This window comes from Caretta caretta, chromosome 1 (genome assembly GCF_965140235.1).
Source record: "Caretta caretta isolate rCarCar2 chromosome 1, rCarCar1.hap1, whole genome shotgun sequence".
NCBI lineage: Eukaryota > Metazoa > Chordata > Testudines > Cheloniidae > Caretta > Caretta caretta.
In genome coordinates this window covers 185088198-185160286 of record NC_134206.1, presented here as the reverse complement: position 1 = coordinate 185160286, position 72089 = coordinate 185088198, and the positions used below count along the sequence as shown (strand labels likewise).

At 42.0% G+C, this 72089-nt stretch overlaps 1 long non-coding RNA gene across 1 annotated transcript; it reads right to left on the bottom strand.

Moving 5' to 3' along the window:
- Positions 1 to 35567: 35567 nt before the first annotated feature.
- On the bottom strand, positions 35568 to 40467 carry LOC125630099 (uncharacterized). Its single transcript, XR_007354561.2, has 3 exons — positions 40261 to 40467; positions 36766 to 37652; positions 35568 to 36034 (listed from the first exon to the last, which is right to left on the bottom strand). It is a non-coding gene; the product is annotated as an uncharacterized LOC125630099 (long non-coding RNA).
- Positions 40468 to 72089: the final 31622 nt, after the last annotated feature.

Here is a 72089-nt window from a genome sequence, read left to right as displayed (position 1 = left end):
ACTCTAGGTTAATTAATAAGTAAAAAGTGATTTTATTAAACACAGAAAGTAGGATTTAAGTGGTTCCAAGTAATAACAGACAGAACAAAGTGAATTACCAAGCAAAATAAAACAAAACACGCAAGTCTATCTCTAATACAATAAGAAAACCAAATACAGTTAAAACTTTACCCTCAGAGGAATTCCAGTAAGCTTCCTTATACAGACTAGCCTCCTTCTAGTCTGGATCCAGCAGTCACTCACACCCCCTGTAGTTACTGTTCTTTGTTCCAGTTTCTTTCAGTTATCCTTGGGGGTGGAGAGGCTCTCTCTTGAGTCAGCTGAAGACAAAATGGAGGGGGTCTCCTAGGGGTTTAAATAGACTCTCTCTTGTGGGTGGACACCCCCTCCTCTCTCCTGTGCAAAGTCCAGCTCCAAGATGGAGTTTTGGAGTCACATGGGCAAGTCACATGCCCCTGCATGACTCAGTTTTTACAGGCAGCAGCCATTGTTTGCATGCTACCTTGAACTTTCTCATGTAGACTCCTTATGTGGATTGGAGCCTTCCAAGATCCATTGTGCGTTAAGTGCTTCTTGAGTGGGCACTTAACTTGTGAATTCCTTTCTAAAGAAGCTGACCAAATGCTTTACTAAGGCTACTTAAAAATCAAGCAAGTACACAGCCAATATTCATAACTTTGAATACACAAATGATACATGCATACAAATAGGATTAATAGATTCAGTAGATCATAACCTTTACAGAGATATATTACATGGCATATGTAGCATAAAACATATTCCAGTTATGTCATATATACATTCATCAGCATATTTCCATAAAGCCTTATGGGGTGCTCCGTCACAGGGATATTTTTTAATATTACCTTAATTTGGCCTTTACTTGTTAATATTAAAGGTTTGGTTACAGGATTTTAAAGGAGGAATAAAAAGAGGGAACATGGAACAGGTGACAAACAAAATTGTATCACATTTCAGGATTCAGAAAATCCAGAGACCCTCAAAAAGAAAACTGAACCTCTCCAAACTGGTGATGCCTTCTCATCAGGTCAGACTTCTGAAACTGATTCTGGTAGAAAAGATATTGTTCTGTCAGTACATCTCTTGATGGTTCACTAAACTACTAGACTACACAGGCCTCCCAGTTCAGTCTCTACAGCTAATTTACCATCCGCTTCAGTGCTGAGATTGCCAGTAAGGTGATAGTGCCAATTCTGATGGCTTTCAGAGCATGGACAAGAAATTACACTGAGATCAACTCATTTTGTAGAGACTAACAAGCATCAAACAACTACCATCAGACAACTGGGACAAATTTGAACTAGCAGATGAAAACCTCTGTATCTCATTACGAAACTTCTGATCTATCAATTATTTTAGCACTGAATGGTGCTCAGTCATAGGCATCTCACTTCTAAATATCTAAAAAGATTTGGTTTTAAATTTGGAAGTCTTCTGAATCTTTACACACAGTTTTCTGTAAGGGTCAGAAGGATGCAAACTCCTCCCCTCTGCCATAGTATTCTCATTCCTTCAGTTTGTATAGGAAATAGACTCATGTTTAAAATACACTATGTATCAGTATTTTAATTTATATTTGGGTTTTCTTATTAGTTTAATATTCACAAGGAACCAATGCAAATATTTTAATCTTGTTTCTCGCTGTTAACATATTGATCTGTAGCATATTCCCTTTTCCCCCCGTCAGGTTTTCTTGACATGCATGTCTGTAAATATCTTGGTACAAGACACTTCTCATGTAAAAAAAAAGAAAAGCAAGTTATCAGATGAACAACAAGCTAGCTGCACAGGAATGCATTTCTCCCATAGACAAACAGACTTAGTGTACATTTGTTGTTTTAAATTCCTATTTCAATATTTAGTAACACGTTTAAAGCTGGATCTTGTGTAAAAAGGAAGAAAAGCAATGTAAAGAGAAAAAATATTTGTTCACATGCATGAGCAATGCATATAAGTGCAGTATGTGAACTTACAAACTTTCCACACCCCATGGTATAAAGAACCCTGTTGCTAGCTTAACTGTCCCCTTGAGAATTCCTCCTATTTAGGGAAATCCTTAGGCTTTGTAGAGCTGCTGTGGTGGCTCCTATACCACTCCTGCCTGGCGCAGTGAAGAGGCCATTCCTGTGGGAAACGGGGTAAGCCTAGTGCATCACTAAGCCAATGTGATCCCCAGCTGCAAGAATGGTTGCCAGTGGGTACCCAGTATAATTCAAAGCATCCTCCAGATGGCGTTCCAGTCAGTGAAAAGCAACTTCAGGATCTGGGACTGCAAAGCACCCACTGGGTCTTGCACTGAGTGCGGCTCAGCCAGCCTGCCCAATCTGGCCCTGTCATCATCATCATTTTCCACTGCGTTTTAATATGTATGTAGGCTGCTGGGATGTGAGAACACAAAATCAACAGGGAAGCAAAGTTGCTGACAACTGGATTGGTATGAGATAATGTGAAAATGTGTGAAACCAGTGAGATGTGGTGGAATGACACTAGCAAAATACTGATAGAAGAATATACTTGTTGAAAGCATACACTCACAGAAACAGTGAGTGATGGGATTGCTAAGGAGAATTAGATGGCTGGGTCACTGACCCAACAACGAGAGTTTCATGGCTATAAAATTACACATGACTAATGCTGAGATGGGAATTTGCTACCTAGGAACAGTGTTAAACCAGTAGGGAGTAGGGAAGCAGACAATGGCAGACATCTGTTTGAGTTATAGGGTCAAAATCAATTGGCAATTTATTACTTGTTTGGGTAAGATATGAAGCCAAATGATAACCTAGAGATACTCAGATTAAAGTCACTGAATGAGAAAGGTCTCTAGGGTAAAGTGACTAAGCAAGAAAGGATTGTATATAAGGGTAGAGCAGATAGACAAAAATCTGACCATCACCTTATTTTGCCTTAAGAACATATGAAATTAGTAAAGACAAAAGTGTTGATCTCAGAACCACAGTGGGCCAGACCTTTAGTTGGTGTAAATCAGTACATATAATTCAACTGTGCGTTTCTGATTTACAGGTTTGTGTACCTTTGAATCTGAGCCCCTGGGCTCTGTGTTAGGTGATAAAAGGCAATCAGCTTGCCTCAACTGGTGGTGACCTGAACCTGCTAGGAATTGGAGGCAATTGTCTAGTCTATCTCAAAACTCATTTGCATAAGAAACAGCAACAAACTGTGCTTAGTTTAAGGAAAAGTAAACAGGAGAAAAGCTTTGAGATGGGTACTGTGCCGTTGCTAGAGCAGGTTTGCTTCATTAACCTCCAGATGATGGAAACTGTGGATGACAGCAGAAAAAGTAAGTTGAAACAGCTCAAGGAAAGATGACAACAAGTCAGAAATAAGATGAGATGTGACAGGGAAGATCTCTGTGAAATAAAAAACCAGGGGAAATAGGAGATGCAAATAGGAACTGACAGTCAGAAACTGCTTGGGATTGTAAATGAGCTCAGTGGAAAGAGAAGTGGGACACTCATTGGACTGGAACCAGTGAATTATGGGATTATGCCTCTAGTACTCTTACGATAGCAATATCATCTCCCAACCAACACAGCGGGTCTAGATTTATTATACCGTATCTCTGCCTTTCTCATCCTGTCTTCGTGGAAACATTAAAGTTGATACTGATTAGAACATTAACTAGCTCCTTTCTCTTGTCTATTTTTCTCTCGTTAAATTAGTGAGAAAACATAAATATTATTTTTTTCTCTCTGTCTGTCTTCTCACTGACTGATAAACATATTAGGAGCTAATAGTGAGAAGATTTAATTCTAGTTTCATGCTCTTCCCTCAGAATCGTGTGGCCCTTTGCATGTGCTAGACTCTCTCATACACACTAGTCATCAGACTACAGCATAATTACTTTCAGCAGCTTTCAGCCCAGTATCTGTAAAGCAGAGAGAAGAACCTAGAGTGAAAAATCTGGGGGTGCTTGTGAAGGAATTATTTCCATTGTTTACTCTTCCATACTAGCTAGGCTCATTTGCTAGGCTACACCCAGCTACCTGCTATTTTGCAGACATGCTGGGAGCCAAGCTCTAGGAGCACAGTGAAAGGATTAGAGGGATGTGTGTGAGCATGCGCATATATGTGTGTGAGCATGTACATATAAATGTAGAGTGTCCTGAGTTTTGCAGGAAAACCAAACAACCCACAACAGTGCAAGTTTATGCCTATTCAGTCTCTAGTCCTTTTACTGAGTATAGTTCTCTAAAGGTACAACCTACCATTTTCCAGGTGAAGCTGCTTGTCTCCGTGAATGGAGTAGGTGAATTTAATTTTTGTGGGTGCAAATGGGTGGCCACTTCTCCTGTGTGCTCCTCCATCCATGCAACTTATTTTGTCAGGCCTTTTTTTCAGGTGGATGTAGAAGAAAATGCCCCTGCCAACTCATTGGGTGGTTCTTATTGGCTTAGTAAATTCTTTAGCCCAATGGAGCAGGCCATGAAGTTTCTCTGTGATGCCACAGAGAATGGGGCTAAGTCTTTGTCCCTTAGCCTGTTTTCATCTCTGCTCACTGGGCTGTGTGATTATGTATCTGGTTCATCCAAACCACAAAATTATTTCCATCAGTTTGCAGTGGCATTATTTCAGAAAAAATTATGGGGGAAGATGCCAAAGTTGTGTCAGCATATTGACCATTATATAATTGTATTATAGCCTGCAAAGTCTGGGGGGGGGGGGATGGACAACAAAAAGTGGAGCATATAGACATATGAAAAGTCTGTGGGAGCAAGCCAAGGTCTGGGGGTGGTGGGGAAACTGCTCCCCTTGCCCCGTAGTTACTGATGCTCCTGTCAGTTTGCCTTGTAAAGGGGTCTGTGATTATTAGATATTTGTTACCTTAGACCTGAGGGACCCCAATGGATCATAGGACCATTTTTGGATGTGTGAACTGTCATAAATATAAAGGGAAGGGTAAACCCCTTTGAAATCCCTCCTGGCCAGGGGAAAGCTCCTCTCACCTGTAAAGGGTTAAGAAGCTAAAGGTAACCTTGCTGGCACCTGACCAAAATGACCAATGAGGAGACAAGATACTTTCAAAAGCTGGGAGGAGGGAGACAAACAAAGGGTTTGAGTCTGTCTGTGTGCTGCTCTTGCCAGAGACAGAACAGGAATGGAGTCTTAGAACTTTTAGTAAGTAATCTAGCTAGGTATGTGTTAGATTATGATTTCTTTAAATGGCTGAGAAAAGAATTGTGCTGAATAGAATAACTATTTCTGTCTGTATATCTTTTTTGTAACTTAAGGTTTTGCCTAGAGGGGTTCTCTATGTTTTGAATCTAATTACCCTGTAAGATATCTACCATCCTGATTTTACAGGGGGGATTTCTTTATTTCTATTTACTTCTATTTTTTATTAAAAGTCTTCTTGTAAAAACTGAATGCTTTTTCATTGTTCTCAGATCCAAGGGTTTGGGTCTGTGGTCACCTATGCAAATTGGTGAGGCTTTTTATCCAACATTTCCCAGGAAAGGGGGGGTGCAAGTGTTGGGAGGATTGTTCATTGTTCTTAAGATCCAAGGGTCTGGGTCTGTAGTCACCTAGGCAAATTGGTGAGGCTTTTTACCAAACCTTGTCCAGGAAGTGGGGTGCAAGGTTTTGGGAAGTATTTTGGGGGGAAAGACGCGTCCAAACAGCTCTTCCCCAGTAACCAGTATTAGTTTGGTGGTGGTAGCGGCCATTCCAAGGATAACGGGTGTAATATTTTGTACCTTGGGGAAGTTTTGACCTAAGCTGGTAAAGATAAGCTTAGGAGGTTTTTCATGCAGGTCCCCACATCTGTACCCTAGAGTTCAGAGTGGGGGAGGAACCTTGACATGAACACATACCAAAAAAATGGTTCCTGTCTCCCTGTTCTCTCCAAATTATACAGTGCAAGAACAAGCATGGAGATGATGAAGTTTTTGACTGAGACTTAGTCCCCAGGCTTTTCCCAAGGTGAACTGTAGACCCTTCCATTTTTCATCCAATAAGGCAGTTCTAGGGCTTAATTTCAAAACAGCTCTTGTAGAGCAAGGTGCTACAATCTTTTTGATCTTCCTAATTTTCAGGGTTGTCTCAAGCCGGGTCTCTGAGGCAAAGAAGGTCTAGGGTTATCCTCTTTCCTGAATCAATCACAGCACAAGATTGTGCCCAAACCACTTCCACTCATAAGAAAGGGTTAGTTTATTGGAATGTGGGCCCAAACTACTACAGACAAATGGGTGGCAGAGGACAACTCAATGGTACTAATTTCCTCTCCCAGCTCCTTTGTGGTTTGTAGGGTGACTAAGGACTAAATGTTATTGCAAATACCTGCTATTGTTTTGATTCCTATACCCACGCACAAACACACAGGCAGGAATGGGCAGGATGTATTAAATTTGTTTCATGGTCCCAAAGTATACCTTGGATCTGAACCTCTGCCGGATCAAAATCTGTCCCCTTTTTTCATATATGCAAAATCCTTTTGCACAGAAATCCTGAAACTGATGATCCAGCTAGTAATTCCATGGGAGTGCCCTACGTGTACCTGATCTGAATAATGCTTCTTTGTACATTCTGACTTTCTCATCTCACCAGACATTCTGTTTGTTCCATTGTTTGGGGCAACGTTGTGTGTACCAGACACTACTTTAAGTTCTAGCCATGGCCCAGTGTTCCTTCAAATAAGCTTATGGTCGTTCAGTCCTCTCTCCTTTGCCAGATGCAACTCCTTCTCTAACTTTCTGGCCTTCCACAGACAATGCCTTGCTCACCATCTTCTCTTTGCCTGTACATATCTTTTATGGCTTATGACCTTGCCCAGACACGCTGCACCCCTTTTATCCACCTCTTTCCTTCCCAGACTTACATACTCCAGTCTTTTTTCTAGACTCTCTCCTTCTCCAGAGCTCAAAATTACTGAAGTTGTGCTTCTAGCGCTTGCTAAAACATATAGAGTAAAATTCTGGTGCTATAGAAGTTAATAGAAAAAATTCCCATTGATTTCAGCAGGGCCAGGATTTCACTCATAACATTTTGCTGCTGCTTCTTGTAATATGTATATCATTAATAATGAAGGGCAATATCGTTATGCAGACACATTCTCTCTCCTCTCCCTCCCTAGGGCTGCCAAATTTGGTTGAACATATTCCCGGAGGTTTCATCAGATGACATAATCTTTAATTAAAGATTAATCTTTAAATTCCTGGAAACTTCAGGACAATCCGGGAGGATTGGCAACCCTATTTCTACCTCTGACAGACAATTATATCATGTACATATTTTGTTCAAGCTGAGACTTTGCATCAGCTAAAGAAGCCAGCTTTTTCTCCTACATTTAGTTCAGATTTATTTGCCACCTTCTGTTTTGTTGAAAGTAAAATTCTTCTGAGGGCTCACAAAATGTCTCAGAATGAAATCCTTTATCTTTTCACAGAATTGATAAAGCAGAGGGTTTTTTGCCACAGGTACTTCGACCTGAAGGGATCCACTTATGAGTGAGAGAGTGATTCATTCTCCACAGCCAGACAGTCCTGGGCCTGCTGGACAAGACTCTCACAAATGGGGACTTATTTGAAAAGTTATTTTGTATGTTGCATCACATATGCATGATTCACTATAGAAATAATAGAAGACAGACCTTATCCTGAGGAACTGAAATCTAATATATTTATACTATTTAAAAAAATATGTTTACTATCTTAGATTGAATTCATAAGCAGCAAAAGGCAGAGACACAGGTTTAATTATAGTTGTTGACAGGGTAGGAACATTCTTCCTCTAATACACAGCTTTTAGCCGGGGGCGGGGGCAGGGAGGGGGAAGCAACAGTATTGCCTCTCCCTCAATTTTTGGCTGTGCTTGATGAGGGAGGGGATGCAGTACAACAACAGGGGATAGAGAAGGGAGAACCTGAGGCTGCTTAGTGCTTACGCTCTCCTCTGACTCTCAGCCTAACTCAGCAGCCAAAAGGAAAGAGGCAGAGGCAAAGGCAGCTTTTGGCCAGCAGGGGACACTAAAGCAGCCGGGAGGGGAGTTGTGGGTTCAGCTTCTTTCTTGATCTAGTGTGTCTCCCCCCTGCCCCGCCAGGACCGGAGTCTGTGTCTGCAGCACACAGCTGGAGCCTGGCCCTAGAGAGCAGCGCGTTCTGCTTCCCCGGCCCCTTAGGGACAAGCAGGAGGGGTGGTTTGCATACCGCGGGGAGGGAAGGGAAAGAGCAACTGCTGTGGGGAGACTTTAGGGACAGGAGGAAGAAGGTGGAAGGATTTTGGGGAGGGAAAAGAGACTTAGGGGAGGGAAGAGGCTGGGGAGAATAGGGTGGGAAGGGTAGGTGTGCCTGGGAGGTGGAGGCTGGGACAGTGGGCAGGGGAGGCAAGGGAGAGAGAGGTGCCTTGGGTTAGAGTGAGTCTGCCCTTTGAAGGAGCTTGTGCAAAGGAGCAGAGTCTGGAAGGGTGGCCCAGGAAGAGAAAGCTGGGCAGGGGAGAAGGGAGGCTGGGGGATTGGGCATGAGTGGGGAGACTCAGCAAGCTGCCTGAGACTGCTGCAGAGAGGACAGGGGCCAGCCAAGGCCTGTACCAGAAAAGCAAAAAGAGGCAGGAGGAAGCCTAAGAAAGTGTTGGGGCCTTTAAAAAAAAAAGGGGGAGGGGCTGGGAAGAGAAGGAAGCTTGTGTTGGAAGGGAGGCTCATGGTGCTGCAGGGGAACGCCTGTGCCTTCCCACCCACATTTTGGTCCAAGTTACTCCACTGGGTGATGGTGGTTAGCATGATGGTGACTGTTCTCTTATGTAATAGGAACTGCACTGAGACTCAACAATTAATTTCATACTGCTTAGCCCTCTGCTCCTCCATTGTTAATACAAAACCACTGTCTTGGAGATAGATTTCACATCTACAACCCAAAGGTTAAAGGTTTATCTCCTGAGGTATCTTGTCCAGTTGGTTAGCCATCTTATTTTTTTGGGTTTTTTTATTGATGTAATTAAAGTACACAAAAAACCTCCAAACATCTTTATGTACTCTCAGTGGGGGAAAAAAAATCCTCAATCTTTTTTCCCTTTAAATTAAAAAAAAAAAACATATACTAAACAAAACTGAACAAACAACTGGGTTTAGCAACAATTTGTATTTAAGCCTAGATTCTAATCCAGGCTGCACAACCATGCTGTGAAGTATTCCCCTATGCCTCCCTTGGGCTATCTGGACTTTGTGAGCATGCATGTAGAAGCCAGCAGTGACTACTTGCCTCCTTACTCCTCCCTGTAGCTGGTGGGTGCAGGGCCTGGGTGATGAAATGGCAGTGACTTGGTTTTACCTCTTACTCACTGATAGGAGTAGCCGAGGGTTGGGTTTGTGGGTGGTAGTAGTTTACTTCTGATATAGGGTAGCAGTAAATTGTTACCCCCAGGGAGCAAGGAGGAAGAATTGTGACTCAGAGGAGGGTCAAACTCATAATGCCTCCAGAACTACTTCTAACTTGGTGCCACTTATGCACCATGCCTTGTTCAGGGCTGTGCCTAAAAGGAAATTACTGAATGTCAGGGCTAACACCACTGGCATGCTTTATCAGATTGGATTATGTATGACATCCTTTTTCTATTATTCATTCTTGCATCAAGCCAGCATTTTATGTAAGATTAAAAAATTCAGTCGATCATTGGTTTGGGGGTAGCTGATAGAACAGAAGTAATTAAAGAGGGCATCAAATGAACTTTTATTCCTTTTTTTAAATTTTCAAAATTGGAAGCAAGTTTCTCCATTTCTAACATGTGCCACAATTTCTGTAACCAGTTTGTGCAAGATGATAAGATTTATTTCCATGCTACAATTAACATTCTGACTCTTTCCCCCTCTCCCTCCCCTCCAATTTGTTCAGCAGTCAGTCCCCACTGTGAATACCCCTGGTTGAAATTTAATGCTTGTTTTACTAATAGTCTTCCCAGTGACCTTGACATGCTAACTAGCCATACTAGTTTTAAAAGGGTATTTTTGCAGGGTGTGTTTTGGTCAGAACTTAAAGATTTGTTTCAAAAGAAGTGAAATTTGGTAGGCTAATACAATCAAGTGCATGGCCATTTTAAATGATAATTGAGCCAAGATAATGAGATTTCACTGGCAGTTAGTATGTGCAGTACTTATTTTTTTTAATAAGGTTTTTAGTATGTAATTTTGTTACTACTACCTGAATTTTTTTTATTCGAAAATCTCGATTGTAATGCCAGATAAGTCATGGTGATATCTGTCCTTGGATTAAAGGTCCCTTATTGGTTTTCATTGGTATGATTGTGGTTCTTGAAGAAGTGATATTGTTTGTCATGTCAAATGTAAAGTGAGATTTATATCTTTTCAACCACTTTTAAAACAAAGGGAAATACAAACTTGGGTCGAATCAGTGTGAAAGGTTAAGTTTAAACCTTTAAAGTCAAAATAGTTGACACACTCCGTCCCCAATACTTGTTTTCTTTAGACTCAGGCTTAGCAATATATATTAGAAAAGAGAGACTGGTCTCAGATTCAGCTTCTGAATAGTCTTAAGGTGTAGCCTGATGTATTGCATATTAAACTTTAAGTGTGGGTGACAAAGGCGTGGAGAATTGTGGCAAAGTCCAGATTGGAGAGAAAAGGTCACAAATTTGTCTTGCCAGGCACATATGAAAAAGAGCCTTTGACTAGAACTGTTACCTGGGCATTCAGGAATAGGACTGGATCTAACACCAACTCTAAATTGCACACCTGTTGTCCAATGGGAGTTGTATTCCTTCAGTGAGGAACACAAATGTAAGTTCCTCCAATTTCCTTGCTGCTTCCCCAGCTCCCAGTTCCATTCTCAGTTTTGTCTGGATTAAGTCTCCACTGGGTAGCTCTTATCCAGGTACCAAATTCATCTACACTATGGGTAATTCATTCTCATGCTCTGTCTGGGTCTGACAAAATGGAAACAGATGAGTGTCATCAGCATACTGAATGCATTTGCAGTCCATGTCTCCTCATTAACTTTCCCAGCTATCTCACGTACATGGTGAATAGGAGAGGTGAGGATATATCTGCCCTTGGCACCTTTCAGGAGAAAGCCTGGGGGCAGAGATCCAGTTGCTCACAACTATCCCTTGGGTTGCCTCAAGATCATTGGAATTGAGCTAATTTGGAGCAGCTCCATCCATCCTTGCTAAGGTCTGCAAAAGAGTTGTCAAATTAATGTACTTAAAGATATCAAAGACTGTTCTAGATGTAGACGAATCAGCACAAACGGTTTGTTTTCATTTACTGCCAATTAACAAAACCAGTACAGTTTCTCTTCCCCAGGACTATAACCTGATTGATGGTGTCAGGAAATTCTAAGGAATCAAGAAACTGCCAGAGCCACAATCTTCTCAATGTTCTTCTCCACAAAGGTCAATACTTAAGGTTGTTAGCAGCAAACATGCTTGAGCATGGCCTGACACTGCTTTCTTTTTATATCTGCTGGAACCCTGCCATCTGTAGGGAAGATGCTGCATTTGTCCTCTCAAGATATTGTTCTGTTTCTATGGGAGCGCATATTTCAGTCCAGACCTGAGCAAGTCTGTCTACAAAGTGAGATGAAAAACGTGACTCAGTGAAAGAGTGATGATAGTGAGGATTCACACCAATCTGTCTGGGAACAGATGTTATGGTAGAGGCAAAGAATCCTTGTTGCTTTCTCTGGAGACATGGCCTGGGATATTTAAAAACACACACATATACTGTATGTCATGATTGGTTGGACTCAGCAGGACATTACTTTCATCACTGGTGCTCTAGTTATTGCCACTGCCGCTTGAAGTCAATGGATTTGTGATGTGCTTAAAGTTAAATCCACTGATAAACATTCAGAGGAGTGGGGCCTGTATTACATGCACAAGTAGAGAAAGAAATATGTTTTGTATGTTAAAAAAACATTTGTGATTTTTATAAAAAGTCAGAACAAAAATCATTTTAACTTTCCAGCTAAATAAGGAAAAGGTACTTTTCCCAAAGCAAAAATCTGACAAAAGTCATGGAAGTAGTAGCATAATTCAGTAATGTTTTAAACTTTGGTGATTTGAGCTGAAATACTGCACAGCAAGTGTCACAAGCAAAACCTTTGAGTTATTGTATAGGAGATCTACTGTATAGGTAATCAGAGTTAAATATTCCAAGTCTGATTTCACAATTCAAATGGGACCTAAGGATGTGCAAAGTGTATTTTAAGTATCCATTCAAACTCTACATAACTGGAACAGTTATTTAACAAAAAAACAATTTAAGAAGCTGATATTGCAATAAGTAGTACAATCAGAAGTATTATATCTGATCTCTAATTGCACCTGGATGTTAATAATAGAACCAATAGTTAACCATACCCATAGTCCCACAAAACTAAACTTAGTTAGGAATTATTTTTTCCATCATATGTTGCTATTTTTATCATTACATTATGGGGGTAAAAACTCCCACTGAAGATAGAATATCTTTTGATTAAGCAGCTACATGAGAACATCACTAAACCAGTATTTCCATGTAATGAAGATGACATTTGGGCAATTAAATCTATTATTAGAATGACTTTATTTAAAAAATAAATTTTGTCTGTTATTTTAAGATGTGAAATAAAGTGATGCACTGTGGGAAGCAATACCTCACTCTGAATAATCTTTTACTTATATTACTGACCTAGTAAGGTAAGATAGGTAGGTCACACAGTGATATGAATATCTGTCTCTTATAAAGAGAGTGTTTTGATAGCAGCAATGATGACAGTTTATCAAAGCAGATTCTGACAATAAAGTATAAGGTAGGTAGCTTCCCTAGAAACTGTGGGCCCTATTCATCAGCTCATAGCACAGGGTCTAGTGAGAGGGGAAGTGGGAAGAGGAATGAAAATGCCTTTACTCCAACTTCCTCCCTTCCCCATTTTGGGGCTTGCTGGGAGCAGCCTTAGTTTGTGCCTCGTTATCAGTAGCCCTATGAGCTATTCTGGTAGCTAGGAATAGCCAGAACATAGTGGTGAGACAACCTCTCTTCCTTATACCAGAGTCTCTTCTGGAGATTGGTGTACAGTCAGCTACACCAACCCTATTCTCACCTGAATTCTTCCTACATCAGTGGAATTCGCCATAGACCAGCTATTACAGTGCTTTAGGGCCACTTTACATAAACACAATCAGCATAGAATAGCCCCATTCATCAGTGCAATGTAGCCTCTCTGTAGGCAGATCTCATGCTTCCCATCTCCTAGGGCTCTAAAGTTCACTACTGAGTGTCTGTATGTGCATGGAGGGCAGAGGGATCAAATACCAGTGAAGAAAATGGGAATGTGATCATAGTGTTACTGCTTTTAACCTGAGCAGTTAACCAATATTTAAGGTTTTGTATATTGTTTCTGTTAGGAGGACAAATTTATGGAGGTAGGTATTCCTTTGAAGTGATCCTGTTTATTTACAAAAACTGCACATAAAGTCCTGTTTCACTGACTACAATAATGCTCAAACATCAGGAGACAGTTTTCATGCTCAAAATTTCAGACCTATTTTTCAAGCCAGGACTCTACCCAAAAAGGTGTGTCTCAGCTTTATCATGGAGTCATACAACAAGTGCTTCTCTAGCTGTACTTGGCTTTCTGCTGCCTTGTATTGTTTCAGGCTTGGTGTGCACACACATACACCCTTCTCCACCAAAACAATATCCAGACCAGTGAAACCTCTCTGCCCACAAAGTTCAGCTTCTGACCGCCCATGCATATAGCCTGTGTTTTGAGCCATGGCTTCTATTGTTTCAGTTGCCTTACTCCAAAAGGAGCTTAACTGCTTCTTACATTTATCCTAAATAAAAAGGTAGCTATTATATCTCCCAGCTTCAATGAGGTTTCACATTGAACAACAAAGGGAGCAGGATGGAATCTGTCAAAGGTGCAGGTTAGGAGTGGGGCAGGAGATGAATATCAGTGAGAAAGGGACCAGAAGTGACCACAGCTACTTTGTAACTTCCTCTCCTCCCCAAAATGATGACAAGAGAAAGCTGCCTCCACCCATGGGTGGGAGCTGTGCCTCTCAATTATTCAGCTTTGAACAATTATTTGAGAAAAAGGAAACTGTCTCCTTTTTTTATTCCTATTGTGTTCAGGGAAACAGGACTTTATGTAAATTCTTTGTGAAGAATATCAGGCCATTAGGGAGAAGGCAACAGAAGCATCCAAGGCAGCCATGCCAGCCATAGGGAGGGAGCTGTACCTCCTATATTCACCTTTGAGAAAATATTTGAGAAATTATTCAGCTGTAGCCAAATATCAGAATTTTACCTCATATTGAGCCATGTACTTATCTGAAACTGGATTTCACACCATCTAGTATATGCCAATTAATACTGTGCCATTCACTTTTCATCATATTTGTAATTGATCATTTCTGTCTGTAGTTCCATAGAGCTTTTATTTTTCCATATGAAAAGATTTAATAATTATTCTTTAAGAAGAAGTGATAGGTTGGCCAGTTGGCAGTTTACGAGCTTCATTTGGTTTTAGTAGGGGTTTAATATAAATTTATGCCCTCCTTAGCACTGTACTTTTTGTGCAAGACAGATTGAGTTCATGTTTTGTAAATTTTTATGAAAGCAGAACTAGAATCAGACTAAAAAGTGTCTGGCTTCCTTTGCACTTTATAGAAGGTTTGCATTCTCAAATAGCATGCATAAACATGAACAACAAAAAAGAAGGATGGAGGCAGCCAAAGTTATTGTTGCAGAACACACTATTTGTAAAGTTCCACGATTAAGAACAATGGAAGATGGCCAAAGAGGGAGTTTATCAGCTACAGGCAGTTTGGGCAGCAGTAGGTAACACAAAAACCACTTTGAATTTGATTTAGATATAACTTATTTTTATATCCCAGTTACTTGCTTTGTAAACAAATATATTTGTGTCAAAATAAAATAGGTAGAAGGGTTATATTTGGAAGAGCTGGAGAATCTGTTGATAGGAGGAAAAACTGGAGTGGGAGGTATTCTAGGGCAATACAACTAAGTGACATCTTATGTGTCACTGCATAAACATCTGTAAGTTTCAGTTTACTTGGAGGTGTTTAAGATGTGGGCATTTTCTGCACTCACATTTTGGATCAGATCTTCCACTATTGTAAATCACCACAACTCTGTTGAAGGCAGCATAGCTAAACCAATTAAAAACAACTGAGGATCTTCCCCTGTGTTTCTGTTAGATCCAAAAACCTTTGGGTGGGCAACCTTAATTCTGGCGTCTTAACTTGGAGTTCTTGACTTTGCAAACTTGATTTTTTGTTTTTAATCTGAAATTTCTGCTTTTTTCATCACATGAAGCGATATTAACCTCCACCTCGAGTCATGAGCATTTCACAACCACAGCTCAGATCTCTATCACTTGAGGTGACAGAGTAACTGGCAGTAATGGTAGGCTGGTATCATCTTGTGGACTAATCATTGGCGGGGGAGGGTGGTGAGCAACACTTTGCCAGTGGGTTTCACAGCTGTTTGGTGACTGATAAGGAATGTAGAGACTAAGAACTCTCCTGGCTTGAATTCCAGGTTCTGTAAGGGACTTTTTTCTAATAGTTATAAACCCTTCTCACCCTAGTCTGTCTATTCCCCTCTGCTTCTATCTACACATCCCTACTTGCTCCAACCTAACTACTGGCTTCCGCAGCCCTCTCCCGCTTCTCACTGGTCTGCATTCCAGTGTGGCTGTTTCTTTTTTCTCCTCTACACTGCCTGGATGACATTAGGGGGAGCACTGAGAGCACAGACTCTCTCTCTGGTGTGATGCTGTGCATCAAAACATATATCTCAAACAGCAGCAACTGTAGGGATAGCGCTGCTCAGCTCCTGCAGCTCTGTGTAGGTGGAATCTTCGGCGAATTTATCAGCCAGACTCTTGAATCTCTTCCCAAGCATATGTGAACTGATATTTTCTAGAGGCTTAACTGTCAAATTTGAGCAGTTTCACAGGATCAGCAAAAGGCACAGCTGACACTAGGGCAACCTCCTTTCCAAATTTTAGGTCCCTGTTCCAAAGCATCAAGGCACTAGCACATCTGCAAGAAATGGTTGTAAATTTTTAAAAACATCAAGCCATTTCCCCTAATCATGTTCTTGTAAGTGGCGGAACCATTTTAGCTGGAACTTAAAAAAAAAATCAGCCTGAAAGAGATACCCGACATGGAAAACGTCAGCCTGAACTGTAAGAATCTGGCAGATTTATAAGATTTATAAACAGTGCCTTTAATGGGAAGCATCATGCCAGCTCTGCTTATAGCATTTAATTCTTAATTCCTTACAGCTTATCTACATGACATTTCATACATATTAGGCCCAGTCCTACAATTTTACTTAAGTTATGATTGCTCATGTCTGTCCTTACTCTTGTAGCCAATAGGAGTTCTAACACATGCAAGGCTTATAGGATAGGGCACATACTTAATGGCTTTTAATAGCAGAGAACCTACACGTCAGCAAAATGCATAAGTAGTTAAGGAAACACTGTAGTTTACGTATTGTGTATTTAGGGTAAGAATTAGTAAAAAAGAAATTCAAAATAACTCCAGAGCCACTCAGTTAATTATGCATGAAGGTTGCACAGTTAACCTGGATAATTCCAGTGGAGTCTGATTCCACTGGAGCTCCCCCCTATAACAAATCTCTCCAGAAGAGCATCATATTATAAGCATTACATCATTAAAACAAGCTTTCACTGCTTTATCAGACCTTCCCCCTTTATGCCAGGGCACTCTAGCTGCCTGAGCCTTTTTTCTAACTAGCCTTTTAGGAACCAATGCTGTACCATTGAAACCAGTGGATTCTGGAGGAGGATCTTGATGGTTATCTTTAGCAAGGTGCAGCTCCAGTTTCTCCTTCTTGCCCAGTTAATCTGACTTCACACTGTTTTCTCATTTGAGAGGCTGGTTTATTAACAAAGTTCAAAACACTGATCTTCCACCCAGATGTCTTAGCTGCCTCGTACCCTTTGCATAAGGCTCTTAGTACTGTCCCTGTTAAGGCTTTTCTCCTTATGAGCCCCTCATTAGCCCTTTTCCTGACTGGTCTCCTGGTCCTTAGTAAAACAGTCATTTACAAGTTTACTCTTACCTAGAGTCTTGCCTCACGCTGCTCTCATATTTCACCCTGCATTCCCTCCATGTGTGGAGGTGGGTTAAGCCTGGCACAGGTGAAGCCAAGCCCCAAATTCCTTAAAGGGCCAGCTCACCTTGTGACAGTATCTACATATTAAATGCTTTGCCACCTTCAAAACAGCTTTTTAAAGTAGAATGTAAAACTTGATTTGCATTTGATTAGCATAGAGATCTCTTTCATATCACAGTAGTGTGGATTTAACAAACAATACATAGTCAGGGGGAGGGGAGGAATTCTGGTTCTTTTCACCCTGTAGGTGTTACAATTAATTACATCAATGTTTTCTGTTTTGCAAGTATTATTATAGTTAATGATGATTAGTGCAGATAATTTTGCTAGACTCCCAATTTTTAGCTTAGGGGTCTCACTTTCATTTTAAAGTGTTGATTGTTTTTTATCTAACTTTGAAAATGAGATTAGATACATTTAAACTGATGTTTCTTATATTTTCTAACTATGTAGATTTATATGGTAATTTAAAATCTGATAAGCTATGAGTGGCATAAGACTGCATAATAAAGCAATCACAGCTGTTGATACACTGGAAAGAATTAAATTCAGTCTTGCTTCAAAAGAGAAAACAATTACTACTACATTCTGGGGACCAGAGTGGTGGAGGAAACATTTTGGGCTAGAGTCATTACTTAACTTACATGCAGTGTCCTCATTTTCTCTGCATGGATGGACAGGTGCATCCATTAGATGTTATTTCAGCAAGAAGAATGAAAATAAATGCTCAAATACCAGCATCTGGGTATGACTGACAGATAATTTCTGTAAGGGGACTTTGACTATAGACTTCTAATTCAGCTTTCCTCTACATTATTTTGGAAGAAGGAGGCAGAGGGTACAATGGGGTGAACTGAAATTGACTCTAGTCTAGTCCAGTGAACAGCACCAGGGCTCATTCCCTTTGGCCCTGGGGTTTACTGTGGGAATGGAGTATTGCATATCCAAATAGAGAAGCATAATTATGAGCAGTAGGTACATTTAGAGATGTGCTGTCTTCCAATATATGTGAAAGAGCATTAGAAATTAGGTGTATGTAAGATGATGACAATAGGGATGTTGTTATTAGTTAGGTATAAGAGTCCACTCACCACAACAGTGCCTCCTACTGGCCATCACAGGGATTAGCTCTGACAGCCAGTGCATCCTCTCCTAGTGGTGCCTCTCCCATCGTCATCTGCACTTGTTGACCCACCTCAGTTCAAGTACTACAGCATCCTCTTTGTGAATTGGCCCTCCGGCCGTGATACTATCCATTCCCCCTTCCAGGGGTGAAGTATCACAGTTCAATAGACCAGCCATTTCCCCAGTGGCAAGTGGGGGAGAAGGGACCCAGGCCCACCCACAACTCCAGGTCCCAACCCAGGGATTCTGTAGATAGCAGCTTCCTGCTGCACCGCTCCAACTTCCATATCTGCTGCTTCAATTCCCTGGGCTACTTCCCCATGGCCCCAGCACCTTCTTTGCCCTCTTCTCAGGACATTGAGCCAGCTAGTTCCATCAGCCAGCCAAGAGCTCCCTCTTGCTCCCCCAGTCCCTGCTAGCAGTTGTTCTGTCCAAGGTGTTCCTATTCTCTCAGGGACACAGTCCTCACTCTCCAAGTACCCAGCATCCACTGACCCTGTTCTTCCCTGCAGCTCCCTTTTATGTGAGCCCTCTGGGCCCTGATTGGCTGCTCCATGCAGCCTCCCTCCAGTTGGCTTCTTCCTGCGCAACCTCCCTAGGCTGCTTGGAGAACTCACCTCCACTGCCCTTTTCTGGGGAAGAATGTAGCAGGCCTATGAGGCCTCCATTAACTCCTTCTTTTCAGGTGTGGGATGAACATCACACTATTTTGGAATATGGGAAACTGAACTAACTGATTTCATAAAGGTCATATCAGTACAAGTTCTCAGATGCTAGGTTAGGACCAAGATTGTTCTTGTCCCGAAAGGCAATTGTTCCAATGGCATATGTAATGAACTATTGCCACACTTCAGGATGAGAGTAAAGAAGTGACGGCTTGACTTCTTTAACTCTTACATGGAGATGGTGCAGATACCCAGGCTGTGGAGACAGGCAAAAATGGTTGCGCTACTCAAACCACATAAAGACCCTAACTCTGCAAAGAGTTGCCATCTGATATCCTTACTCTTCTCAATCTACTGGCTTATAGGAGGAGATGATAAGGGGTAGAATAGCACAAATAGTGGAAGGGTCACTGACTGATAACCAAGCTAGATTCTTCTCAGGACATTCATGGTGTGGCCAAGTTGCAAAGCTAACTCAGTGCATCATAGATGGCTTTGAAACCTGAAAAATTTACAGGGGTTGTGTTTCTTGATCTGTCAGTTGCTTAGGACTCTGTGAACTATTGTGCACGTCTAATGAAATTGGTCAGAACTCTGAGAAATAGCAAGATGGCCCAGGTCATCTCCCTGGTGCAGAATCGATGTTTTTGTCAAGATGAATGGTCAGAAAAGTCAGTGGTATACTCCATAGAATAGATTGCCCCAAGATGCAGTGTTATCACCCTTTCTTTTTATTGTCTACGCAAATGAGCAACCAGTATTCCCTGATAATTGAAGATTAATTTATGCGGATGATCTTTGCATTGCCACCCAGTTGGAAAGATTTGAGGATACCGTGAACATATTCTAACTGGTTCCCTGCATGCGCTTGGAAAATACAGTCTCCTATAGTTTCCTGAATGCCAATGCTAACAAGACACAAGTGTGTACCTTTCACCTGAAATACCATCAGGCCAAGCAAAAATGCCAGCGGTCGTAGGATAATATGATATTTGAGCACTATGAACATCTGGTGTACCTTGGGGTCACATTAAAAAGAATTTTCACATTCAAAGAGCACAAGCTGAAAAAGAAAGTGAACTCCAGCAATTGTGTACTTCAGTGTCAGCCAACTGGGATGAAGGTGATCTAGTCTAGCGTGTGGAGCAGGCATCAGGGATACTGGTTGGAGCAGGCATGAGGCCCAAAGGACTAGGGTCAGAGATGGAGTCAGTAGTCAGGCACCAAAGCCATGGTCAAACCAGAATGCAGGAACTGGAGAGAGCAGGGTTTCAGACAAAGAGGGGTTCAAGGCAGGAGTAGGACAGAGGCTAGGATGGGTGTAAGACAGGAGCAGAAGGGACAAGGTAACACAGGAACAGGCACTGTAGTGGGCAAGAGCATTGAGAAGCCAGTGAGTGGCAGCTGCTACTGACTTAGGAGCCAGCCAGCTGGCCTCTGTAGCCAGTCGGGTGGCGTGGGCAGTGATGGAGCCTCCTGCAGACTAGCTGTACTGATGAGGCTGCCTGGAAACTAGTTCTGCTGCAGATCCTGATTCCTGACATTCAGAAACTGGCCAACACAAAAATGGATTGCAGACCTGAAAACCGAGCGACCAGCCTTACTTTGTATAACTCACCTGTGGAGGGTCTGGTCATGCTTGACCTCTGCACAGAAAATTGATATTGAACTCAACCAATGCTGTAGGCCCGTCACAGGGACTTCTAAACCAATTCTGACACTGTTGCTGCACTGCTTTATGGAGATGGCACCACCATCAGTGAGGTGTAATGCCTTCAGTAAGAAGGAGAGGGAAAAAAAACCAACATGTGCATGATCGAAGACATCCACTGCACGGACACATTCCACCACCCAAATGGCTAAAGTCAAGAAAGGGTTCTGCCTCTGAAAATCGCTTACCACAAAATACTACTGTGGAAGGCTACCAAGTAACAAAATGGCAGGAAATGCAGGTGATCTTAGAGAATCTGGTTCGTTCAGAACAACTTCCTCCAGTCACTGACTGCGAATGAAAATACTGATATCCTCTGGCAAAGACTGGTGACAAAATATCCAAGTGAAAGCTAAAAAATGACCCCACACATGAATGTTGAGAGCTTAGACAAACCCTGGAACATTGCCCGATGCAGTGTCCCCCTGTCAACATCCTGTACTCCCAAGAAACTATTTGAAAGAAGTGACAACATCCAGTACTGGCTTTAGCTTTTGAGCAGCAAGTTATGATGATGATAGGCAAGGGGGACGTATGGAGGAAGTTGCAAGGAACATCCCCTCCTCACTTGCACGGCCTCTATAAGGGCTAATCACAGTTGCAGGTTCGGTACTTAGAGGAGCACAGTCTTTGTGCCTCCTGGGACTCGCAGTGCCCCAAAGAAGATGGGGAGACATTGGGGCTAGGGTTGTGGCCTGTCCCCATTCCTCTGCATGAGCCTATGGAGTTGCTGGGATGTGTCATAGTGGGGTCAGACTTAAAGAAGGTGAAGCCTGCACATTCTCCATCTGCATCAAGGAGTAAGCCGCCTTGAGCTCCCCGTGTCTTTGAAACTTGGCACTACCCTAAAGAAGGGCTGCGCCTTTAAAGTTTGATCTCGTCTTTAAGATAAAAAAATGAAAGTGTGGTGCACGTGGCAGGCTGGATGCCTTTTGCAGCAGCAGAGGCTCAGTTAGACTATCAGAGATATCTGTGATCTACTTGTTTAAGTTATATGATTCATATTTTATGACTGAATCGTGATCAAACAAAGTTATAACCATTGTTCTTGCTACTTTTAGATCTGAACAATAGACATAGCTGAACAGCAATACAAAAACATTTCCCTTTCTAGCTGTACATCCTGATTAGCCAACTCAAATTAAGAGGCTACACTCCTGGGAGTAAGTAGGTTGTTGTGACCTTTTGGTTCATGACTGAGGCTGATTGACTGGTGGCCAGGGAATCTGTAGGACCCTGAGTTGCACTTTTACTTATTCAGGAACTGAGCCTTCAGTTAATTTTGTTATTCTTCAAACTTGGTCTGTGACTGGAGTTGTTAGAAGAAGGGGACATCAATAATGGAAAGAAAAGGTCAGGAAAGAGGGGATATGTGCAGGAGGAGGAGGAGGAGGTAGAATATGGTATGGCTCGTGAAAGCTGTTTTAACTAAACCAAACATAAATCTAATCTTCTGAAGTTCATCCACACTTGAGAGAGGACATTTTTCTCTCCCCGATAGAGTTTAATGTTCCATGTGTAGCACAAGTCTCCTCATGTGTAGAGAAGGGATGGGAGCCCTCAACCTGAACCCCAGAGCTGATCAGCGCAGAAGCTAGGATAAATTCGTATCCAAAAATGAACTTCACAGGCTGCCCCTATCTCTACAGTGAACTGAACCCCTCTGTCCCCACCCCAAATCACAGGTCTACCACAGGCTGGAGAAGTCACGTATGGTTTATTCCAGATGACTGTAGACAAGAAGATCCAATGTAGTGCTTCCTTATTAGCAGACAAGAGCCATCTCCACTCTGCCCCAGGAACAATGCTGGGAACATTCCAAAAGCTGCGAGCAGGGACTGTTGATGATGGAAAGTATCTGACATGTCTCCCCTAAAGATTGCAAAGTTCTTAATACCAGAAAGCATTACTGTGTTTTCCAATGTCAAGTGGCAGGGCTGAGCATAAATGATTTTTGTTGACCAACACTGGTAAAAAGAAAAAGGAACGTCTCAAATTCCTTGCCTCATCCCTTTGCATTTTGTAGAAACAAAAGCAAATGCATTCAAAGTCTGATCCGGCTTCCACTAGGTCCACGGAAAAACTCCCATTGATCAGGCCCTTGATGTTAAGTGTGTATTAGAGATTTGCTATCCAAGAATAACCTAGCATTGTACCTTCAGCTGTGCACAAGGTAATCTCCAAATCTGTTCACTGACATTTCTTGGGAAGTGATTTAAAGTGGTGTCTTGTACGTCCAGTTTCTTCTTTCAGCATCAGTTACACAAAGCTGAATTCATTTTGTAATAAAAATCAGCTGCTGTTTTGCTAATATAACCCTGAATTCTTTCATACTCTATCCCAAACACAATGCCATCATGTTTTGATGCCACTCTGCATCTTATCACAGCAGCAAGTGGTGTCTGATGAATTGACCCTTTAGGAAGTGCCACAGTGTATCTGTATACAACCAAGAGCAAAAACATGTATGAACATTCTTTTTGGCAGAGGATCAACTGGGCAAGATATCTAGCTTACCCAAGCAATTTATACTAGTGCTACATGCTTAAAAGTATTCACATGATTATGAACATCTTTGGCCCGTTGACTGTGTTTTTGCAACTGAACAATTAGTTTCTACTCTATAAATTTTAATAAGCATAGGGCAAACCATCTACTCTGTGGTTGTTAGCTTTCTCTTTATCCCATTGTTAGAGAAAAATCCATTTGGCATTTGTTAGCTTTCTCTGTATATCTTCAGAAGAAAGATGTTCACTCAGTATTCATTAGCATTTTTATACATCTTCATAAACAAAACACCCATTCACTGCTCCTCAGCTTTCTCTATGTGGCCTGAGTAAAGAAAGTTTTGTTTTGCAATTATCTTGTTTTCTGGGTATTTTTCATAAGCAAATCGCTTGCTTGGCATTCATCAGTTTTATGTTTGTTTCCTCAGAAGGAAGATGTCTGCTCAGTGTTCATTGAATACAGAACACAGTCTCATCACAGGAGCAATTTAATATGCATAAAGTGAAATATCAAATTAGCATTATGTGGGGGGTGGGTCTGCTGTAATGTGAATTATTTGTGCACATGGCTAGGAGAAACTTCCCCATGTCCAGTAATGTTTGTTGATAATTAACAGATGTTTGTCCATTATTAACTCACCCGGCTTGTCTCTCTGTGGATAATTAAGACTATTAATCTTGTTGATCTTCACCATTGATTCACTGTGACTTATTTAAGAGAAGAGATCCATAATATACTGGACCGTGGTTATACCCCTGTCTTAATCTATAGGTGCCTTTTGACAAGAACTGCTTGTGGGTGGAAAGATCATTCTGTGTAATCCATGCAGACCATTCATATACATGAAAAAGAAACAGTTTTAGAGCCTGATTCTGCGCCACCTGAAGTCAGTGGAGAGTGTCCCATTGTTTTTAGTGGACTTTGGGTCAGACCCTTAAAGTAGGAGGTAAATCACGCCAGTGACTGCACAAGGTGCACTCTTAAACCCAATGATTATAAATGCTTGTCCTGTGTGCATTGAATTTGATTATTTACCCACCAAACTATCTCACTGGTTTGCTGTTCCTTTCATCCCATTGTCAGGCTGTCTGGAGTGGCTCATGAGTGTGAGTGCCAACCTTTGGGAAGACTGTTAAGAAGCAGGGCACAAATCCCAAATTGACTGTATGCTTCACAATTAGATTTCACCAACAATGTATCAAGTATAACCCCCTCAAGTACCACAGTAGCCTTAACATGGAATCGCAGACAGTCCCCTTGGGCACTCTGGTCTATCTCACCACCCAGGTAAGGCTGCCTTTGTGATACACGGTCCCTTACACCAAAAATTCACAACAATATTCAGGTTACTTCCAGGCCCACAGGACCATTCACTTACCCTAGGTCAGTTGTACCTCAGATCTCAAACCAAAGACAATGCTTGTAGCCAATCCTGTAATAAACTAACTAAAGATGTATTAACTAGGAAGAAGAAATAAGAGAGTTATTTACAAGGTTAACACAGATAAACATACACACACAAATTAGCTACAGTCTTAAGCTCCAAAGGTAGTAGAAACTGCTGTAATGTGCAAGTTCTACATGTCTTTTGCGGCTAACCCAAGCTAAGCATCTTGGGGATCCCTTGCTTATGCTTAGAAATATTTCCCTGTCCAAACTCCAAGCAGCACAGTGATAAAGTTCCTTCTGGTCAGCAATTTTTATCTCCTTCTCCCAGAGCTCAAGCTGTGATGGGATGAGCCTTTGTGCAGTCCCTCTTCATGGGTGTAAGGAAAACAATCAACCAAGTCTTTTGTCCATTCATGTCTATGGACCTTCTTTTGTTGGCCGGAGATGATGCCTTCTCTGTTGCTGCTGTACTTGTTGGAAGGGTGAGAGAGAAAAGGCACATATGCATGTGCACACATATACACAGGGCATTTTAATATTTGTTATTATTTATTCTTACTCGCCTATAGATGCGCTGGTTGCTTTTTAGACAAAGACAAGGTCCCTGTCCTGAAGCGCTTACCATTTAAATAACATGTTTTAAATATTTTGAAATCAAACCACAAAGACTGTCAGGCTATCGAATTTACCTTCTAAGATGTTATAAATCTGTACGTAGGCATCCTTTAAAAAGAACATATTTGACCCAGTGGCCCATAATGGCTTCTTCACAGCAGGTTTTTGTCTATCACCCAAGTCCTGTTTAGTTCACAGATCATTGACACAATAGATTTTAACAGCTGCTTAGGAGCCATTACAGTCTTTCATGTCAATCCAGCTGTCAGGGAGGTACACAAAGTACCAAAAATCTTTAAGAATCATATTGTTTTTATTAATACTTACTGACCATATAGCTGGTAAATCTCAATATCTTGGTTATTTCTCCTAAGGGTGAAATTAAATACCCAGAGCAATTAGAATGTTCTGTGCAAATTGCTCACCACATTACACATCAGATCTCTTTTTAAACTATAGAAGCTTAAGAGCATTTTTACTCAATAAACTCCTTTTGTTGTTGTTGTTTTTACTTCTATGAATTAAAACTGGCCAAAATTTCTTCCTTGAGCTTTGAAAGATAGTTTAAGACTCATGTAGATAAGGATATTAAGTCAGGAAAATGCCTGCTTCCTCCGCTAATTTGATGGTTGTTCTAACTTTATTCCCACATACAAAAGATTCTCTTCTATCCAAAAGTATCAGAGTGGAAAGTACAGCATTTTCTGGAAGAGGGTGGCAATGGAAGTGGATAAGCAACTTCATTATTAATAACTCACAAGAAAAAAATGATAAAAGTAATTGAAAATGGATAAATGCTAGTATGAATTTCCCATATGGAAGAAAGATTTCAGTGAGGGGATCAGGTGATAACAAGTCAGAAGAATCTAAAAAGGTTATGGGCCTCTACAAGGGGAAAACCCATGTAGAGATTGGAAAACTTCCATAACTCTCAACTCACTAATTTTTTGTCCTGATTGTTCTTTTGGAGATGTGGTTTTGGACCCCATATCCTGCACAGAATGAACTGGTTGATAATTCTCATTCCTGTCTGATGCCCAGGATCTGTAAATCTAGTTTCATCTCAGGGAATCCAAGGAGGAGAGGGTGATTTGGGCCAGTGTCCCCATGCTATTCCTTTATTGTCTGTGAGAAATTAAATGCAGCTAAACAAGGTGGCAGATGGGAATCTGCTTTTGTTAGATTATTGGCATTTCTTAGTTTTTGATTAGTGCCTAGATTCCAGAAAAACTGGGTGTTTTATAAATACAAGATAGCAGCAAATCTCCAATTTGAGCTGTGATGCTCTGGCCTCACTACTTGCTACAGGGGTAGGGTTACCATATGTCTGGGTTTTCCCAGACAGTGCCTCTTTTTTGAGACTCCATCCTCTGTCCAGGTGGATTTTTCAAATAATAGGAAACATCCGGGATTTTTGCAGAGAGACATTGCAGCTCAGAAAGATCCCTGAATGGTCCATCTCCCGATTGGTCCCTCCTCTGCCCCTGCAGCCGATTGGTCTATTCCGCTGCAGCTACAGCCTGGGGAGGGCGTCCCACAGGGAGGTGCTGACTGATGGCTGTTGCTGAATTTTGGGCTTGCGCCTGCCACGTGACAGGGAGTGATACTGCTCCCCACCTCCAGTGAGTAACCCCTCCGCAGGTACGCCTTCCAGCTCCCCCTCATCCCTCCCTCCAGTTCCCCCCCTCTTCTGGCATGTCCTCTTTTTGGGAACCTGAAATATGGTAACCCGCAACAGGGGTCCACCTACACAGAGTTCGTTGCAGATTGGAGGGTAAGAGACTGAAAATGGGGAGCACCTAGTCTGCTCAGAACTGGTTCTTAAAAGGAGACTAACTGTTTGGAATAAGTTACCCAGCAAAACAAAGGCCTAGATGGAAGCAAATTTGTTGTGACTATGTGTACATTTGTTTTTGGAGTAGTGGAGGGCATAATGGAAAATCAGGAAGGTACGATTATGATAAACCAGATTTATTGAGCTAGATGGTCTTTTAATGTATTTAAAATGTTATTCGGTTTGTTGTTTTGTCCAAAGTTTGGCAACATATGGTACACACAAGTGAGAGGGAGTTTTTAGTGATTCTGCTCAATAGGATAATAAGGGAATCAGTTTTAAATTGATTCCAAATTCTGATTGAATAAGGTGTGTACATAATTTGCTGTATTAATTCTCATAATTCACTAATGGGTTTTAAGTTTTAAAAGGTCCATTAGATACTTTCCTACATTTGCTAGATGTCTATAATTAAAGCAAAGCACAGTATTATTACTGTCTATACAACCCATGGTAAGTGTTAGAAAGTGCTCTACATATTTCAAGTGGGTTGAATTACATATCTCAGGTCAGCCATTGGGCTAAAACTACTCAGATTCACTCTGCAATCCTCTAGCTCAGTGATACTCAGACCTCAGTGGTTCAGGAGACAAATTAGTGATACATATTTTTTCTCACAGCAAAATGACTGACCAAGTATTCTACAATTGGTTGATGATATAGTAAAGGCATCCTGATTGGTTAATAAATTAGATTGGTTCATAATTAATAATTAAGTCACACCGTGTTTTAATATCACCTGCTGCAAAGAGCTGCAGGAGACACATTAAAGAGCCATTTGCGGCTCCTGAGACTCAGTCTGAGTATCACTGCTCTAGCTCAATACCAGCTGCTCAGGAGGAACCTTTTAAATCAAAAAGAGATACCTCTGTGTGTCAAATCTTTAAGAAGAAATTGAAGTTATGCTCTGAAAAGTGACTTCTTAAAAGTCATCTCACAGGATTCTGTGTTCCTCTTCCAAGGTTTCCCAAATCAAATATGCCAGACTTACAAACTCACTGTCGTTTGTTTCTGGTTATGCATCGTTGCTAGTAGCTCAGCTGAGGATTATCAGAGTTGTAGTTACAGTGTAAATGAGGAATACCTTTTGAGGTAAAGATTCTGGAAGTGGCACTAAATTAACAACAGCAACAGTGTTGGTTAAAAGAGCCAGAGTGTCTAGTGTGGTGCTGGCAGACTAGGTGTCAGCTCTTGCCAAGGCTTTAGGCATTAGCTGACCACTGACAGTTTCATTGCTGGAAACTAGACCAGCTCACCTGTGTGATAGTATGATTAAGATGGGTATTGGACTTATAATAACAACATGTTTAGTGTTTAGACTTTGTGAAATGCTTGTAAATTGCTACATGTATGAATCTTAATTATAATGTTAGTATAATAAATATACTATATATATATATATATATATATATATATATATATATAATAAATAATCCCATGCCATAAGGTAATACTTAAGTGTATACTATATAGCTGTAAAATATTTGTTCTGAACTATAAGGAGTACTTGTGGCACCTTAGAGACTAACCAATTTATTTGAGCATGAGCTTTCGTGAGCTACAGCTCACTTCATCAGATGTTTACCGTGGAAACTGCAGCAGACTTTATATACACACAGAGAATATGAAACAATACCTCCTCCCACCCCACTGTCCTGCTGGTAATAGCTTATCTAAAGTGATCAACAGGTGGGCCATTTCCAGCACAAATCCAGGTTTTCTCACCCTCCACCCCCCACACAAATTCACTCTCCTGCTGGTGCTAGCCCATCCAAAGTGACAACTCTTTACATAATCAAGTAGGGCTATTTCCTGCATAGATCAAGGTTTTCTCACATCCCCCCCACCCCCATACACACACAAACTCACTCTCCTGCTGGTAATAGCTCATCTAAACTGACCACTCTCCAAGTTTAAATCCAAGTTAAACTAGAACATCTGGGGGGGGGGGTAGGAAAAAACAAGAAGAAACAGGCTACCTTGCATAATGACTTAGCCACTCCCAGTCTCTATTTAAGCCTAAATTAATAGTATCCAATTTGCAAATGAATTCCAATTCAGCAGTTTCTCGCTGGAGTCTGGATTTGAAGTTTTTTTGTTTTAAGATAGCGACCTTCATGTCTGTGATTGCGTGACCAGAGAGATTGAAGTGTTCTCCGACTGGTTTATGAATGTTATAATTCTTGACATCTGATTTGTGTCCATTTATTCTTTTACGTAGAGACTGTCCAGTTTGACCAATGTACATGGCAGAGGGGCATTGCTGGCACATGATGGCATATATCACATTGGTGGATGTGCAGGTGAACGAGCCTCTGATAGTGTGGCTGATGTTATTAGGCCCTGTGATGGTGTCCCCTGAATAGATATGTGGGCACAATTGGCAACGGGCTTTGTTGCAAGGATAAGTTCCTGGGTTAGTGGTTCTGTTGTGTGGTATGTGGTTGTTGGTGAGTATTTGCTTCAGGTTGCGGGGCTGTCTGTAGGCAAGGACTGGCCTGTCTCCCAAGACTTGTGAGAGTGTTGGGTCATCCTTCAGGATAGGTTGTAGATCCTTAATAATGCGTTGGAGGGGTTTTAGTTGGGGGCTGAAGGTGACCGCTAGTGGCGTTCTGTTGTTTTCTTTGTTAGGCCTGTCCTGTAGTAGGTAACTTCTGGGAACTCTTCTGGCTCTATCAATCTGTTTCTTTACTTCTGCAGGTGGGTATTGTAGTTGTAAGAAAGCTTGACAGAGATCTTGTAGGTGTTTGTCTCTGTCTGAGGGGTTGGAGCAAATGCGGTTGTATCGCAGAGCTTGGCTGTAGACGATGGATCGTGTGGTGTGGTCAGGGTGAAAGCTGGAGGCATGCAGGTAGGAATAGCGGTCAGTAGGTTTCCGGTATAGGGTGGTGTTTATGTGGCCATTGTTTATTAGCACTGTAGTGTCCAGGAAGTGGATCTCTTGTGTGGACTGGACCAGGCTGAGGTTGGTGGTGGCACCAACCTCAGCCTGGTCCAGTCCACACAAGAGATCCACTTCCTGGACACTACAGTGCTAATAAACAATGGCCACATAAACACCACCCTATACCGGAAACCTACTGACCGCTATTCCTACCTGCATGCCTCCAGCTTTCACCCTGACCACACCACACGATCCATCGTCTACAGCCAAGCTCTGCGATACAACCGCATTTGCTCCAACCCCTCAGACAGAGACAAACACCTACAAGATCTCTGTCAAGCTTTCTTACAACTACAATACCCACCTGCAGAAGTAAAGAAACAGATTGATAGAGCCAGAAGAGTTCCCAGAAGTTACCTACTACAGGACAGGCCTAACAAAGAAAACAACAGAACGCCACTAGCGGTCACCTTCAGCCCCCAACTAAAACCCCTCCAACGCATTATTAAGGATCTACAACCTATCCTGAAGGATGACCCAACACTCTCACAAGTCTTGGGAGACAGGCCAGTCCTTGCCTACAGACAGCCCCGCAACCTGAAGCAAATACTCACCAACAACCACATACCACACAACAGAACCACTAACCCAGGAACTTATCCTTGCAACAAAGCCCGTTGCCAATTGTGCCCACATATCTATTCAGGGGACACCATCACAGGGCCTAATAACATCAGCCACACTATCAGAGGCTCGTTCACCTGCACATCCACCAATGTGATATATGCCATCATGTGCCAGCAATGCCCCTCTGCCATGTACATTGGTCAAACTGGACAGTCTCTACGTAAAAGAATAAATGGACACAAATCAGATGTCAAGAATTATAACATTCATAAACCAGTCGGAGAACACTTCAATCTCTCTGGTCACGCAATCACAGACATGAAGGTCGCTATCTTAAAACAAAAAAACTTCAAATCCAGACTCCAGCGAGAAACTGCTGAATTGGAATTCATTTGCAAATTGGATACTATTAATTTAGGCTTAAATAGAGACTGGGAGTGGCTAAGTCATTATGCAAGGTAGCCTGTTTCTTCTTGTTTTTTCCTACCCCCCCCCCCAGATGTTCTAGTTTAACTTGGATTTAAACTTGGAGAGTGGTCAGTTTAGATGAGCTATTACCAGCAGGAGAGTGAGTTTGTGTGTGTATGGGGGTGGGGGGGATGTGAGAAAACCTTGATCTATGCAGGAAATAGCCCTACTTGATTATGTAAAGAGTTGTCACTTTGGATGGGCTAGCACCAGCAGGAGAGTGAATTTGTGTGGGGGGTGGAGGGTGAGAAAACCTGGATTTGTGCTGGAAATGGCCCACCTGTTGATCACTTTAGATAAGCTATTACCAGCAGGACAGTGGGGTGGGAGGAGGTATTGTTTCATATTCTCTGTGTGTATATAAAGTCTGCTGCAGTTTCCACGGTAAACATCTGATGAAGTGAGCTGTAGCTCACGAAAGCTCATGCTCAAATAAATTGGTTAGTCTCTAAGGTGCCACAAGTACTCCTTTTCTTTTTGCGAATACAGACTAACACGGCTGTTCCTCTGAAACCGTTCTGAACTATGTAACTCAAAAACGGGGGAAAAAACAAAAACCTTTACCTAATGCAAAATGCTAAATCCTTATGAAAGGTGTTATCTCAGGACTGTCAAAACTAAACAGGCCATTGTGGGACATCACAATGCAAAGGCTTTATTAATTGCCCCTTCACACCCATGAAGATGCTTCATGCAATAGGGCTCCTCCCATCAGCTTGAATTCTGGAAGAAGGAAATAAAGAGAGTGAACAAGAAATTTTTTCATCTCTTTGCTATTTAGACTCTCAAAGGGCACAGCTATGCAATGGAAGAAGAGATACCCAGGGTCAACCTGAGTTAGCCCTGCGAGATATTCAGACCTGACAGACTTCTATAGCTCTGTCACCTTTTAAAACCATAGACTGTAACTCTCTAGTGTATATAACAGGGGTGGCCACACTGTGGCTCATGAGACACATTTGGCTCTTTTACTGTTAAAGCGTGGCTCGCGCAGCTCCCCTCCCCCATTCCCTGCCTACCAGATTCTCTGTGTGTGTCTTGGGGAGCTCGGGACCGCCGTCTTGAAGCGAGCGGGGTGGTGGGGTAGCAGCTTCTGACCAGTGAGAAGGGGAGTCTTGGGGCTTCAGCCCCATGGGGTGCACCTGCCAGGGCTCATGTCTTCTGCAGGAGCAGGGCTGAAGCCGCAAACCCCAGCAGACATCGCTCATGGGGCTGAAGCCCTGAGCCACAGCAGGCACACCCATGCTCTCGACCTTCTGAGGAGTGTTGTACGTGAGGGTCAGTAAGTTTGGCCACTTCTGCTATATACATTTGCTTGCTTTAACCTTGTAATAACTCTTTCATTTCTTTTCTTAGTTAATAAATCTTTAGTCAGTTTATTATAGGATTGGCTACAGGCATTGTCTTTGTTGTGAGATCTAAGATACAAATTGATCAGAGATAAGAGACTGGTCTGTTGGGACTGAATCAACCTAAATCGTTTGTGATCTTTGGTGTATAACAAGCAACTGTCACTAAGTCCAACTTGCCTGGATAGCAAGACGCACTGGAATTACCAAGGGGACTCTCTGTGACTCCATGGTAAGACTGTTACAGTGCTTCAGGAATTCACATTTGGGTTGGTAAAATTTAATTATAGAACATACAACTTAGTTTGGGGTCTCTTCCCCGCTTCTTGACATTCTGCTCTGAGGTTGGCACTCACAGTCATGAACCATTCCAGACAGACTGACATCTCACTCTCCCTCTCGCTCTCCCTCTCATTAATTTGTTGGCTCTGCAGTGCTAACACAAGTGAAAAAGAGTAAAAATTGTTTTAGTCAATAAGCAGATTTTCTCACTTTATGGCTTTGAGTCACTAAAGAACTTAAGTACGTTTTTAGCTTAAAGCATGTGAATACTCTTGTTGGTAGCAATGATACTACTCCCCTGCTTAAATTAGGCATGTGCTTAAGTACCTTGCTGAATTGTGATCCAAAAGCTGCTCTCGGTTGGTTCAAGAATTAGAATTTGAAATTACCAGACAATGCCTCTGTGTTTTTCTGTTGTTTTTATTTTAAAAGAAAGAAGAGTATTATTAATTATTGAAACAAAACTTATTTAAATGAATTCAGCAGATAGATATTTCTGTATAAGTTACTCTGGGAGTAAACTTTCAAACCAGAGCATTGGTTTTAGGAATTGATAACCACAGACGAGAACTGTGGAGCCTCTATGCAACATTTAAAAAAAGTTTCCTCATGTGACATGTCATTAGACTCATTATTTCATTGAAACAGTAAAGTAGGGACACCTTTCTGGTAGGAAAATGTACTAACATCAACATAAACGTTTCCTGCATTCTACTTCCTTTTTTCTTTTCTTGCTTTCAGCTTTGTGAGTTATGAACAACTCAGGAACAACAAAACATTAGGGTGGTTCTTTCAAAAGTTTACAACTGAACGTTGACTTAATACAGTTTTGAAACTTTACTATGCAGAAGAAAAATGCTGCTTTTAACCATCTTAATTTAAATGAAACAAGCACAGAAAGAGTTCCCTGACATTGTCAAATCTTTTTTTTAAACTTCCTCTTAGTTTTTTAGTAGCTTACATTTAACACAATACCGTACTGTATTTGCTTTGCTTTGCTTTTCTTGTTTTGGTCTCTACTGTTGCCTGATTGCATACTTCCAGTTCCAAACGAGGTGTATGGTTGACTGGTCAGTTCATAACTCTGGTGTTCCTAACTCTGAGGTTCTACTGTACTTTCTTAGGCCTTGTCTATACTACAGAGTTTTGCTGATGCAAGTTAAGCCAACAGCCAAAACCCAGTATAATTACATTGCTTGTAATGTAATAAAAAAGCCAGTATAATTACATTGCTCCTTCTGTCGACAAAGTGCGTTCACAGTTGGTGCTCTAGCATCGACAGTGAGAACAATACACTGCGGGTAGCTATCCCACTGTGCTACTTGCCACCTTCTACAGCTAGGAGTTGTGGGAAGGCAGAGTAGATTGCAGTGCATTATAGGTGTGGGCTCAATGTCCCATGATGCATTTTTTTCCGTCTCAGCATTCCATTGGCTTCTGACGGCATTTAACTGCATTTAGCGGCATTCAACGACCTGTTTACTGTGCGCCCACCATCTCTGTCTGAAAGGATGGATCCCACACTGCTATCTACTGTTGTGGTCATTGTTATGAACACATTGCAGATGGTCATGCAGTGTACCATGAGCTCTGAATCTGAACAGGAGTCAGAATTGCCTGACCTGCTGTGTGCCATGGAAAGAAACAACACTGATTATTTTTGGCATTCATGGAGCAGCTGAACACAGCGGACCATCACTTTTGGCCTTGAGAAACAAGCACTGAGTGGTAGGATCGCATCGTTATGCAGGCTCGGGATGACGAGCAGCGACTGCAGAACTTTCAGATGTGGAAAGCCATGTTCCAGGAACTGTGTGCGGAGCTCGCCCCAGCCCTGTGTTGCAGGGACACCAAAATGATAGCTGCCCTCTCTGTGAAGAAGTGCATGGTGATTGCTGTGTGGAAGCTAACAACTACAGACTGCAACTGGCCGGTCGCGAATCAATTTGGAGTCAGGAAGTCGACCACTGGGCCTTAATCACACCCTTCTACGAAGGACTGTGACTCTTGGCAATGTGTATGAAATATTGTGTGGCTTTGCAGTGATGGGATTCCCTAACTGCAGTGGGGCGATAGATGGCATGCATATCCCAATTTTGGCCTGGGACCATCTTGCAATAGAATACATTAATAGAAAGGGGTACTGCTGCATGGTATTGCTGCCATTTATGGATCACCGTGGGTGTTTCACTGACATCAATGCGAGATGGGCCAGGAAGGTACATGACACGTGCATCTTTAGGAACACTGGCCTGTACAGAAAGCTGAAAGCAGGAACTTCTTTCCAGACCAGAAGATTCCAGTAGGGGATGTTAAAATTCCCATAGTGATCCTTGGAGATCCAGCATACACCTTACTCCCATGGCTCATGAAGCCTTACACGAGAAACCTAGACATCAGCAAGGAGCACTTCAGTAATAGGCTGAGCAGGTGCAAAATGACAGTAGAATGTGCCTTTGGCAGATTAAAAGAATGCTGGCGCTGCCTTCATGGCAGGTCAGATCTAAATGAGAAAAATATTTCTGTGGTCATAGTATCCTGCTGCATGCACCATCAGTATTTGTGAGGCTAAGGGTGAAGAGTTTACCACAGGCTGGAGCGTGGAGGCGGGTCACCTAGCTGCTGAATTTGGGCAGCCAGATACCAGGGCTATTAGAGGAGCACAATGGAGGGCTATTTGAATCAGGGAGGCTTTGAGGCAACATTTTGACAATGAGCACTGGTAATGTGTCTTTCTATACAGCACTCTGCCATGCTTTGTTAACTTGCCACCTTGCATGAAAATTGTAATGATTCCTGATCACGATTTGTAGTCCGCAAATGATCAAACTGACACCATGTATTACTACCAGCAGCAATCGTCACACGTAGGAGATGAATTAAGATTGGTTATCTTTCAGACAGTTTGTTTTTATTAAATAGCAATTAACAACATACACAAAAGGCTTTGTGGGGAGGGAGATAAGATTGTAGGCTCTCATAGCTGTGTGTAAGTCCACTTATCATTTTGGAAGCTGTCCGAAGGGGTGGAGTGAATCGGGTACTGAGACATTCTGGGAAGTTGCAAGGAATGTGTGGGAGGAGTTTGGGGAGGGCATGGAAAACAGTTCTATATTGGCTGCAAGAGGGGTGAGCACACATGTTCTGCCTGGAGCATAATTAGGGACTTCAACATCTCTGTTTGCTCCTCTGTCACTTCTGTCATCCGCTCCTGGCCCTTTACAATGTGCTCCTCACTCTCCTTTCTCTCCTACTTTTATATATTACATTTTTCCTTCGGGGTCTCTCGCCACTCCCTGTGTTCTCTTTTTTCGGCCTCTTAGGATTGGAGCATCTCTCAGAACATGTCCTCCTTGCTCCACCTTGGTCACTTCCTTATCTGTCGGAGTAACTCTTCCGGTTTGTAGCAGGTTCCCCTGAAGGCCACACCTGCAGAAACACAAGAAACAATACACAGAAGCATAATTGTTAGTTCACGTAGAACATTGAATGATTATAGTAAAATACACCTCTTTTAACATATGAATTACTTTCTCACTGTCCCTGGGCAAGTACGCATCTCAGTGAACACCCTAAACATGGTGAGTTCAGCTCGGGTAGGGGGGTTGGGTATTCAAGATGGGGCAAAGAGTCTAGGTGGCTTTTTAAGGGGATCACTGCAGGCGACTAGGGACAATATTGTAAATTCTGCCATTATTTTCAACCATCAGGGGTCACTGAAAATCGATATCTCACTCCTGAGGGTAAGTAAGGATGCAAGTATGCATCTCTTGCATGCGTGCTGTTTCAGACCTGGTCTCTATGCTGCTTACCTGTGTTCCACTTTGGTCTCTGCACAAGTGATTGCCAAGTGGCACAGGAAAGTTTCCTATAATGGGGAAAAGAACAAAGCAGCTCTGCCAAGGAACCTTTAGCAGAGGATTGGCGAGTACCTCTAGGAAAGTTTCCTGGAGATCTCTTAGGAGGATGCACGTGAAATCTTGGTGTGCATTAACAGACTGTTCTGCTACACTGCTTAGCTGCACAAGGGAATGTGGAGCACACTCAAACAGAGCTTGTCTTGTACATCTCTATCCTTTCACCCACTTCTACAAAATACAGAGCAAAGGACAGCTCTACCTCATATAATCAAGCAGCATCAACACAAAAAGATCACTTACCAGGATTCTCCTCTCCTGCATCATGTGTGCCAGAGACGTACTGCTTGGATTGGCTACATCCCTCTGGAGTGGAAAAGAGGTCCTGACTCGATGTGCCACTGGATGACAATGCTGTGTGCTCCACATTGTCTTCCAACTCTACTTCCTCGTCCAAAACTTTGTCCTTGGGGTTGAGTCCACTGCCTGGTGCCTCCAGCCATGCCAAAGTATCAGTGGGGCTCCTGGCAGTGGAGGTGGGTGTAGCCACCAAGGATGGCGTCCAGCTCCTTATAGAAGTGACAGGTCTTCAGCACAGCACCAGAGCGCCAGTTTGCTTCCCTTGTCTTCTGGTATGCCTGCCTCAGCACCTTTATCTTTGCACGGCACTGAAGTGTGTCCCATTCATAGCCCTTATCCAACAAGTCACGAGAAATCTGACCATAGGTATCAAAGTTCCTTTGGCTGGAGCGGAGCTGGGACTGCACAACCTCCTCTCCCCCCAGTTCTAGTAGATCCAACAACTTCCCACTTCTGGGTTGACCAAATTATTCCCCAGCACAAGTTACAGTAGGCATGAGACTACTCTAACTTATGGCGGCTAGGAAGATAGCCCAGGGACATCTTCCACCAGCTGGAGATCAGTGGAACACAAGCACTCCAGCCCCACTGGGGAGGAAGAAATTGAATTGAATTGAATGTCTTCCTCCCACTGGGGAGGAAGAAAGGGCCGGCATAAAGTTGGCTACATAGCATTACATCAGGTCAGGATGCCCCCTTGTTGGTGAATTCGCTAATTGTTCTCTCTTTGGGGCTGTTTTGGTCCCTTTGAGCCACCTCAGTTGTACAAAACAACGTTAGCAGGGATGAGGATCTGGTCCCATTTTTAGAGATTTCTGTAAAATGGCACTCTGAAAAGAAGAACAATAACAATGACTTACATTTGTACTTGTAAGTAACCCATTTACTATTTGTCTGTCAAGTTTAAGAAATACATTGACAGTTACAATAAACAGAAAGTGAAAAGCCCAACAACCAAAGGATGCACATGTCTAGGTGAGTGAATTGTTTGCTTTCTAAGATCAGGTTTTTCCATATATTGATATGTTTTTCCTATCTTAGCAGTAAAGAGATTCAAATTTCTGTCTAAGGTACTTAGATTGCACCCATTAACATAGTATCTGAACAACTCACATATTCTCATAAAACCCTTATGAGGTAGGGAAGTGCTATTATCTCCATTTTACCATTAGTGATCTGAGGCACAGAGATTAAAGCCCACACAGAACCTCAAAGTTATTTAGGCACCTGACTGATTTCAGGGGGATTTAGGTGCCTAAATACCTTTAAGGATCTGGGCCTAAGTGTCTTGCCTAAGGTCACACAGGCAGTCTGAGGGGAAGAAAGGAACTGAACACTTGTTCCCAAAGTCCCAGGCTAATAATCTAACCACTAATCAATCTTTTGTCTTTGTACGTGATTTGTACAAATTGCATTGTAATAAATAAAGGATGCACTTGAACTTTATAACAAAGAGATGTGGAGAAGAATTAACATTTAATTCTCTAAACATGACATATAGAAGAGTTCTGGAGATGTTGAACAAAATGACCTAGTCAAATCTTGGTGTTTAATGCAATAAAAAATATTAAGCTTTTTACTAAAAAAATTTTCCTTGCTGCTAATTATAATTATAATGTTATTGCAACTTCTTCCTGCCAAATCTTAAATCTAACTCTCCCCAGGAGTTCTGACTAGCTCAAACATACATCATTCTGTGCTGCTTTTGGAGTATCAGAATATTCTAATAATATCTTTTTAATTGACAGTTTTTTAAAAACTAAAACTTCTTTATAAACACATAAAATGCATCATGTTAAATCCTGAAGATTTTTCAGTGAAATGTTTATAAGCTATTCTGATAGGAAGTATACATTACATTTAGGAAACCTTGAATTAAAAAGTAGCTCTAAATCTAAGATAAACAATTTATTTTTTTTAAAAAAAGAGAAATAGTTAATTGATTTCTTATTGGATTATGGTTTCAGTAATTTAGGGATCACATAAATAATTAAGGGTTCAATCTGCACCTGTAGCTGATGTCTGCTTGGTGTAGCTGAGGAGAGGAGGAAGTAAAAGTGACTGTAAACCATGTTGCAGCTCCCTAATCTCCTTGTTGGCTGGGGGTTGGTTCAGCTCATAGTGAAAAATAGCGCAGCCTTGGGGTTGTTCTAAGATGCAACAGCTGCATGGCCCCAAGGGGCATTAGCTTAGCCAAAGACTGCAAAAAGTGGAGTGGTGTACCAGCTACTTCTCCTTTCCCTGGGCATACCACAATGACTGTGGTGGGGAGCAGTGTAGGACAAGCTATGTTGGCTGTGTCCCCCTTGTATATTCTTCCACACTAGGAGAATGTTGAGCTGACTGGTTAACTGAGCTTTATGGCCCTCTTGCAATGCTGGAGTGACACAGAAAGGACAGAATGGGGGACCAGAATCTGCCCATACAGTTTTCTCAGAATGGCATAATTTCAATACAGTCCTCAGATCATATCAAATTGGCCTTTTTGTTTTAGACTAATTAAATTATTCTGTCTCCTTTTTCATACCTTTTCCCATCAACATTTGTTATAATAGGTTATTTTAACATCTCACATAAACTTTTACAAACTTTTTACAGTTATAATTCTGGTAGACTTGTGGACCCAGTTGTCATAACAGGCCCCCCAGCTCTGGGGAAGAAGTGTAGCATAGGAAGGAGACCCCTGGGGGTGCTCTGGAGTCTTCACTGATCCTGGACATCCAAATTCGTCAGTTATCAGAAATAAATGCCGTTTATCATATTCAGTTTGCCAAGAGCGTGCACCCCTTCCCAGATCTGGCTGCAGCAATCCAAGTATTCATAGTGATCTAGGTGCAAGTACTTCAGTACACTATGTTTGGAATTGAGAGTAGCTGCCTCAGAGAAATTCAAGATGGTATAACATGCAGGATCTCTTCTTGTGAGTAGCACTAGGAACACATACACTGGCTACGTGTCCAGTACCAGATCATATTTAAGGCCCTGATCCTGAAGGGTTTAATGGTCTCAATCCGAGTTTTCTCTGTAACCATGATCTACCAAGGCAGCGGAGTTCATCCAGCATGCTCCAGCTGTTCATTCCTAGAGTAAACCTCACAAGTGCAAGGGATTGGGATTTTCTGGGAACTGGCCCATGGCCACAAAACTTCTTTACCTGGTCTCATCATCACCATCCCAAAACACCTGATACCACCTAGGGAGCTTCTAAATCAGGGGTTCTCAAAGGGTCACAAGGTTATTATGTGTGGGGTCGCAAATGTCAGTCACCACCCCAACCCCCACTTAACCTCCAGCATTTATAATAGTGTTATATATATATATATATATGTATAAATTTATAAGTGGGGTCGCATTCAGAGGCTTGCTGTGTGAAAGGGGTCGCCAATACAAAAATTTGAGACCCACTGTTCTAAATAATAGATAATATTAGAAACATACCATGGACTGATAACTGGCTTGCCTTCCAGTACTGGTCCACCTAGTATCAGGTACTCTAGGGAAATCTCTGTTTCTACAATGGAGGCTTCATCTCTTCAGTTTATTTGGAAATTATGATCTTGTAAAGCAATTTTAATAGAAATACTGTAGCATAGCACAGAGGTAAGAACAAGTTAATCATCACTCCATCTGAGATGAGAAGTTACTGATCCTAAAAGAGGGAGAGAATCAAGTAAGTTATGGCTTAACATTCTCTTTGATCTGTGTATGACTTCACTATTTAATTTGCTTAAGATGGAACAAAGTGGACAAGGTAGAGAAGGTTTCAATAGAGAAACAGTTTCATAGCAATTCAACTTCATTTGAGACTTCTGGCAAGCATTAGCATGCATATTGTAAATGTGTTTCTTTATTAGATTTCTCTCTCCTATCAGATACAATTTTGTAGTCATCTATGGCACTGGCTCGTGTTGGAGTAGAGAAGAAAAAAATTGTTTATTAGACTGACCCCTTAACAGTTTAGGTTATCCTTTTATGTGGTGTGTGTTAAGTTTTAAATTACTGACAGAGAAAAAATATTCATTATCTTTGAGTTGAGATTGTTATTTAAACATTAAATTTGAAAATATTACAGTTAAATAACATTAAAAACTGCATGGAAATGAACAATTAAGGGAAGGAAGATAAATACTCTGATATCTTCATAGTTCATGCAATCTCTTAAATAAATGTACTCATGTAAAACATTATTAAATTTTCCAAAAACAATCTTAATTCTGTCCCAATGTTAGCCACTTGTCATCCAACTAGAATATGTTTATATCATGACAATTGGATTTGAATTGTATTTAACTCTATACAAAGTTTGGAGTGTTACAGTCTAACCATTTTTTAGCTGGAGATACCCACAAAAGTTGGATACTGAACATATTTTCAAAGATGTAATTTTTAAACATCTGTGAATCAACTTGCTCAGTAGAATTTTGGATCGGGCTAATCCAAACATGGCTTTAAGCAGCCTTTGCATTCCCCCCATCCTGGGGCCACCAAGTGCTGGCCCATGCATGGGCAAATATTTGAGTAACATAAAGATGCTAGCTTGTGCCAATTGTCAACAGTACTTGGGCTATTCCAGCAACTGAGTAATCAGCAGGTATTCTAGTTTTCCATGATAAAAAAGCCAAAGTTCTCTGATTAAAAAACCCCATTAAAATCCATGTTTTTCCACGATTAAAATGAAATGCTGAACTTTAGTGTCCCTAGCCACAATATACATAGGAATCAGTTGAAAACAGTGTTTTATTGATATATTCACAATTTTTAAGCAAGTTTGAAGCCTACCAGTGACAGCGGCGAGGGCTCTGGCCGTCAGCGCATTCAAAAATCAACCACACCAGGGGGAGGTTACACACATTGAATAAGTGACACTAGTTCCTTCAGTAAAATGTAGTTAACGTATGTTTTTATTTTTTCACAAAATGTAAACACTAAAAATTCTCTGTAAAAACGTAAATTCCATGTTTTTCTGCCTTTTTCCGTGGCAAATGAAGTTCTAGGATCCCTGGTAATAAGCTACGTCCACAATGTGACTGTTCAAAAGCTCACCTTACTCTCAGTTATGTTGCCCCCTCCACCCTCATTCCCACTTCCCTGTCTGTAGAATGAAACCAGTAATATGCAGCAGGACGTACTCAAATATTTCTCCTTCTACTCTCAATCAAGATCATGCCAGCACAAATGCACTGTGAGAATCACGGAAGTATAACTTGCTCCCTGAAGGTCCTCCCTTGACTCTGGGCTGACCGTATCTTGGGTCAGGATAGTATCTGGGGCAGTAACTTTTTTAATGATCTGTAACAGAGGCTTGACCAGTTTTCTTCAAACTCAACAGAAAAAAAATCTCCATAGCCTTGAGAGTAAACATGACAATTTCAAGCTAAGCAAGTTTGATAGCCAAAGAACCAATGTAAAAATGGGACTGCAAATAGGTCTTTAATGGAACCTGGTTACAGTCTTAACTATGGGGCCATAACTTTTTGTTTGTTTGTTTAGAGTTATTTTTTCCATTGATTAGTTATTTATCTGGAATGCTATATTCTGGTTAGGGTTTGTCACAAGAGACAGCATTAAGGTTCACAAAAATCATACATCCAGCTTGGATTACTCAGGAATCCCTGGAATGACAGGTTCAAATTCTGGCAGGGTTGATTCAGTCCTTCATCCTTACAGGTAAATAGAGTTTGTTGTGTGAAGATTTTTTCAGATGAGGTCCCATGTGTTAGAGAACTTATTCCTTCAGTCTCCCACTTCCCTGGTCCTTCTCGCAGGAACAGAGAGCAACGATACCCAAAGTCCGAAGGTGCAAACAATTCGATGTTTATTGGGGTGAACTTCCAGCAGCCTTAAATCCAAGTTCCTTTTTCCTTATTTTTGAATCCCAACTTACTTCCTTTTGCCCCTAATTTATATAGTAATATTCTTAGCTATACCCTAACCAATCATTCTACTGAAATTTACCTAATCAATCCTAAGATATTGTAACATGATTAGCTAACCAATTATATCCCACCACCTTAATTAGTTTACACCCAGCAAAATTAATTATACAGCAGACAGAAACAATCACAGAACCAGACAGAGACCATGCAAATAATAGCAAAGTGGGAACTATAATGACAAAACAATACAGAAGTGAGGATTTCACAACTAGATCTATAAAGACATAAGGGTTTCATAGCTGTGACTATTGATAAGTGAGTTCTTACCAGACAGAAAACTATCAACCTAAATTTCCTTTTACATCTTCTAGGCTCTTCCCTTTCTCTGGAGGTGATCGATCGATCACCTTCCTAACAGCCCCATATTGACTAGTTTGGAATGTGAGGATGTGACCGGTCGCTTCCCAGCTTATGGCTGCCTCTGCTGCTTAGCCAAAGGCATTGGCCTAAGAACAGGGCCTCAGACTGTCACAGTAAGAGAAGGACCTTATACCGGCAGACAGTGATTTTGATTCTTTCTTTTATACCTCTATCACTAGCCAAGTGATAAGAATACACCTAAATTCTTAGAGTATAGGCTTTCACAGACAGGCCTGAATATCTGTGTCCTAACACCATGTACACTTTAATTTTCCCATGGCACTCAGTGTAAAATGAAACTACAGATTTGCCTTAGTCTATTTTGACAAAATTTCTCTTCCTAATGCTGTGTGCTGTTCACCTACCAGCTGTTCTTTTTCTCGGAATGGGAGCTGCAATTTTTTTTGTTTTTTTGCAGACTACTATCCCTAAGCTATTAATACAGGGACATATGGGTACATCATTGTCAGAAACATGCTGATCTGCCAGACACAAATTGGTTAATAAATATGAAAATGAATCTTCTAAGGATAAGGTTCCAGCATCCAGCAGCACAACTGCTGAAATACTGCCCTGACGTCTCCTCAGTACACTGATAATATTCTCATAGAAATCTGTGTAAGGTGAGAAATCTTTGACGTCTGGCTGAAACATTTGTATTTTTAGAAGTCTTCCCAACCATACTCTGACATCCTCTAAGATAACTGACTAACAATTGAACATCCTGTACAGCTATATTCTACCTACTTTCCAAGGTACACAATCCATAAACCCTCACTGACCTGTGATGTCAATGTGTTCTTGCCTGCAGCCCTTATTTCTGCTTTGTTAGAAAGCTTGATGAGACTGCTTATTGAATTTTTTCCTTTCAACATCAAAGACACTAGCTATGCTCTCCAATTATTTAATTGATTCTGCTACAGTGGATGTCACTGATTCATTTTCACGTGAGACATCCAGTCATTGTAAAGAGCAATTACCTATAATAAGAGTCTAGCAGTTCTCCATCGCTCTTTTAGCAAACACACAATCTAGTGATTATCCAGAAAGGCAATGATCTGATATTGATGATAATTTTACCAAAATGTCAGTGTAGTTGCTGTATGGATCAGGATTTTCTGACCTCACCAGCATTGTTTTGCTTGTATTTAGCTTTAGCTATGCATATTTTTTATCTCACAGATTGACTTTTTAAGAGTCAATCTTTCTGAAAGGCAGCATAGTCTAGAGGAGTGGGGATGCTGTGACAGAATGTACCCATATAGCCACACCCTACACACGGTTGTAATGAACTTTGTACACAGTATATCTGTGAGATGTCATTTAAAAATTCATAATTTGCTGATCAATAACATCATGGTAAAATGCACATAGCAGCATTATATGTGAAGTTATAAATGTAAGCTGAGATCATGACTAAAAGTATGTTTTCTTGAGAAGCCTGAGTGGCCAGGGAAGTGGCCAAATGAGTTCAGAGACAAAGAGCAAGCTGATACCTCGGCCAGGTGTAAACAAGGCTGATGGACCATTACCTGCTGAGTGGCCATTCTTTGGCCGGAAAGGGGGCAGGGACAAAAAATCTATTTCTTAGCAAAGAAACAGCACAGAGTTCCCTTCCACACAGACTGCCTATGTCTTGCTCCCAGCTGGAAAAGCTTCTATAAAGGGGGAAAGGATTATAAAAAGAAGGGGCATACATCCCACCCCTCCCCTCTCTCTCCATCGATTCACTGCACTAGAAGGGACTGTGGATACAGCCATTGAACTGGAAAAGGGGTCCTGACCGAAGAAGTTTGGTCAGGAAGATTACTGAAAGCATGTGGTGAGAAAACCTGGCTTTGAATTAGGGCTGTCATGTGATTAAAAAATTAATCGTGATTAATCGCAGTTTTAATCACACTGTTAAATAATAATACAATACAAATTATTTAAATATTTTGGATGTTTTTTTCAAATATATTGATTATGGTTACAACACAGAATACCAAGTGTAGAGTGCTCACTTTATATTATTTTTATTACAAATATTTGAACTGTAAAAAGGCTAAAACAAAAGAAAGTATTTCACTTCATCTCATATAAGTCCTGCGGTGCAATTTCTTTATTGTGAAAGTGCAATTTACAAATGTAGATTTTATTTTTTTACATCACTGCACTCAAAAATAAAACCGTAAAACTTTAGAGCAGTGTTTCTCAAACTTTTTTTGCTGGTGCTCCCATCTGGACTTATAAAAAAAAAAAAAGTGACCTCCCCACCAGAAAACATTGTGATCCCTTACCTTCAGTCCTGCGGGGTTTGGGGCTTCAGCCGTCCTCGGGCACCAGAGCTCCAGCCCCTCCCCTCTTCCCCTCCACCCCCTGGGCACCTCTGGATTACAATGAACATGTTAAAATATTAATGCATTAATCATTTGTGAATTAATCCTTAATTGACAGCCCTAGTGCAAAGTGAAAGGTCATGGGGACTTATCAGTTGGAAGTGACAGAGGAGGAGTAAGATCTGGGTGTATTGGTTGATGAATACAAGTTGCCAATCTGATGCAGCTGTGAAAAAGGCTATTCAGTCCCTAGGATCCATCAGGTGAGGTATTTCCAGTAGAGATAGGGAAGTGTTACCATCATTGTACAAGGCACTGGTGAGACCTCATCTGAAATACTGCGTGAAATTCTGGTTTCCCATGTTTAACAAAGATGATTTCAAACTGAAACAGGTTCAGAGAAGGGCTGCTGGGATCTGAGGAATAGAGAAACTGTCTTACAAGAGGTACAGCACACCCGCCAGCATTTTGTACACAAACTCACCAAGGCAGTCTCTGTTCTGTCTGCACTCAGAGCCTTCCCCTATTTCACCAGTGCTTTGCAAGGAGCTGTGCTCTGCTGCTCTCAGAAATGCCCTCTGCTGTGCTTTCCCCTTGGACCTGCCCTGTGGTAATGTCGTCTTATCCTCTTTCAATAAAGTACGGCCTTGTAAAATAAAATAATTTTTTTTTTAAAAAAAGAGGAGACTTAAGGATCTTGGTTTGTTTAGCCTAAGAAAACAAAGGCTGAGAGGAGGTATGATTGCTCTCTATAAATACGTCAGTGGGATAAACATCAGAGAGAGTGGGGTGCTATTTAAGTTAAAGGCCAGTGGTAGCACAGCAGCAAATGGATATAAACTGGCCATCAACAGCTTCAGGTGTGAAGTTAGGTGAAAGTTTCTAACCATCAGAGAAGTGAAGTTCTGGAACAGCCTTCCAAGGGGAGAAGTGGGGGCAAAACAATAACTTGTTTCAAGACTGAGTTTGAGAAGTAGCACTGTCAAGCGATTAAAAAAAGTTAGTTGCAATTAAGCTCAGGTTTGATTGCACTGGATAAAAAGACGGTTATATGTAGCTATTGCAAGGCTAAATACCAATGCCATTGAAGTGCCAGATCTTCAGCACCACCTTCCTACATGCTAACCATGCTTTCACCTCCAGTTCTTGTGCTACGGATAACCCACTGACAGCAAACGAATCCCACCAATCGTGACACAATACGCTTACAGAGTTCAGGATTGCTACAAGCCCATGGATTAAAGTACAACAGCTTAACCAAAGCTGTTGCAAAGTGGATAGCTACGGACTGCAGAACACTCAACATTGTAAATGACAGAGGGTTAAGAGATGTTATTTAAATTGCATCTTCCAATCAGTCTTACACCTTGCCCTCCCGAGGAACGATTACATCATAAATACATGACCTATATCACAACAAGAAGACTACAGAGTTGGAGCTTCTGAAAAATGCACTAGCTGTTGTTTTGACTGGTGATCACTGGACATCCTGGAGCAATCACAGCTATCGTGGAGTCAGGGCGCACCTGATTTGATGCTGCTTGTACACTGCGGTGGTTTCCTTTAACAGCAGTGCGTACTGAAGAGAGAGATTATGCTGAAACGAGTGAAGAGCATTTCTTGGATGTTGCGAAAGATTGGAATGTTCAAGAACAGATAACAACGATTAGTACTAACAGTGTGATCAAAACTGCAGTTAATCCCAATTAGTTTTTTGTTGTGATTAATTTGTTTTGAGTTAATTGCTGAGTTTACTGCTATTAATTGACAGCTCTACTTTGAATTTAACATAGTTTGTTAAGCACCAGTTGCATTTTACCTTTATTTTTCTTGTAACCATTTTGACTTTTCTGCCTGATTACTTGTACTCAAATAAAATCTCTCTCTTTGCAGTTAATAAACTTGTTTTATTGTTTTATCAAATCCAGTGTGTTTGAAGTGTCTGTGAAACTCCATTTGGAGTAACAAGATGTGTGCACATCATTTCTTTTAACGTTATGATGGATTTTATATAAGCTTTTATTGTCTGGGAGAGGGCTGGGCAGTACAGGACATGCATTTCTGGGGGACAATCTAGGACTGGGGGTGTGTTGGGGTCACCCTGTAGTATAACCCAGGTTGATAAGAGCCAAGGTGTGGCTGTCTGGCACACACACAGATGTAGCTGGGAGTGACTTGCATGCTAAGAGGCTGTTTGTGAGCAGTCCAGACTGAAGGTTACAGCAGCAAAGGAGGGTAAAGGGCACCCCAGGTTACAGGGCAGGGGTGACACAACTAACCATTAGTCTGGATTCTACCCTGGCTTTGTCACAGTTGGAAATTGGAACATCCTAAATTCTAATACCAGCTCTGCCACTGTGAGAGCTTGGGAAAATCATTCTGCCTTTCTGCCTCAGTTTTCCCCACTGTAAAATGCAGAGAATAATACTTACCCACCCATCTCACAAAGGGGGATTAGGGTTGATTAGTTAATGGCTATACAGTGCTTTGACCATGTAATGTTCTATAAAATGCTAAGTATTATTATCATTATTATTATTTATTATTATTAGAAAGGTGCGCTCTCTTGTTTTTTTAGGCCTGCAAACCACAGATTCACTCCATAGACGTCCTAGAACTATGATATCTCTGTGGGCTGTTCACTAGGGCTGTGTTCCTCAACCTTTTCAGGTAGACCACCCCACATTTGAAATTTTCATGATCTCCTTACACTTACTATAAAATAAGAGTAAAAAATGTATTAATATAACCCTATATAGTTTATTTGTGTGTATGATTCAAGAGGTAGACAAAGAATGCTTGAACCTGGAGGATAAAGGTGTGCGGTGGGGAGGGAGAGATTTTCTTTATTTTAGATTGCAATAAAATTTTCAGTGCCTAATGACCTCCTTGTCCCCAGTTGTTTTTCTTGACAAATCCCCTCCTCCCCTCCCTGGATGGGGTTACAAAACCCACCAGTTGAAAAACACTTCACTAAAGAGTATAATGATTTCACATTCTTGAGCAGGTCTTACGTTGCAGTCAGTAGAGAGCAGTGGTACACATATACATTCACTGCACTACACATCTCTCACATAGTTTCTGTTCATTTTGTGTATATTTTATTTGCCAAATGCCCACTGTGTTACCTACAGTATAATCCTTCCTCTAACTGAGTTATACATGCCAGTTATTTTTTATCCCCTTGCCCTTATCTCATTCAAAATTCCAGTTGACTGGCTAGATTGTTTCTTAGGCCCATTGCCTTCCCTTGCTGCATAAGCAGCGGTGGAAGTTGAAGACTCACCAGGGAAGATCCATTGTATCCAGTTTCTTGAAGATCCACTGGCTGTGCCAGGGCTGCACCCCGTGCAATGTTAGTAGAGGTTTGGTGGGATTACCAGCTGAAAAAGTCCTCGACATTTCAGTCCATGTGGACCCTATGCCCCCAGCTCTGCAGTCCTCTCAGTGCAGGTAGTGTAGCTGGCATGGTTTCTACATTGTCATTGACTACTCTACCGCTACCTGTGCACATGTGTCTCTTCTGGTTAGGTCTCCATGAGGTAGAAGGTTAGACGCTGTCGCTCAGGGACACAACAAATCAAACATCTTACCCAATGTTATTGACATTGTTTTTCAATTTGTGAGTATTGTGCATGGAAGCATGTTTCCCATTCTTCCCTAGTCACATGCTCTCTTTCTCGGAGTACAAATGAAGCAGTTACTGGCAGCTGTAGAGTGAAGCTGGGGGTGGGAATCATGGGCTCTCTAGCACCTATTCTGCTCACTCACACCCTTTTCCTTCAGGCCAAGTAGCAGTGAGGAGCATGGGGGACTTAAATAACACATCAGATGAAGTCTATTTTTTCCTAGGATTCAAAACATCTCTATAGACAGGTTCATTGTTGTAATTTTAGATTAATTTCACTTTTGGTGCATCTCTTTTCTCCTGTGCATTTTCCTGGCAGTACATGATGTTTCTCTTCCTGCTAAGGTTAAAGATGTATAGACACTAGGTTGTCAATATTTCCAAACAGACATTTAAAAACAGATATTTTCTATCAGCATTTTGATTTGTAAAGGTTCTGTGGCAGATTTGGAAATTGAAGCTCTTCACTTATCGACAAACTGGAAACCAGAGAGAGGCAAGGATAGTGTGAGACTTAAAAATGAAATTACAAACATGTCCATTACCTCATTTAATTTGCTCTTGGTTCTGTGAGGTTCCCTCAAACAACCCAAAAATCAATGCTCTTTTTACAATCAAAAACCTATTTTTCACCAATATTGTTTGAGGCTATTACTAACTGCTTACTTGCTGTAGTAATATAGGTTAAGAAATACACTCTTTTTTGAAAAAAGAAAAGGAGTACTTGTGGCACCTTAGAGACTAACCAATTGATGCTCAAATAAATTGGTTAGTCTCTAAGGTGCCACAAGTACTCCTTTTCTTTTTGCGAATACAGACTAACACGGCTGTTCCTCTGAACTCTTTTTTGAGTCGTGGGCCTAAGAGTAAACCATTAGACTAGATCCATACAAAAAAGTTTATTTTCAAGACCTGTGTTTTACACTTGTATGGCTCACAAGAGAAAACAGTTTGGTAGTGACTCACTTTAATTTTTAGTTCAGATCACCAAACCTCTGTAAAATTTGGCACATTGGAACCATGCTTGACAGGCTCTATTTAAGATGCTCAGGTTGGGAGTAGCTGGGGTTGCTGCAGAATTGGGGTGAGATGTATTTGAAGAGCTGTGGTGCAAATTCTGTGCTCCAGGCACTTCTGCTAGCTCTTATTTTCCATGTGCACTGTATTCACACACAGACATTAAAAGAATAAGTAAACATATTACTTTTTATTGCCATGAGAGAAGGCTGAGTCATGTGATGAGAAAAGCTTGAAACAGGGTATACATAAATGCGCCATCTTGATTATCACTACAAAAGTTTTTTTCTCCTGCTGATAATAGCTCATCTTAATTAATTAGCCTCTTACAGTTTGTATGGCAACTTCTACCTTCTCTGTATGTGTATATATATCTTCTTACTATATGTTCCATTCTATGCATCCGATGAAGTGGGTGGTAGCCCACGAAAGCTTATGCTCTAATAAATTTGTTAGTCTCTAAGGTGCCACAAGTACTCCTGTTCTTTTTGCAGATACAGACTAACACGGCTGCTACTCTGAAACCTATATTTATATAATGTATACCCCTTCTATGAGCCAGTCCCTGGGCTGATGTTAGCATTAGTGGTAACTCAAATCTAGTGATGCCAAATTCAAAATTGCAGCTATCTCAGCAGAGGGTGTAAAAACTCAATTTTTCAGAATGCTGTTAAACTTTCTTCAAGAGAAGAAATTGTGGCCACCTGTTAGGATATAGATATTCAGGCCTATCTGTAAAGGCCTATACTCTAAGAATTTAGGTGTATTCTTATCACTGGGCTAATTATAGAGGTATAAAAGAAAGAATCAAAATCACTGTCTGCTGGTGTAAGGGCCTTCTCTTACTGTGACAGTCTGAGGCCCTGTTCTTAGGCTAAGGCCTTTGGCTAAGCAGCACAGGCAGCCATAAGCTGGGAAAACGAACAGTCACATCCTCACATTCCAAACTAGTCACATTGAAATAAGGTGCTATTGGGCTGTTAGGCACTATCAGGACAGGATTGTACTCCTGTCACCTCCAGAGAAAGGGAAGTGCCTAGAAAATGTAAAAGAAAACTTAGTTTGATAGCATCCTGTCTGGCAAGAACTCACTTATCAATAGCTGGGATGTGAAATCCTCACTTCTGTATTGTTTTGTCATTATCGTTCCCACTGTTTGTCTGTATAATCTCTGTCTGGTTCTGCGATGGTTTCTGTCTGCTGTATAATTAATTTTGCCGGGTGTAAACTAATTAAGGTGGTGGAATATAATTGGTTAGCTAATCATGTTACAATATGTTAGGATTGCTTAGGTAAATTTCACTAGAATGATTGTTTAAGGTATAGCTAAGCAGAACTCAAGTTTTACTATATAGTCTACAGTCAATCAGGAAGTGAGCGTGTGTGTGTGTGCGGGGGGAAATGGGAACAGGGAATGGGGGTGGGGAAATCGGAATCATGTTTTGCTAAAGAGGGAAATGGGAACAGGGAATGGGGGTGGGGAAATTGGAATCATGTTTTGCTAAGGGCAGGAATGGGAACAGGGACACAGGCGTAAGGCTCTGTGGTGTCAGAGCTGGGAAGGGGGACACTAAGGACGGAAACTGGAATCATGCTTGCTGGAAGTTCACCCCAATAAACATCGAATTCTTTGCACCTTTGGACTTCGGGTATTGTTGCTCTCTGTTCATGCGAGAAGGACCAGGGAAGTAAGTGGGTGAAGGAATAAGCCCCCTAACTCCACCACTGAGCTTTTCACCAATAGAACCAACTGTTTCCAAGAAATAATGAGGTTTTTTTGGTCTGGGGGTGGGGGTGGGGCGTATGGCACTGAACTGGGACTCAGGAGTTCAGGGATTAGTTCCTAGTTCTGCCACAGGTTCATTTTGTGACCTTGGGCAAGTCACTTAATTTCTTTGTGCTTTGATTTCCCATCTGTGAAATGGCAATGGTACTTCCCTGTATCACAGGGCTCTTGTGAAGATGAATCCATTAATGTGTGCAGAGATCCGGATACTACACTGGAAGAGCCATATACATATCCAAGCATATTGCATCGCTGCACAGTCCCACCTGCATATCTCTGAGGTAGGGAGTGCCAGTATGCAGAGGGTTGGGGCTCAGACAAAGGCCCATTTGTCAGGGAAGTGAAGCGGGAAGAAGTGTAATGGTAGCTAAAGATACTGTACAGAGATAGTCGGAAGGCAGTGGGGATAGGGGACTGAGAGTGGGGTAAGGAGAGGGGAAACAATTCATGTAGTAGGATTCCAGGCATAGTGTAAGTTGTGGGTGGAGCTTGGAGTGAACCACCACTCTTTTTCCCCCCAATTAGTGATGACTTATAAAGGGTCCATTGTTTACATTATCTAAGGTCAATAATAGAGGTCTAGAAAATTAGCTAATGATTGTATAGGTAAATGAATGCATCTTGACTCGCTGCTGCTGAATTGAGCAATCTAACATCTATATGTGTAAAAAGAAAAGGAGTACTTGTGGCACCTTAGAGACTAACCAATTTATTTGAGCATGAGCTTTCATGAGCTACAGCTCACTTCATCACTACATCTGATGAAGTGAGCTGTAGCTCACGAAAGCTCATGCTCAAATAAATTGGTTAGTCTCTAAGGTGCCACAAGTACTCCTTTTCTTTTTGCGAATACAGACTAACACGGCTGTTCCTCTGAAACCTATCTATATGTGTGTGTATGTATATAAATATCCAAATCTGTGACTCTTGATTGCTTCATGAGAGGAAAATAATAGTGTTTTCTGGACCTGTAAGTTACCTTTCCTCTGTAGAATGTTGGTGTCAAAGGGAAAAACTGTTATTTGGAAGCTGTATGGCCACAGTGGAAAGATTTCTTGGTATATTTGAGGAGAGTCTGTCACAGATTGTCTGAAGTCACATTCCAATTAGCCAGCTGGGCAATTTTAGTGATGTTTTACATTATATAATTAGGATTGGAGTGTTTCTTATACTTGAGATTCATCTTTGTGATAATTTATTGATTTGGTTCATAACTTGACACTAACAATTTAGACTAGTTGCCATAAGTTATTGTTTTGTCTTTGAATTTATGACCTATAATATATACTGCTCTGTACCACTCTTGCATGCTAACTACATGTTGTAATTTCACTACAAAACATATTTATACATTTTTTGGCACTGTAAGTATATTGCATTGTAAAGCAATTCTTTAGATAACTTGTGAATTGATAGGTTCAAACTTATTATTATAAAGCCTCCATTTTGGATAGAGATCTGGTCAGTTATTTATTTGGGAAATATGTAAGAGTAACTATACAATTATGCAAAAAGAAAAGCAGTACTTGTGGCACCTTAGAGACTAACCAATTTATTTGAGCATAAGCTTTCGTGAGCTACAGCTCATTTCATCGGATGCATTCGATGAAGTGAGCTGTAGCTCACGAAAGCTTATGCTCAAATAAATTGGTTAGTCTCTAAGGTGCCACAAGTACTGCTTTTCTTTTTGCGAATACAGACTAACACGGCTGCTACTCTGAAACCTGTCATTATATAAATATGCTTTCACTACCTGCTCCTTATATGGAATCTTTATCCATTTAAATATATGGTGTGTGATTCTTCTCTAACTTACACTGGTTTAATTCAGAAGCATGGTGGGATCACTCTGGTATAAGTGTAAGGAGAAGCATGTCTACAGTAAGGGAAGACTACTTAATATGGGGTTTGTGTACTGTAACTTCAAGCATTGCTGAAATTAGTTATTGTGATTGACAGGCTACCTTACTACTCATTTTTTAAGTTTAAGGGTATCTAATGAAATTAATCATAACCTGAAGGAGACGGTTCAAAACCTGCTAAGAATTACATTTGTCGGTGCAGGTTTTACAGCTCACTTGGACTGATTTGCTACTGGCAAATTTATCACTGTCAGGCAGTTCTGTAAACTTGCATTTGCAGTCTTTTGAACTATCAATACAAACCCCCAGCATCAGCATGAAAGGCCAAGGGACTAATGGAAATGTTGATGCAAGATTTTCATCGCAGCAGTACTTCTAATAAGGATTTTTTGTTATGCCTCTGTTTTATCTAATAATACTGGTTGTTTAGTCCACCTCAGGAACTCCGGCAGAAAGAGAGAAAAATATTTTACTCCTGAATAAAACAAGAAGTCTCTCAGGTTAAAAACTGGGAGGAATTGAAGTATGTACAAGATTTCACACAGTCTGCACCCAGATTCTATGCTACCACTAGTGAACCAGTTATCAGAGCGCATATTAGCCTAAGTATAAATTTTGCTTGGTTGGACAATCAGTGTGCATCAGGGCCCATGCCACCCATTCAGCAACTTAAAAACATAAAAATAAGAAGTTCAGGGAAAAGTCTGCAGCATTCCTTGCCATTTTCACATTACATAGAGTGCTATCAATAAGACACTCCAGCACTCCTTAAGACACTGACTTCCATCTGCAGCAGATACCAAAAGGCCAGAAACTCATGCTGTAATGCAAAACCTTAATAGCAACCTCTTAAACAAGTGACCTTGTGTCAACAAATTGACTATCACACATCCCATTTATTCACAAAGTTATTCTGCCTTAACATTGCTTTGAGGTAGCTGTTAATATTTTGTATTAGAGCATGAGGTTTGTGAAGTTCGGGTATTTATTCTTTTTTGGTATTTGTGTCCAATACCTGTGTATTTCCAAACTGGGAGTTGTAACTCCAAATCTATACTATAAATTTTGTTTTTTCATGTTAAGTTCCTGCTGAATTCAGCTTCTCGGTATATCAGAAATTGCCATGCCACCCCACACTCTGTCATACATAGTTGTAGAAGTAATACTAATCATAGTACTTAAAGACTCATTTTCATCAGAGGGTCTCAAAGTACTTTACAAAAGTGCATAACTTATTTTCCTCCTTTTACATATGGAAACTGAGACTGAGGCAGACCAGTGACTTGTGCTAACCCAGAGAAGTCAGTGGCAGTGCTAGGCATATAACCCAGGAGTCTTGACTCCCAAGCATCTGCTCTCACTCAAAGCACTTTTTAAAAATTGAGACATAGCATTGTGGCTCCAACTTCCTAAGCAGTCTTGGGGATTTGGACAGGTTTTTAGAAATTAATGGAAGATGTGTCTATATTCCCTAGGCTACCTTGAAAATCTCAATCTGTGTGGCTAGTTTTTGGTTAACACTAGTCAACGTAGTTGTCTAGGCAAGAGTAATGAACCCTGGCCTTATTCAAAGGAGCTGAGGTCCGCTCTGGGAGGGTATTTCACAGTGGTAGTGTTGATGTGTATACATGGCTATGGTTCATTACCCAAGGATTTCAGTAAGTGCTAAGGAGCCCAAACACTTTCCAAAAATTACTTTCCTTAAAAAAACAAAAACAAAAAAAACCATTTTCCAGGCCATTTTAAACCTTCCCTTCTCCGAAAGCTTGGCATACATTTTGAAAATCAAAACAGTCTCAACAGAATACCGTTCCCAGTGCATATCATCCAAAACAAAACAAAAACCCTCACAGGATCTGAGATGATGTCAGTAATGAAGGCTTTAAAATTACTAACTAGTACGTTTTGGTTATGGGGCCTTTTCCACAGGAGTCATATAGAGAAATTTCTACCTTCAGTGTAAATACTGGTGATCCAGTGGGAAAGCATTGCTATAATTCTCCACCAATCAGCTGGTCAGATCAATCTCATCACACCAGGGTTTTCTGCTTTCTGGCAGTATATCGATGCCATCTGAGATGGATTTAGTTCTTCACAACAAATCCAGCATTACAGCAGTCAGTTGAATGGGAAAATAATGAGGGATGTAGTTTAGTCACAGGATGTCAGACTCTATGTTCTCTTTGAAAGTATTATTTCCATTTCTCACCCCTCAGTACAGTTACTGAAGGCATATATACTCATGCAATTTCCCCTTTCAGCTACTTAAGTCTCAAATAATCATACAAGACTTTCCTGTTCTATTTACTCATCACTCTAAGGGCTTTATTCTAAGCTCCCTCCCTAATCCCCTTCCTTCATAAATGCCAGCTCATTGTCTTCCCCTCCCACATCTGTCAAACTCTCCAGCAATCTGCCCCATAGAAGTGATTCACTCTTTCTTATCTGCTGGTGGAGACATGGGCACAGTGAAAAGCTCGAAGTTTCTCACTGATCTTCCCACAGAAAGTGTCTATTCCCTGACCCTGCCCTTAGCTGTAAAATACATTTAATTTTCCACTAACGGGGAATGATGACAACGGCCTTACCTTCCCAACACACTGATTTTCCAGTTGTCATGGTAATTAGGTAACACTGTAAATCAGAAGATGTCATTGCGTTGAGCTGCTTATTAGACTTGATTGTTTGGAGTCCATATGAGATGAGGAGAAGTGCCCAGGACATTTGGAATCTTCAAACCTTCTTTGCAGTTTTCATGAGAACTTAGATTTCTCCACGTTTGCATCACCTGATGCAAACTTTGACAGCAGTTTTAATTCAAAATAGAAGATGCGCCCCTCTAATTCAAATACTTCCTCCTTTCTTGTCCAAAGAGGATATAAAGTGCAGTTCATCTGTGAAATGATGAATGGGAATATAAGATCTACAATGAGATAATTCAAACTCAGAGCAGGGATTCTCCTGTGACATACACTAGTGAGAATGGAGTTACACTATTTTAATACTGGTATATCTGATAGGAGAATCAGGGTCATATTCTCTGCTTCAGCATTGTCTTTGCACTTTTTATTCTCAATAAAACTTATTAGTGCTCTGTAAAAATGGAATAAAATAATAATTAGTCTCATGCAGTGGTAGTGAGGTGTATTTAAAAGGTATGTGGAGCCTTCCCTTTTTGAAAATATTTTTACATGTAGTGATCCTGGCTTCCAGTGACTGCTTCATTGCCGTCCATGAGGAATTTTCATGGCTCGTACAAAAACTGTGTGGTACATAAAATCCTTTCTGTGATCTCCACTCATTTCCATAGTTAATTATGTTGAGTTTAGGTGTCTAACTCTCATTACAGAGGAGGTGTTTCTGCACAGGGAATTCCTGCTTGAGTGCCTGAGTGTGATATTTCCAAGCTTCATCTCTTGAGTGTGTCAGAAGACCAGCAAGATTTATCCTCTTTCTGTATGAAATTAATAGAGGGCATTAAAAGTTCAATTTAGTTAGTAAAGAAGTATGAATGTTTATGCCATTGTCAAAAAGCCACTGTCTTTTATTGACCGTAGCAAACTTGTCATTAAGTGGGACTACTGAGTGACAAAAAATGCAGAATCCGTTACTGAGTCTCACTCACTTTCTATTAGTTGGAAGCAAGAGTTCTCTCTTCTTCCTGGGTATCATTTACAGTCTTGTAGAAACCTCAGAATTTACATGCATCTTTCCCCACTTTAACATCTGCAGGGATTTATGTTGTAGAGCTGCTCTTATGGACTCTTTCCTTTGGAACCTATTGATGCCACTCTGTAATCTGTTGGAAGGCTCATTTTTGAATGTGAATTGAACTCCCTTCCTATCAGGAGCTGGATGGACAGCATCTGCAGGATTCCCAGCCACTGTCAGCTTGAAGAACAAGAAATTGTGTTCAGAATCTAAACCCAAGAGCTGGCGCTTTCTTGTCTTCCGGACTGCTTTTCATCATTCTGCCTCTCCTTTGCATTTTTTACTTCATTTCCTCCCCACACCCACAACGCTTTTTCTTCCTTCTCTGGATTTTCAGCTACTTCCCACTGCCTGAATTTGTGAACAACACCAGCCATTGTGACTGGCGAGACTGCTTTTTTAACATTGTTCCCCTCGTTCCACTATTTTCTTTATTTTGTTCCGTTTCTTTCACTCTGCCTTCCCCCATGCCTTACAGTTTTCTATCTCCTATTTTTCCTTCTCTGCAGAAAAATGTATTTCTTTACGCTCTACGTTAATGGTAAATATAGTGTCATTTTTATCTCTCTGCCAGCAAGGCAATGTATTTGCCACTTCAAGCTGCCCAGATTTTGGCTGGCTTTTGTGTAACACCTTCTTTCTCAACCTAGGGTGGGAGTGGGGGGTAGGGGGAAGAAGGATTAGCTGGCTCAGGGAACAAGCAATAAATTACATCTCCCAGTCTACCCTGGGTGAATTTGGCCCTTGGTTGTGTAGTGTTCAGTGATATAAACAAAAAACAAACTCTCTCTTTTAGTAGGGGCTCCTATGCAGATCATGAAAACGTCTGTGATGTACTCTCGCCAGTACCTTGCTTTCTGGTGACAGCTTTCATCCAACCTCACTAATCAGGGGACTAAACCTACCATATTATCACCTTAGATGGACAGTCAGTGTCAGCTAGATGAGTGTAAAATGAACATGAAAGAACAAAGAAAACCATTTACTCAAAGAGACTGTAAGAGAAATGAAATCATGGACATGAGTATAAAGCCTTGGAAGGAAATGGGAGATATCTTCTGTGGGAGATGGGGGGAAGAATGAGGCCTACTAAAGAATCTCTGTTTCTTTTGTCAATCCAGCTGATGATAAAATTGGTAGTGATTAAAAGATATTGGCACATTTCAAGCAGCAGTGACAACCTAAACAGAACCTTTAAAGTCCCCTGCTTATTTTATGGAGAATCAGGATAAGACGCTGTGATCTTTTGATACACTGAGATATGAAACAAGAACAGAAATCTTACACTCTTTGGCACTATAAAAGGAGGAGTTTACTGTGTGTCAGAGAAACTCTTCATAATAACATGCTTAAGGTTAATGACATACATCCCTCTACTCAAGAAAACACTTAGAGTTTGAGGATAGGATTTCATGTACCACTTAGAATTGCCATACTAGGGTAATGCACTAAAATGGTTTGAGTCCTGCCTGGAGTGACACACTAATGAGCAGTGATGGGAAACTGCACTTCCACTATTAGACCTCTCAGTGGTGGAGTCTGATAGAAATCAGTTTTCTCTCCAGTCATATTTTTCAGCTATATGCAGCCACTAGGTGAACTGCTCAGATACCATGTACTTAAGACCAGCAACATGCAGATGACTTGTAGATTCACAGATTTTAAGGCCAGAAGGTACCACTGTGATCATATAGTCTGCCCTCCATCCATGTTATACAGCTCTAGCTATGTTTCACCACATACACCATACCACTACCACCAAGATGGCCCAATGCTTGAAAGAGATCAGGTCATAGATAAAGAACAGCTGAATGAACCTGAGCAAAGCAGGTGATGCTGGCGGGTAGAGGAGAGCATTTTGAAGACGTTTACAGCAATAGTATGGTCTCCTTTGGTAGGAGGTAATCAACCACAACTGGTCAATTCAGTCTGTAGTTTAGGAGTACTCTTGAATACCTCATTGACACTAAGTTCTCACATAGCAGCACCTGCAAGTAATGCTTTCTCCCATTTTTGATTGACTAGAAGACTGTGTCCAAGCCTGGTGGGTGGTATCCTGGCATCAGTTATTCACACCTTCATCACCTCTTGACTGGATTAAGGCAATACAATATGTGTGGGCATAAAATCTCTAGCACTTGGGAAACTAAAATCTGCAGCGCCTCTCCTCAGCAACAGAGACTACCATGAGCACTGCAAACTCTTCCGCTCTCTGCACTTGCTTTCTTTTGAATTATGAATCAAGTTCAAGTTCTCATATTTTCAAGGCACTTCAGGGCCTGGCCCCAAGATATCGAAAAGATCATATAGAGCTTGAGGATGAGGAAGCTCTGGGATGAAGACTGTGGGATGAAGACAATTTCACTTCTGTGGCACAATGGAACTTTCTACAATAAGGGTAAAGCTAATCTATGTAAGAGACAAAGCTTTCTTGGGGCTGGCTCAAGACAGTAGAATTAACTCCCACAAGAACTGAGGACCCTCACAGACCGCACCTCCTTCTGATTGATGTGCAAGGTCCATTTTTTGACCAGGCCTTCTCTATCATAAACATGTAGCTGTGTGTGATTTAAAAAAAATTTAAAAAACCCCAAAAAACCAGCAGCACAATCCACTGCACACTTCTCCCTGGTGAGAGGATGAGATAACAAAGATGAGGAGGTTACTTACTGTAACTGGAGGTTCTTCAAGATGTATGGTCCCTATTTGGATTCCAGCAGTGGGTGCACATGCATGCCATGCGCCAGGGCCGGAACTGTTTGTAGTAGTGTCCGTTGATACACGTGTGTGTCATGCGTTGTCCACGTGTTGCTTCCGAGGCTATAAGAGGCTGTGCGGGTCAATGCCACATCAGTATCCCTCTTACTAGCAAGCAAGGTAGTCCTCAGCAGAGGGGATGGAGGGCGGGTATTGGAATCCAAATAGGGACCACAATCTCAAAGAACTTCCCATTACAATAAGTAACATATCTTCTTCTTCAAGTGATAGTCCCTATATGGATTCCAGGAATGGGTGATTAGTGAGTAGTGCTCAGCATGGAGGTGGATGCAAGGACTCGCGAGAAGTCACAGTCTGTAGGATGGCGTGGCTGACTGCTGCATCTGCCGCTGCTATAGGGGTGATGGTGTAGTGAGCAGCAAAGGTGACAGAGTACAATGTGGCTGCCTTACAAATGCCCTGCCATGGTACATCTCTGAGGTAGACCGACATGGTGGCATGTGCCCTTGTGTGGTGAGCTATAACACTATAGGGTGGAGGAACATGAGAAAGGGCATAGAATTCCTTTATGCAGGGGAGAGATTAGATCATTTAGAGATGTGTTGTGAGGAGAGGTCTTGGCCAAAGCAATGTTCTGCAATGGCGAGGAAGAGTCTGGGTGAAGCACAGAAGGCACAAGTGTGTTGGAGGTAAAAGGCCATCAGACACTGAGAGAATGCAATGTTTGCCCTGGAGGGAGGTGTGCAGTTTGAGGTAGAAGATCGGAAGGTGAATGCATTGGTTGAAGTGGAACGCAGAGGCCACCTTGGGGTGCAGGTGCAGGGAGACTTTGTCTTTGTGGGAGTCAGTACAGGGGGGTTCGACCATTGTGGCTGCCAGCTCACTAACACGTCTCACTAAGGTGATGGCCACCAAAAAGATCACCTTCATGGAGAGGTGGGTGAGAGAGGAGGTAGCGAGCAGTTCGAAGGGTGGTTTAGTGAGAGCAGAGAGGATGAGATTCAGGTCCCAAGAAGGGGTAGCCATTGAGTAGGCCTTGAAGGAAGCATACAGTGGTCAGATGAGTGAAGACGAGGAGCTGCCCACAGGAGGTGGGAGACACTGAGAACTGCCAGGTGGTCTTGGATGGAGGCTTGGGCAAAGCCTGACAGCTTAAGTTGGAGAAGGAGGATGGGGATTGAGTCCAGTAGGTGCTGGTAGCAGCGTACCCAGGAGGTGAAGCACTTCTATTTCACTTGATAGCAGGCTCTGGTAGATGGCTTTCTGCTATGCGTGAGGACATGGACCTGGCACACTGGAGTGGGGCACTCTCTGTCTTCATGCAAGCCCCATTCATATACCAAGCTGGAAGGTGGAGTGGGCCCAGGTTGGGGTGTCACATGTGCCTGTGTGCTGAGATCCAGGTGGGTAGGAAGGCAGATTAGGGTGTGACTGGAGAGGTGCAGGAGATTGAACCAATATTGGGGAGGCCAAATGGGGGTTATCAGAATAATCATCGCTCAATCCCACCACATCTTGCTCAGGACTCGCAGGCGCAGGGGAATGGATGGAAAGGCGTAGCGGAGTTCAGTAGTCTAGGGTAGGAGCAGAGTGTCACCCTGTGAGCCTGGCCTGAGGGTTCCTCTGGAGCAGAAGAGGGGGAGTTTGTGGTTCGTGGTGGTTGCAAAGAGGTCCCAGCATGGGGTACCCCACTGGCAGAAGACCAAGTGAAGAGTAGGGTCATGTAGCTCCCACTCATGATTCGCATAGAAGGACCTACTGAGTGTGTCCGCTAGGGAGTTGCTGCTGCCCGGGAGATGCACAGCAAGTAGGATGAGCCCATGCTTGAGGCACCAATTCCAGAGGTGAATGGCCTCCACACAGAGAGAAGGTGACGTGGTGCTGCCTTGCTTGCTTCCATCATGTTGTTGGATAGCAGTTGAATGTGCTGTGATGATATGAGAGGGAGGAATGCCTGACAGGCAAGGTGGGCCACTCATAATTCCAGGATGTTGATGTGCTTCCTTGCCTCTCTTGGTGTTTTGAAGCCCTGGGCTGTATGACCATCCAAATGAGTGCCACACCCAGTGAGGGAGGCATCCGTGGTGAGAATGGTGTGGAGAGTGGGAGGGGTGAACAGGGTGGTGATCAAGATTTTGGATGGATTGGTCCACCATTTGATGGAAGCCAGGACGAAGGTGGGGAGTAGGACCGGCTTACCTAAGTGGTCTGACTGCGGTTTGAAGATTGACCAGAGCCACAGCTGGAGGCAGCGCATATGAAGGAGTGCATGGGACATTATGGAGGTGCAGGCCACCACATGGACAAGGAGGGAAAGGCATTGGCGGATATTCATATGCAGTTTGTGGTGTAGCTGTGTGATGAGAGACGTGAAGGTAGCAAATTGATCAGTCAGGAGAAAGGCTTAGCCCATGAGAGAATCCAGGCACGCCCCGATGAAGGTGATCATTTGGAGAGGGATGAGAAGTGGCTTGTCCTCATTGATACAGATACCCAGGCTAGTAAGGAGATCACAAAGGGTCTGGATAGCAGAAAGGAGGCTGTTGACGGATGGCACAATGAGGAGCCAGTTGTCCAGGTAGGGAACCATAGAGTGGCCAAGATGATGCATGTGGGCTGTGATGAAGGTGAAGACTGTGAACATGCAAAGACATGGAACTGATAATGAGAGTGTCCAACTATAAAAAGGAGGACCTTCCAGTGAGCCGAATGGATATCAACATGGAAGTATGCATCTTTCTTATTGAGAGCCACGAACCATGCCCCATGGGGGAGGGACAGAGTAATGAGGGGGAGCATGACCATCCAGAACCGGAATTTGCCTGTGAACATGTTGAGCAATCAGAGGTCTAGAATGGTGCAGCAGCTGCCTCCCTTTTTCAGAATAAGGATATAAGGAGAATAGAACCCGTGGCCATGGTAGCAGTAGGGGACACATTCTATGGCACCCATAGGAGGAGATTGTGATGGGAGGGATCTCTCCAGCCACCATGGGGTTGGCAACGAGGGTGGGGTGGGAGGGATGAGAGAAACCCTGGGGAATTATGTACAACATCCGTTGATTGGTGGTGATCTTGTCCCAGTTGTGGACAAACAGGACCGAGCAGCCACAAAGATAATCTGGGGTGGGAGGAGGGTCACTTGATGAAAGAGTCAAAATGGCTGTTTGGGTGAATATTGTGGGAGAGACAAGGAGGTGGAAGTGGAAGCGGCAGAGTAACAGTATCATTGCATGAATGGATGATGGCGAGATATTGAAAGTTGGATTGGTAAGTGGCATGGTGATGGGGGCGAAACCATGACCTCTGCTGCCTGCAGGTCAGAGACGGGGTGTAAATACCAAGTGACTGCAGAGTGGCACAGAAATCCTTGAGAGAGTGGGAAGAATCATCTGTCATGTTGCTAAAAAGTTTTTGATAGTCAAAGGGAAGGTCCTCGAGAGTGGTCTGGACCTCTTTAAGCAAGCTGGAGGATTGGAGCCAAGAGTCTCAATGGAGCACTACGCCAGTCACTTAGTAGTGGGATGATGTGTCAACAGCATCGACCAATGCTTTGAGGATCACCTTGGCAATCAGTTTTCCCTTGTTCAGCAGTGCCTGGAAATCCTGCTGTTTCTCCAGTGGGAGAAAGGCCTGAAACTCTGCAAGTTTTGAGTATGACAGGAAAGCCTGGTAACTGGCAATATGGAATTGAAGTCCTGTGAATGAATAGACCTTTCTCCCCAAAAGGTCCAGTTTCTTTATCACCTGATCTGGCGAGGTGGCCTTGAGGTGCTGCTGCTGAGCCCATTCGGTTGCCGCTTGGCCCAGGAGCAAGCTGGGAGGTGGGTGGGTAAACAGGAAGTCCAAACCCTTAGATGGGATGAAGTATTGTCGCTCAGCGCACTTCAGAGTATGGGCACAGGAGGTTGGCGTGCACCAGACCAACTGAGCCGATTGAAGGATGTCCTTGTGGATAGGGAGGGCAGTCTGGGAAGGCCTAGGAGGCTGCAGAATATTCAGGAGCTGGTTTTGCGGGTCCTGGACTTCTTTCCCGTGAGGTTGAGAGCTGCAGCCATGCAAAGCAGGTCATGATCTGGCTATGGTCATCCACAGAGGGGAGGGAAGGTGGAATGAGAGCTATGTCTAGGGATGACAAGGCTCCGGTTGGGACTGGTGACTTCCTCCATTTCATCATAAACAGAGTGGGGCCCGGTGCACGCAGGGGATGGCCGGTAAGGTGGCATTGGCAGTACCCTGCGGTCCTCGTAGGGGTCCAGGGAGGCTAATAGGGCCAAGCAGATGGGTCTCCGGGCATTGGCTGGCCTGGGGGTAGTGGAACTATTGTTTGGCGGAAGGGTCGTCTGTGGGGGGATAGTGCAGTTGGTACTGAGGGTCAGGACGGATCAGCTCAGTGCGCCACTCGGCATGAGCAGGAGGGGTTCACCCACTGGAGAGGGAAGCAGCGAGGTCTCCGCAGAGACCAGAGCAATGAGGAGACCCAGCATATGCCAGAATCAGCTCAGCTGTGGACCTCAGCAGTGTCAGGAACTGGGTGCAGCAGGATGGAGGGGTCCAGCGGTGGTGGTGAAGACCGTGGACCGGTGACTGTGGCTGAAGGTGGTGATTGCAGCAGTGTATCGTCTTATGCTCTGTCTGGGCCTTCTTGGGAGCCAGAGCAGCTGGTCAACGCATGACTGCTCATCCAACCTGATTTGTCTCAGGGAGGCAGCACTGTGTTTAGGGTTAGTCCCCATCAGGGAGCTACCCTTATTCCCATGTTCATTGTGGGGCTTCTGTGGTTGTGGTGGTACCAGGGGCACTGGTGCACAGGAGGAAGATGGTGGGTGCTACAGTTGAAGTTGGGTGCCGCTCTGGCAGATCCGCTGGTACTATGTCCAGTTTCGCACATGGACTCGTTGCCTCCTCCATAAGATACTTGCGGAGGTGAAGGTGTCTAACTGCCCGAGTCCAAGGTCGGAATGAGCAGCAGATGGAGCAGCAGCCGAGACAGTAGAGACAACGTTAGTGCTCATCACTCACAGAAAAGGAGCCAGGGCACAAAGTGCAACTTTTGAAGCTGGCTTGCCGGGGCATAATCCCAGGGAGGGTTGACTGGGGAGATCTCCCCACCAGGGGGAAGAAGTCTGATGGGGGAGCCTAACTAACTAAAAACGGAGCAAAGCCAACTATATACAACTAAAGTATAACAAAACTATCTACAATGTGCAGGAAAGGACAAGATTTCTCTTAGCAAGCTAAGAGCACCGAGGAACATGGGTTCAGACTCTGGCCATGCAGCAGTAAGAGGGAACTGGAGTGGCGTCAAGCCGCATAGTCTCTTATAGCCTCAGATGCAACACATGGACAATGCACGTGTGGGTCAATGGACATCACTACAAACAGTTGTGGCTCCAGCACATGGCGCAGATGCACATTCATGTCTGGAATCCTTATAGGGACCATCACTTAAAGAAGATGTGACAGATGTTAGTTACATTGCATAATGCACTACCAAAAGGTGCTCAGATACTCCAGTTATGAGCATGGTATAAGAACCTATATAAGAATAGAATAGACAGTTCAGACTGATGGTCCATCTTGTCCAGTACCCTGTCTCTGACAGTGACCAAGTACCAGAAGTTTCAGCTGAAAGTGCAAGAAATCTCACAATGGACAATTAGGGAATAGCCTGGTCATGTGGACAATTTTGTCTGATCCACAGGCAGTAGGGTGGGTTTATGCACTAAAGCAAGGGCTTTCGCCCTTACAATGTTCTACAGTCCTTTAACTAGAGAGATTCAGAAGCCAGCCATAGGTGCCCATGTATTTTAGACTTAACAGAGTTAAGTTCAGTTGAAGTCCAGTGTGTGTATTGACCTCATAGATATCTGTGTTAGAAGACTGATTTTTACTGAGGCCAACATGATTTCCCCCCCTCCTTCTTTCCTTGGGCATATGCCCTAATTAGTTTCCACCCTCACTCGTTAATGTAATTTTTCCCCCTCATTCTTTCTGGACTTAGCTCCCCTTCATTTCATACCAGCTCAGACCAGTAGTATATGTATTCTTGAATCCTGTCTCTGACAGTGAACAACTACCCTATGCTTCAGAGGAATGTACAGGAAATCCCATAATGGACATTTATAGAATAACCTGCCCTTACTGGATGTTTTGCATGTTGTTGCTTTCCCCATCAGGGCAGCTTAGCACAGTGCTACTTAGAAAAGGGTTTATAAGTTATCTTTTCATTTATATGCCTGAATGTGGCAACCATTAATCAAGTCTAAGTGCCACCCTCGTGTATGTCAGTGTATATGCAGATTAACACTAAGAGCAGGATTTGGCCCAAGGTCCACATCCAATACAAACACAGGCACTTTTAACAACTGTTAAAAAGAAGAAGTTTGTTGTGTTCTTCATATTTTTGCTTTCCTCCTAAGGCCCCAACCAGTGCTTCGTGGTGCACAGTCAGAGGCTAAATGAACTGGTTCTCCTTCCACATTTATAGAAAGTATCTGTTTCTTATATGCTTATATGCTTCAACTATGGTGGAGACCTATTGCCTTTGTGGCTGTACATTACCTGGACCACTTCCAAATTAACAGATGCACAATTCTTATTGGTTTTGATATTGGCCCACAGCAAATGGAGTGATGAACAGAAGTGGAAAAGATGGATCATTTAATGAACTCTAATTAGAGATGAGACATTAATTTTCCTAGGATCACTTCTACACACTTGCCCTCGATTTCTATGCAGTAGCCGGGCCTCAGGGAGATGTGAGCTGGCTAGGAATTTATTATGGAATTAGGAAGCATGACCATCATGAATAGTGCTCTAGTCCTATCTTAACCAGTGAGCTGGCTGAAACTGTTTTAGGCCTATGCTCCTGTACAGTCACTTAATGGCCATGTTGGATCAGACCAATGGCTCATCTAGCCCAATAACCTGTCTTCTGACAGTGGCCGGTGCCAGATGCTTCAGAGGGAATGAACAGAACAGGGCAATTATCAAGTGATACATCTCCTTGTCCAGTCCCAGCTTCTGGCAGTGAGAGATTTAGGAACACTCAGAGCATGGGGTTGCATCCCTGTCCATCCTGGCTAACCGCCATTGATAGGACCTACCCTCCATGAACATATCTAATTCTTTTTGACCCTGTTATACGTTTGGCCTTCACCACATCCCCTAGCAACAAGTTCACCAGGTGGACTGTGCATTGTGTGCAGAAGAGCTTCCTTATGTTTATTTTAAATCTACCATCTATTAATTTCAGCTGGTGCCCCCCCCCCAGTTCTTGTGTTACATGAAGGGGTAAATATCATGTCCTATTCACTTTCTCCACACCAGTCATGATTGTAAAGACCTCTATCACATCCCCTCTTAGTCATCTCTTTTCTAAGATGAACAGTCCCAATTTTTGTAATCTCTCCTCCTGTAAAAGTTATTCCATACCCCTAATCGTTTTTGTTGTCCTTCTCTGCAACTTTTCCAATTCTAACATCCAATATTCTAATATTCCTATCCTGTTCTTTATTTCCTATCTTTTAATCAGTTACCAATCCATGAGAGGACCTTCCCTCCGTAAAGATGCAGGAAGGTGCCTAGTGGAATTTTCAGGAGCACCTAGGTGCATCTAAAGAGCTCATTTGACACCTATCTTCATCATTAGATGCCTAAATACCTTTTAAAATCTGGCCTTTAGAGCTCCGGTCTCACAGGGCCATATGCATCCAGTCTGCCTTTTCTTCATCTGCATTCTTTAGTACCAGTTCCTTTCATCCTCCTGTCATAGATGATAGCACCAAAATTTCTACCCTCCTCAGTTGTTCAATGTGTGTTGTGGCTAGGGTGACCAGACAGCAAGTATGAAAAATCGGGACAGGTGGTGGGGAGTAATAGGCGCCTATATAACACAAAGCCCCAGATATCAGGACTATCCCTATAAAATCAGGACATCTGGTCACCCTAGCTGTGGCTGATTGCACTGGTCATTTGCATGATTAATTGGGGTGAGCATAAAGACTTTTAATACATAGAAGCCATCCAAAATGCCTTCAATTTAGGAGAAGATAAGGAAGGCAGATGGGGCAAATTAGCTGGAACTAGTAGAAGCTATTCAGCTTGTTTTTAAACCAACCGCCTTTCTTCTCTCAAGGTGACATTTTCTTTCTCTTTGTATAGGGGGTGAATATGTCCACTAATGGAACGGCCTGAGGGGGCAAATATTTTGTGCATTCTTTTTAAATAAGGAGATGATTTACAATATTCCTCCTGAGCAATCTCAGCACATCCCTCAGCTGTTTTCCTTTCTCACTGTGCTTAAGAGAATAATGTCAAAGCATGCAGTGTAACTATTATCCACCATTCAGCAGAAATTCAAATTTGGTTGCAAAGGACTTTCTTATGGTAGGAATGAACTTTTACCCTGAGAGACTGGTAGAAGAGAGATGAGAGGCTTAGAAATAGCCCTTACTTCTAGTAAAAAATATGCATGTGAGATTGTTCTTCGTTCCTCCTTTATGTCAGTTCATCTGGGAGATGAGAGTATAACTAGCAAGCTCCAAAGGAGTTTCAGATCCAGGTTTCACTACAGTCTGAAACTCTTGCATCAAGCTACTTATCCTCTCTGCTTACTGGTCCTGGAGAGGTAGTATTCAGGGGACTGCCAACACAGTGAAAGGCACACAGAAGGTCATGAGACCTTGAAGGTTAAGGACTATCTTTCACTACCTGAGAGTATTTCTGGGTAATCCTTTTCCATCAACTGACTTTCTGAATCTCTGCATGCTGATGTGAAAATAATCTCATGTCTTATGGTGAGTTATGATAGAATTGTTAAGAATCACTAAGAAAATTATTCCAGCACTAAAAGTTAATGGTAATAAAAAACTCTTTACTTCCTAATACTCTGCTATACGTTCCTCTAGATTAAGCAGCCAATGTTTTGGCTCAAGGCTTTGGATTTCCTCAAAATTTGGACTTGTGGGACCATTTGCAAAGTATCAGAAGAGATGAAGGGAGGAGGATTTTTAATAAAATTAAGGCAATAGCTCTTTTAAATAATTTTCTGTCAAAATTGGTCCAATGGTACAGAGAGCTAGCCTGGAAGATAATTAAAAACAACTTCAGTAGGGATTGTTGAGGAGGGGGAGATATGGATTCTGCCACCATTGATTGACCTATAGCTAAAAACATACATTTTAGAGAAGATACAGGAAGGAGCGTGCTTGGCTGTGTTACCAAAGGAGGGCTACTGTTTGCATGAAAACAACTCCCAGATGTTACTTTCAGTGGAAGCCTTTGGATTGTTGTTTCTGGCAATGTTTACCATTGGTAGGTCCTCCAAGCATTTTAGGAGTAAATAGAGGCGGGGGGGGGGGAAATCTAGAATATTATACTACATGTCTGGGTACAAACTGAACATGTCTAGTCCTGAGTCCTAGAAAGTTCTGTCTATGCTAGCATCACTTGTCCCTTTGAGGCCACATAGATGTAATTTCAGCTTATTTTGAACAATAGCCAGGACTCTTGGTTTTGGCAGTACAGGAAAATTATGGATACTTGTTACAAACAGAAAATATGGAATCTGTAAAGCCTTGAAGTCTTTTCTAAAAAAGGCTAGTCTGTGCACTAAGAAAAGATAACTGATGCCATCTTTCAAAAAATCCTCTGGAAGAAGAGCCTTTTCTCAGTGGAGGAAAGGCATGTTGCAACAAAAGCAAAAGGCACATTATCTTTTGTAAAGTTTAAATATTTGTGCAGTAAAAATATAAGGTACTGAAAAGTTCAGAGCCCATTCTTGAAGGTCCTCCAACATAGAAATTAAGGCCTAATCCTGCAAAGACTTCCACTCTTGCATAACTTTACTCCTGGGGGACTTCTGCGCCACTGAACATGCTCAGATTTTTTCCCCTCCTCTCTGCAGAAAATAGATTTTGCCAAAGAGGCTCTTCAGGTACATCTTTCGCCCACCAGGGGCTGCTGTAACACCAGAAGAGAGGGCAGCAGGCTCAGGCCCAGGCCCAGAGTAGCCAACCACAGAGAGGCAGGAGGAGAGGCTGCTTTCTTCACAGCACTTTGCCCACGGGGCCAGGTGAGGAAGCATGGGATATGGGAGGGAACGGACAGCACGGGGCATACAGGGCTGCTATGGGGTCACATGGGCTTGGGGGGGACAGACTGGGGTGGGGGCTCAGGAGCAATTGGGGTGACAGCATTGAGCCAGGGGCTGAATGGGAGTGGGCAGGGACACATGAGGACGGGAGAGGGAGGCGCAGAGTCACACTGGGACAGGGACAGATGTGCCTGACTGAATGGGAGAGGCTAGGGGTCAGCCCAGGTGTGAATGGGGGAGGTACCCCAAACAATCCCCTCCCCCCAAAGAAAACCTGTTCCATACTTTTCTCACCCATACCCAACAACCCTCCAGGTTCCTGTGCACCAATTACATCCCCGACCCTCAGCTCCTCTGTTACCCTTGACTCCCCTAAGCCTTTGCCCTGCTTCTGAGGGGTGCGGGAAATACATTTTCTGCATTGTAGTTTAAATGAATTACTCCTCAAAGGTCTGTATTAATATACCGAGTAAGAAATCTATTTGTCAAAAAAACATTTCCTGAATCTTTTTTGCTGTCTGTATTGTTACAGATGTACTTGCTGACAGGTATTTTGAAATAAATTAACAAAATAATTGTAACTGGTATGATTGTGCCAGTGTTATTTTGTGTTATTTTGACAAATAAGATTTGCAGAATTTTAAAATATTGTGTGCAGAATTTTTTTGGTGCAGAATTGACCCAGGAATATAACTTTAAGCACCCGCGTAAGTCTTTTTGAATTGTGATTGATTTTCTTGGGACACATTCTTGAGCATATGCAGATATGGATGGCAGAGCAGTGTAACATTGTCTATAAATGTTGTGACACACTGAAATTTTACGTAATTTCGCTGGCTTCTGGGTCCCCAAATTTCTGAAGTCCTCCAACATAATAAATCCCATGAAGAAGACCATATATGGGTCAAAGGAAAAATAGTTGTTCAAAGTAAATGAAAAATAAGTAATTTAACAGCAAATAAGTTGTCACAAAATGTAATTTAAGGTCTGCTTAATTACATATGTTGTACTGCTTCCTAGCCATGCAGAGGTTTTTTTGTTTGTTTTTTTAAGATATGTATACACAATATGAGGAGTTAGAATTAAGAGCTCTTTGTTTGACAGCAAACATTGATGGCAACTTTCCAGGTTTAGTTGATCAGTGTACAGGTTACATTTTATATGATAAGCAAAGACTGTCTGCAGTTATGCTATGGGCAACTTTGGGTTCATAAATCATGAATCGAAAAATATAGAGTGATATAAGAATTATTGTTTGGACAACAGAAGTAGAAAAACAATGCAATCTGTGAAATATTGTTGTATTGCATAATATTCCAATGTCTAATATACACAATAGATTTTCAGCTCATATTTTGGTCATTACTTTGGGGCATATATGGCCTTAATGTCACTTGGAATACCATGCAATGATTCATTTATTCTAGTTTTATATTGTATTTGCACATTTCACATGACTTAGGGTAAGTTAGTTTTGTTTTATAAACAGAAATAGTGAAATAATTCAGAATTCTGTTTGCCGGGAATTGGTGACAAAGAATGGATCGCTTGATGATTGCTTGTTCTGTTCATTCCCTCTGGGGCACCTGGCATTGGCCACTGTCAGAAGACAGGATACTGGGCTAGATGGACCCAGTATGGCTGTTCTTATGTTCTACATTTGTTCTATATGTTCTAAAATGAACTACAGTAGATGATGGTGTAAACATCCAATTAACTCCAAAATACAACTTTGGGCAGCAAAAAAATACCCAACATACTTATAAATATCAATTTGTCAATGCGGCAATTATATATACTGCACCACAATGTTATCGGTTTCATCTTACTCGG